Source organism: Oncorhynchus masou, chromosome 30, assembly GCF_036934945.1.
Source record: "Oncorhynchus masou masou isolate Uvic2021 chromosome 30, UVic_Omas_1.1, whole genome shotgun sequence".
Classification (NCBI taxonomy): domain Eukaryota; kingdom Metazoa; phylum Chordata; class Actinopteri; order Salmoniformes; family Salmonidae; genus Oncorhynchus; species Oncorhynchus masou.
The window spans coordinates 2,314,090-2,386,178 of NC_088241.1; the positions used below are offsets into that span (position 1 = coordinate 2,314,090).

The 72,089-nt window shown below is 46.2% G+C and overlaps 2 protein-coding genes across 3 annotated transcripts; both read left to right on the top strand.

Moving 5' to 3' along the window:
- Positions 1 to 19,905: 19,905 nt before the first annotated feature.
- Positions 19,906 to 35,591, top strand: LOC135521780 (ephrin-A1-like). Its single transcript, XM_064947507.1, has 5 exons — positions 19,906 to 20,179; positions 32,477 to 32,772; positions 32,930 to 32,995; positions 33,189 to 33,329; positions 33,429 to 35,591. Exons 1-5 carry the CDS (start codon positions 20,082 to 20,084, stop codon positions 33,548 to 33,550), a joined length of 723 nt encoding a protein of 240 aa, XP_064803579.1. The 5' UTR covers positions 19,906 to 20,081; the 3' UTR covers positions 33,551 to 35,591.
- Positions 35,592 to 50,363: 14,772 nt separating this feature from the next.
- Positions 50,364 to 60,329, top strand: LOC135521781 (sugar transporter SWEET1-like). Of its 2 annotated transcripts, none has more exons than XM_064947508.1 (6): positions 50,364 to 50,587; positions 50,985 to 51,062; positions 51,180 to 51,303; positions 54,235 to 54,396; positions 55,372 to 55,491; positions 57,344 to 60,329. In XM_064947508.1, the coding sequence occupies exons 1-6, from the start codon at positions 50,520 to 50,522 to the stop codon at positions 57,449 to 57,451; spliced, it is 660 nt and encodes a 219-aa protein (XP_064803580.1). In that variant the 5' UTR covers positions 50,364 to 50,519; the 3' UTR covers positions 57,452 to 60,329. The 2 variants fall into 2 exon arrangements, with proteins under 2 accessions (XP_064803580.1, XP_064803581.1); XM_064947509.1 differs by having other exon boundaries at positions 55,372 to 55,517; positions 57,344 to 57,420.
- Positions 60,330 to 72,089: the final 11,760 nt, after the last annotated feature.

A 72,089-nucleotide genomic window follows, 5' to 3' on the forward strand; every position in this document is an offset into this window, starting at 1 on the left:
GACAATGACGGCCTACAAATTAGGCCCAATCATAAGATCCTAAATCTGTATGAAAGAAACTGTAAAACATTAGGTCTAATCACCTTTCCCTTAACCCCTATAGTCTAACTGACACACAGTGACATACTGTACAGCCATTGAGAGCGTTTGTTTAATGCTCTAACCTGTTCATCTCTGCATCCTCCTCTGTGTGTTTGTATACACACACACACACACAGAAACACGCACGCACGCACGCACACACACACACACACACACACACACACGCCCACACACACACACACACCGTGCGTAGACTTTAACTCAGTTAATTTGAATCCTATAGTAGGATTGCGTTGTTATTCGCCTTGACAACGGGAGACGGCACATATCCCAGCCGCCCGTCTCTCCCGTCATTCCTTCTGGACGGGGGATCCGTGAGACTCCGGAACCCTACGGCCTGACAGATATGCATCCGATCCCAGCCGCCCGTCTCTCCCGACATTCCTTCTGGACGGGGGATCCGTGAGACTCCGGAACCCTACGGCCTGACAGATATGCATCCGATCCCAGCCGCCCGTCTCTCCCGACATTCCTTCTGGACGGGGATCCGTGAGACTCCGGAACCCTACGGCCTGACAGATATGCATCCGATCCCAGCCGCCCGTCTCTCCCGACATTCCTTCTGGACGGGGATCCGTGAGACTCCGGAACCCTACGGCCTGACAGATATGCATCCAATCCCAGCCGCCCGTCTCTCCCGACATTCCTTCTGGACGGGGATCCGTGAGACTCCGGAACCCTACGGCCTGACAGATATGCATCCGATCCCAGCCGCCCGTCTCTCCCGACATTCCTTCTGGACGGGGATCCGTGAGACTCCGGAACCCTACGGCCTGACAGATATGCATCCGATCCCAGCCGCCCGTCTCTCCCGACATTCCTTCTGGACGGGGATCCGTGAGACTCCGGAACCCTACGGCCTGGCAGATATGCATCCGATCCCAGCCGCCCGTCTCTCCCGTCATTCCTTCTGGACGGGGGATCCGTGAGACTCCGGAACCCTACGGCCTGACAGATATGCATCCGATCCCAGCCGCCCGTCTCTCCCGACATTCCTTCTGGACGGGGGATCCGTGAGACTCCGGAACCCTACGGCCTGGCAGATATGCATCCGATCCCAGCCGCCCGTCTCTCCCGACATTCCTTCTGGATGGGGGATCCGTGAGACTCCGGAACCCTACGGCCTGGCAGATATGCATCCGATCCCAGCCGCCCGTCTCTCCCGACATTCCTTCTGGACGGGGGATCCGTGAGACTCCGGAACCCTACGGCCTGACAGATATGCATCCGATCCCAGCCGCCCGTCTCTCCCGACATTCCTTCTGGACGGGGATCCGTGAGACTCCGGAACCCTACGGCCTGACAGATATGCATCCGATCCCAGCCGCCCGTCTCTCCCGACATTCCTTCTGGACGGGGGATCCGTGAGACTCTGGAACCCTACGGCCTGACAGATATGCATCCGATCCCAGCCGCCCGTCTCTCCCGACATTCCTTCTGGACGGGGGATCCGTGAGACTCCGGAACCCTACGGCCTGGCAGATATGCATCCGATCCCAGCCGCCCGTCTCTCCCGTCATTCCTTCTGGACGGGGGATCCGTGAGACTCCGGAACCCTACGGCCTGACAGATATGCATCCGATCCCAGCCGCCCGTCTCTCCCGACATTCCTTCTGGACGGGGATCCGTGAGACTCCGGAACCCTACGGCCTGACAGATATGCATCCGATCCCAGCCGCCCGTCTCTCCCGACATTCCTTCTGGACGGGGATCCGTGAGACTCCGGAACCCTACGGCCTGACAGATATGCATCCGATCCCAGCCGCCCGTCTCTCCCGACATTCCTTCTGGACGGGGGATCCGTGAGACTCCGGAACCCTACGGCCTGACAGATATGCATCCGATCCCAGCCGCCCGTCTCTCCCGACATTCCTTCTGGACGGGGGATCCGTGAGACTCCGGAACCCTACGGCCTGACAGATATGCATCCGATCCCAGCCGCCCGTCTCTCCCGACATTCCTTCTGGACGGGGGATCCGTGAGACTCCGGAACCCTACGGCCTGACAGATATGCATCCGATCCCAGCCGCCCATCTCTCCCGACATTCCTTCTGGACGGGGGATCCGTGAGACTCCGGAACCCTACGGCCTGACAGATATGCATCCGATCCCAGCCGCCCGTCTCTCCCGACATTCCTTCTGGACAGGGGATCTGTGAGACTCCGGAACCCTACGGCCTGACAGGGATCTTAAGCTTGTTATAACACTACTTAGAACACACACCAGTCCTACACCGTAATCAGAGGAATGTAATTGGTGGGGAGGTTAGACAATGGTCTCTCTATCCTATATACTGTACATACATCTGTAAGCATTTAGCTGTTTTAAGTTATTACAGTATTATTGTTCATGTCTTTATTACACATTTGTATAATGTTCCTATTTGGACTCTTCCATTATGTACATTGTACAGGAAAACGCCCTGTTAGAACGCTCCATTAGTTTAGCCTGTGTGACATCATATCCCTGACATCGTTACTTAGCTCATTGGGAAAGAAGAAGTCCATGGAGCGAAACAGTTTTTAACCGCGTTGAATACATTTTCTCTGTAAACCTTTCATTACTATAGTATAGAAAAGGTGAAACGGAGAAGCTGTTGAATGTATTTATTAGCGTCAGACTAGCGTAGCGCCTTCCTTTATTGAAGGTCGCGCCACTACAGTGTCCTTTATCTGACATCTAGATGAACTGTTGTGCCATAACAACACTTGGAGTATCCAGCAGGCCTACAGGTCTTAATGAAGCAGGAATCGCCCAGATGTTGTAGTAATACCATTATCACAACATTAGTTCTTAAGCACCACGTACCACAACCAAGAGGTCACCGTCGCTTCTATAAAAACATCTGTTCATAATTGTTTTCTCCAAAAAGAAAGACAATGTTATTTTGATGATACAATGTATCCTGTGAATTGGTGTGTGGTTATTTAGCTATGCTATAACCATCCATAAACAAGCCAACAACCTACCAAACTACAGCTGCTAGAGTTTTGACAACGTCTCCTATAAATCCTGTAGAATCCTGTTCACCTCCTCTAGTACCACAGTAATTGCCACTACCATTGGACAAGTCATTTTACCAACGACTACCTGTCATTCAGATGGAATGTTCCTTTTAAACTCAGATCTTGCGACAGATAAGATGTCTTGGTGTCATGGTGTCTGATTACTACTATACAGACAATATGCAATACCTGTTTACCTACTGGAAGAGTTGCATTGGGTAATGAACCAGGACTGAAGGATATAACTGGTTCTCACAAACGAGCTAGGAAAAGGCTTAGTAGAGTCAAAACGAACAATACCTCACAAAGACACAAACAGAATGAACTGAACTAAATAAGGAGCTGATGAGACCAGGTAATAAACTAACACAGGTGAAATCGATGAACAAAAATGAAAGACAGGGCTACGTTCAAGAACACAAAGAAACAGGGCTACGTTCAAGAACACAAAGGAACAGGGCTACGTTCAAGAACACAACGAAACAGAACACAAGGTTGACTAAGAAAATAAATACAGAACCTTACTCCTGCAGCAACAGGAAATGTGAACAGTCATGTGGGTTCTAATTAATGGTCATTTTTGTAGGGGTTGATACATTTTTTGTTAGGGGAAATCAATTTGAAATTTCAAAGTAGAAATTACAAACATTAGAAGCCTTTTTAAAACTCAAAAACACGACACATGTGCAGGGAAATTATCAGCAACATAAGTGATCCAAATAAGGTCCTACATCTGTAGATGGAATTTTGTCCATGTCATTATCAATCATTAGTAAAGTGATACCAGTCCCACAGAAAACAATTAATATAATTTAATACCCCATTTAACTCTTCTAGTAGACAACTAATATTGCATATTGTATGTACAGTACTGATCAGACAGAGTGACACCAAGACATCTAATCTGTCTCAAGACCAACATTTATATGAACATTTCATCTGAATGACAGATTGTCCTTGCTAAGACGACTTGTCCAATCCCCCTCCCGATCTCCTCACTATCCCTCTATCCCCCCTCCCGATCTCTCTATCCCCCCTCCCGATCTCCCTATCTCCTCACTATCCCCCCTCCCAATCTCTACATCCCCTCACTATGCCTCTATCCCCCCTCCCGAGCTCTCTACCCCCCTTCCTGATCTCTCTATCCCCTCACTATCCCTCTATCCCCTCCCGATCTCTCTATCCCCTCACTGTCCCTCTATCCCCACTCCCGATCTCCCTATCCCCTCACTATCCCTCTATCCCCCTCCTGATCTCTCTATCCCCTCACTATCCCTCTATCCCCCCTCCCGATCTCCCTATCCCCTCACTATCCCTCTATCCCCCTCCTGATCTCTCTATCCCCTCACTATCCCTCTATCCCCCCTCCCGATCTCCCTATCTCCACACTATCCCTCTATCCCCCCTCCCGATCTCTCGATCCACTCACTGTCCCTCTATCCCCCCTCCCGATCTCTCTATCCCCTCACTATACCTCTATCCCCCCATCTCATCACTATCCCTCTATCCCCCCTCCCGATCTCCCTATCCACCACTATACCTCTATCCCAACTCCCGATCTCTCTATCCCCTCACTACTCCTCTATCCCCCCTCCCGATCTCTCTATCCCCTCACTGTCCCTCTATCCCCACTCCCGATCTCTCTATCCCCTCACTACTCCTCTATCCCCCCTCCCGATCTCTCTATCCCCTCACTGCCCCTCTACCCCCCTCCCGATGTCTCTATCCCCTCACTGTCCCTCTATCCCCACTCCCGATCTTTCTATCCCCTCACTATCCCTCTATCCCCCCTCCGGATCTCTTCATCCACTCACTATCCCTCTATCCCCCCCTCCCGATCTCCCTATCCCCTCACTATCCCTCTATCCCCCTCCTGATCTCTCTATCCCCTCACTATCCCTCTATCCCCCCTCCCGATCTCCCGATCCCCTCACTATCCCTCTATCCCCACTCCCGATCTCTCTATCCACTCACTATCCCTCTATCCCCCCTCCCGATCTCTCGATCCACTCACTGTCCCTCTATCCCCCCTCCCGATCTCTCTATCCCCTCACTATACCTCTATCCCCCCATCTCATCACTATCCCTCTATCCCCCCTCCCGATCTCCCTATCCACCACTATACCTCTATCCCAACTCCCGATCTCTCTATCCCCTCACTGTCCCTCTATCCCCACTCCCGATCTCTCTATCCCCTCACTACTCCTCTATCCCCCCTCCCGATCTCTCTATCCCCTCACTGCCCCTCTACCCCCCTCCCGATGTCTCTATCCCCTCACTGTCCCTCTATCCCCACTCCCGATCTTTCTATCCCCTCACTATCCCTCTATCCCCCCTCCGGATCTCTTCATCCACTCACTATCCCTCTATCCCCCCCTCCCGATCTCCCGATCCCCTCACTATCCCTCTATCCCCACTCCCGATCTCTCTATCCACTCACTATCCCTCTATCCCCCCTCCTGATCTCTCTATCCCCTCACTATCCCTCTATCCCCCCTCCCGATCTCCCTATCCCCTCACTATCCCTCTATCCCCCCTCCCGATCTCCCTAACCCCCCTCCCGATCTCCCTATACCCCTCCCGATCTCTCTATCCCCCCTCCCGATCTCCCTATACCCCTCCCGATCTCTCCATTCCCCCTCCCGATCTCCCTCTCCCCTCCCGATCTCCCTATCCCCCTCCCGATCTCCCTATCCCCCTCCCGATCTCCCTATCCCCCTCCCGATCTCCCTATCCCCCTCCCGATCTCCCTATCCCCCTATCCCCCTCCCGATCTCCCTATCCCCCTCCCGATCTCCCTATCCCCCTCCCGATCTCCCTATCCCCCTCCCGATCTCCCTATCCCCCTATCTCCTCACTATCACCCCTATCCCCCCTGCCGTTTTCTCTATCTCCACACTATCCTCTATCCCCCCTCCCGATCTCTCAATCCACTCACTGTCCCTCTATCCCCCCTCCCGATCTCTCTATCCCCTCACTATCCCTCTATCCCCCCCATCTCATCACTATCCCTCTATCCCCCCTCCCGATCTCCCTATCCCCCTCCCGATCTCCCTATCCCCCTCCCGATCTCCCTATCCCCCTCCCGATCTCCCTATCCCCCTCCCGATCTCCCTATCCCCCTCCCGATCTCCCTATCCCCCTCCCGATCTCCCTATCCCCCTCCCGATCTCCCTATCCCCCTCCCGATCTCCCTATCCCCCTATCTCCTCACTATCCCTCTATCCCCCTCCCGATCTCTCTATCCCCTCACTATCCCTCTATCCCCCCTCCCGATCTCCCTATCCCCCTCCCGATCTCCCTATCCCCCTCCCGATCTCTCTATCCCCTCACTATCCCTCTATCCCCCCATCTCATCACTATCCCTCTATCCCCCCTCCCGATCTCCCTATCCCCTCACTATCCCTCCATCCCCCCTCCCGATCTCCCTATCCCCCTCCCGATCTCCCTATCCCCCTCCCGATCTCCCTATCCCCCTATCCCCCTCCCGATCTCTCTATCCCCCCTCCCGATCTCCCTATCCCCCTATCTCCACACAATCCCTCTATCCCCCCTCCCGATCTCCCTATCCCCCTCCCGATCTCCCTATCCCCCTATCCCCCTCCCGATCTCTCTATCCCCCTCCCGATCTCCCTATCCCCCTATCCCCCTCCCGATCTCCCTATCCCCCTCCCGATCTCCCTATCCCCCTATCCCCCTCCCGATCTCCCTATCCCCCTATCCCCCTCCCGATCTCCCTATCCCCCTCCCGATCTCTCTATCCCCCTCCCGATCTCTCTATCCCCCATCTCATCACTATCCCTCTATCCCCCCTCCCGATCTCCCTATCCCCCTCCCGATCTCCCTATCCCCCTCCCGATCTCCCTATCCCCCTCCCGATCTCCCTATCCCCCTCCCGATCTCCCTATCCCCCTCCCGATCTCCCTATCCCCCTCCCGATCTCCCTATCCCCCTCCCGATCTCCCTATCCCCCTATCTCCTCACTATCCCTCTATCCCCCTCCCGATCTCTCTATCTCCTCACTATCACCCCTATCCCCCCTGCCGTTTTCTCTATCTCCACACTATCCTCTATCCCCCCTCCCGATCTCTCGATCCACTCACTGTCCCTCTATCCCCCCTCCCGATCTCTCTATCCCCTCACTATCCCTCTATCCCCCCATCTCATCACTATCCCTCTATCCCCCCTCCCGATCTCCCTATCCCCTCACTATCCCTCTATCCCCCCTCCCGATCTCCCTATCCCCCTCCCGATCTCCCTATCCCCCTCCCGATCTCCCTATCCCCCTATCTCCACACAATCCCTCTATCCCCCTCCCGATCTCTCTATCCCCTCACTGTCCCTCTATCCCCCCTCCCGATGTCTCTATCCCCTCACTATCCCTCTACCCCCCTTCCGATCTCTCTATCCCCTCACTATCGCTCTATCCCCCTCCAGATCTCTTCATCCCCTCACTATCCCTCTATCCCCCCTCCCGATCTCCCTATCCCCTCACGATCCCTCTATCCCCCCTCCCGATCTCTCTATCCCCTCACTATCCCTCTATCCCCTCCCGATCTCTCTATCCCCTCACTGTCCCTCTATCCCCCTCCCGATCGCTCTATCCCCTCACTGTCCCTCTATCCCCCCTCCCGATCTCTCTATCCCCTCACTATCCCTCTATCCCCTCCCGATCTCTCTATCCACTCACTGTCCCTCTATCCCCCCTCCCGATCTCTCTATCCCCTCACTATCCCTCTATCCCCTCCCGATCTCTCTATCCCCTCACTGTCCCTCTATCCCCCCTCCCGATCTCTCTATCCCCTCTATCCCCCTACCCCCCCTCCCGATCTCTTTATCCCCTCATTGTCCCTCTATCCCCCCTCCCGATCTCTACATCCCCTCACTATGCCTCTATCCCCCCTCCCGAGCTCTCTACCCCCCCTCCCGATCTCTCTATCCCCCCTCCCGATCCCGATCTCCCTATCAAAAATCTGCCGCTTCCAGCTACAACAGTACTTTACAACATTAACAACATCTACACTGTATTTCTGATCAATTTGATGTTATTTTAATGGACAAAAAAATGTGCTTTTCTTTCAAAAACAAGGACATTTCTAAGTGACCCCAAACTTTTGAACGGTAGTTTACATATACTGAATGAAAATATAAACGCAACAGGAAACAATTTCAATGATTTTACTGAGTTACAGTTCGCATAAGGAACTCAGTCAGTTGAAATAAATAAATTAAGCCCTAATCTATGGATTTCACATGACTGGACAGGGGCACAGCCATGGGTGGGTCTAGTAGGGGCATAGGCCCACCCACATCGGAGCTAGGCCCAGCCAATCAGAATGAGTTTTTCCCCCCAAAAGGGCTTTAATATAGAAAGAAAATTTGTCAACCCACCTTCCACATCGTTTATTATTTTCCATAGAACACATTACCCATCATTGATTATCCCTTACGTGTGGGTTGTCTGGGTAATCTAACCCACTACCCTGCCATTACAAGCACAATGTCCTCCACTATCATTCCCTATCCTTCAATGTCCTCCACCATCCTTCACTATCCTCCCATATCCTCCACTATCCTACACTATCCTTCAATGTTCTTCCCTATCCTCCACTATTCTTCACTATCCTCCACTATCATTCCCTATCCTCCACCATCCTCCACTATCCTTCACTATCCTCCACTATCATTCCTTATCCTCCACTATCCTCCACCATCATTCCCTATCCTCCACTAATCTTCACTATCCTCCACTATCATTCCCTATCCTTCAATGTCCTTCACTATCCTTCAATGTTCTTCACTGTCCTTTAATGTCCTCCACTATCCTCCACCATCCTCCACTATCCTCCACCATCCTCCACTATCCTTCCCTATCCTTCAATGACCTCCACTATCCTTCAATGTTCTTCCCTATCCTTCAATGTCCTCCACTATCCTCCAACATCCTCCACTATCCTTCCCTATCCTTCAATGTCCTCCACTATCCTTCAATGTTCTTCCCTATCCTCCACAATTATTCCCTATCCTCCACTATCCTTCACTATCCTCCCCTCCCCTTCACTGTCAACTTGTGTCTTCAGGCCAACAGTATAACTAGTGTGACCTAACCACAGTGCATCAGTATTCGTCAGTTCAGTAGAGAATCCCACAGACAACAGGAACATGATGAACACATACATCTGCCAAAGATAAACCTCCCAAATTGTGTGTGTGTGTGTGTGTGTGTGTGTGTGTGTGTGTGTGTGTGTGTGTGTGTGTGTGTGTGTGTGTGTGTGTGTGTGTGTGTGTGTGTGTGTGTGTGTGTGTGTAATGACCTAGACATCATTACCTCCCACTGGCACCTCTATTCACCATGACAACAGCAGCCTGTTCTAAGCATACACACAAACACGTAAACACACACACACACACACATGCATAAACATGCAAACACACACACGCCTCCTGCACAGTGCATATCAATCATGATTGGAATCTCACTAACTTGTCTTCTAGAGAGAAACTCCCTCTGACACAAACTCCCAGAGAGTCAGAGCTGGAACATCACCCTGTTCGCTGGGCCTAGAGGGACAGAGGGACAGCCCCCGACACAGAGAAAGTGGTAGACTGAATGTGTTCTTTTTAATCAAGCGGATGCTTACGCAATAAGATACACTCTGCCAATATACCAGCCTAACAAACTAACAACAGAGATGGAGAGGGAGAGAGAGAGAGAGTGAGTGAGAGAAAGAGACAGAGAGAGAGAGACAGAGACAGAGGGAAATGCAGAGTGAGAGAGAGAGACAGACAGAGAGAGAGGGAGAGCGAGAGAAAAACAGAAAGAGAAAGGGAGAGAGAGAGTGAGAGAGAGGGAGAAAGAGAGAGAGCAAGACAGAAAGAGAGAGAGAGAGAGAAAGAGAGGGCGCGAGAGAGAGAAAGAGAGAGAGAGCAGAAAACCAGAGTGTGAGTGAACAGAGGAATGGAAAAGGGGAGAAGGAGAAAGAGAAATACAGAAGGAGAGGACACACAGTCTGTAAAAAAATGCTCTGTGAAGGGCCTTTACATATACTGCAGTCTTAGTTAGGCTGAATGACTGTCAGTCTGTGTGCTGTGTGGACGAGCATGGACTCGGCTATGTTTGGAGGTGGACCAAGATTTGTGCATGTATTTACTGTAGGGAATATCAGTGACACCCATGAGAGGTCTTTGTAGACATCTGTAACATTTAACACCCCAGTTTGAATATCAGTCGTGAACAGCATTGGCCAAATGTTTCTACTGGTACATTAGTGTAAATGACAACAACATGCCTCTTCAATGTCTTTAAAAGACTGTAGACTGGATCTAGATGATTAAACCAGGAACACGGCAGAGCCATCAGAAGCACCACACAACCCATTCTACTGTTCAGTCTTCCTGATGAAAGAAACGTGTCATGTACTGTCTACATTAGTCTACATACGGTAGCAGCAGGTCTTATTGGGGTCTAATAGAACAGCATGGCTCAATTAACGGTTGTTAATACAGACTGGCATTTCTGATAGCTGTCTCCGCTATGATGTGGTGTCAGCCAATCATGTATTAACTACAATCTCAGAAGAAACCTGTCTATCTAAAACCTAAAAGGGTTCTTCGGTTGTCTCCATACTTGAGCCCTTTGAAGAACCCTCTTTGGTTCCAGGTAGAACCGTTTTCACAAATTTTTCTACATGGAACACAAAAGGGTTCTACCTGGAACCAAAAGGGATTATCCTATGGGGACAGCTGAAGAACCCCTTTGAAACCCTTTTTTCTAAGAGCGTAGACTAGAGGAGTTTAGCACTACAGTACCAGCCTTGCCAAGACTCAAGATATCAAGGTGAGGTCAGTCTGATAGCAGATATGACCGTGTCTGGGCACTAAACCTGCAGACATCCAGAGTCAAATAAAAAACATTTTTTAATGGGATTTACTGCAGTATAGACTATTTTACTGCAGTATAGCTCACCTTTGACTCCATAACCTTTCGATGCTGTGCCAAGGTACCTGTTTGGTCCTCTCTCTCTCTCTCTCACACACACACAGACACAGACACAGACACACACATACTGTACAAACACAAACACATACACATGACTCTCCTAACTGGAAACATGGTCATCTCTGGGAATAAGACCAGGGGTTACTATTTCAGTGGAAACCTGAGACCTGACAGAGACTCATTGTCCGTGTGTGTGTGTGTGTGTGTGTGTGTGTGTGTGTGTGTGTGTGTGTGTGTGTGTGTGTGTGTGTGTGTGTGTGTGTGTGTGTGTTTCAGAATGTCTGTGGCTGTCTGAGTCACATTGTGTTGCCACTCTAAGACAACGACCATATCCGATTTCTTTCTTTTCTTCTGTGGGATGATGGGAAATCAATACTCAGCTTTCTGGATGAGTTTGTGACCAGGTCACTATGTTTAGGCTTGGTTTTGAGAAACACACGCACACACACGTAAACACACACAAATACACACTTAAACAAACACGCACGCACACACAACTATAAACAACTATAAACACGCATACAGAGATTCCTTTGCACACTAACATCAATTATTTTTGGGCTTAGTTTTGAAAAAAGGCAACACACACATCCACCCACACACACACTTGGATGCAGCCAGCCACACCTCGCCCCCATAGATTACATATCAGCCCATCTGGGATCACTGAGGCTGTTGATGAACAGAGGACTAAACCAGGAGAAGAGAAGGATAGGAGGAGAAGGGGAACAATAGATGAAGGGAGAGAGAGAGAGAGAGAGAGAGAGAGAAAGAGAAAGAGAAAGAGAAAGAGAGAGAGAGAGAGAGAGAGAGAGAGAGAGAGAGAGAGAGAGAGAGAGAGAGAGAGAGAGAGAGAGAGAGAGAGAGAGAGAGAGAGAGAGAGAAAGAAAGAAAGAAAGAAAGAAAGAAAGAAAGAAAGAAAGAAAGAAAGAAAGAAAGAAAGAAAGAAAGAAAGAAAGAAAGAAAGAAAGAAAGAAAGAAAGAAAGAAAGAAAGAAAGAAAGAAAGAAAGAAAGAAAGAAAGAAAGAAAGAAAGAAAGAAAGAAAGAGATGAAGAGATGTGACACTAGATTAGAACAGTTTAGGCCAAAGAGTCCAGAGGAGAGGAAGGACAGAAAGCAGAATAAACAGATGAAAAGAAGAGCAGATGAACAGAAGAGGGGAGAGAAAGGACAGAGAACAGAATGAACAGAAGAACAGAAGAACAGAATGAACAGAAGAACAGAAGAACAGAATGAACAGAAGAACAGATGAACAGAAGAGAGGAGATGAAGGACAGAGAACAGAATGAACAGAAGAGAGGATTAACAGAAGAACAGATGAACAGAAGAGAGGAAGGACAGAGAACAGAATGAACAGAAGAACAGCAGAGAGGAGAGGAAGGACATATAACATAATGAACAGAAGAACAGAAGAGAGGAGAGGAAGGACAGATAACAGAATGAACAGAAGAACAGAAAAACAGATGAACAGAAGAGAGGAGAGGAAGGGCAGAGAACAGAATGAACAGAAGAGAGGAGAGGAAGGACAGATAACAGAATGAACAGAAGAACAGAAAAACAGATGAACAGAAGAGAGGAGAGGAAGGGCAGAGTACAGAATGAACAGAAGAGAGGAGAGGAAGGACAGAGAGCAGAATGAACAGATGAACAGAAGAACAGATGAACAGAAGAGAGGAGGAAGAACAGAACAGATGAACAGAAGAGAGGAGAGGAAGGACAGAGGGCAGAATAAACCAATGAACAGAAAAGTGAAAGAGAGACAGCAGTTAGGAGAGAGAGAAAGAGATAGCTGAAGATGATGATGAAGCCAGGTGTATAGCTGAATGAGTTAGTGACAGGACCCCTCTCAATGATGACTTTGGTAGGAGGGATGATCTAAGTGCTTTAGTGGGGAGGTGCACAGCTACGAGGGATGACAGAAGGGAAGTGTGCCTGTTGAATGGGTTAGTTAATGATTGGTGTGTGTGAACAAAGACACAGCATTGAGCCAGAGGGGTTCAGTTTGTTAACTCAACCATGTAGACCCCATTGGTTATACCATATAACCCATACTGACACACACAGGAAAAGCTTTGTGTGTGTGTGTGTGTGTGTGTGTGTGTGTGTGTGTGTGTGTGTGTGTGTGTGTGTGTGTGTGTGTGTGTGTGTGTGTGTGTGTGTGTCCGTGTGTGTGTGTCTGTGTGTGTCTGTGTGTGTCTGTGTCTGTGTATAGGCTTCCAGTTAGGCATTATGTGTGTCAGTTAGTATTACTATTTGCCCCCTGCAGAATGCCATGTGGACAAATGGAGCACTATTGAGCAGGAGTGTCCCTCACAGCGGGTGAATTGGGACCACCTGTATGCAGATGAATAGGGCTGAATGGACCAGAGGGGATTCCTTTGTCCTGCCAGAAAAGGAACAGCTTGCCGGAGTGTGCCGATATGAGACAGGGTCAGGGGATAAAGACAGGCTCTGAAAATCTGTTGGGATCACTGAGTGACATCTTGTATCTGTCCAATAGTGCTGATATGTGAAGAAAAAATACACGGTACGGTAAAACTTGTAGAAGGATGTACAGTAACATACATCTCTCTTTACGATGTCCGTAAGATGTTAGCTAGAGTCCTTGTTGTATTATTGTAATAGAGCAGGACAGATGTTGGAGTGAGATGGAGAGAAACAAAGGGGGATGGAAGATTCCAGCCAGTGAAACAGAGGCTTGGGGGTAAAAGGGGGAGTGTGATAGAGAAATAGAGAGAAGGGGGACATGGGTAGACAGAGATGTGATTAAAAGATAACAATGTGAGCTCTTTCAATAACAATAAAACAGCTCCAGGGAGAAGAGTCCTGTCCCAACTATAGTAGTGTGTGTGCGTGTGTGTGTGTGTGTGTGTGTGTGTGTGTGTGTGTGTGTGTGTGCGCATGCATCTCTTTCTCTCTGCACCATCCCTGTTCTTCCCATGTTACATGGTATGTATGTATTTGTCTTTCTACCCTCCCATTCTCTGTTTTCAACCCTTTCCATGACTCCTTTCTCTGTTGTCTTTACTTCAGCCCACCTTGTCTTGGTTTCTGTTACAGCTTTATGTTTTCCATGTCTCTTTTACTTCAACACACCTTTAGTGGAAACACACCTTCTATTCATTACGCCAATGTGTGTACGTGTGTGTCGGCTGAACATCTGGACATTTTAAGAGAACTACATCAGGCAGCCCCTCGGGCAATGACAGGGTGAGAGGAGGGGTAGAGAGACGGGAAGAGGAAAGGAGAGTGAGAGAGACGGGGTGAGAATCTTAGGGAGAGTCCCTGTTAGTGGCTAGATGAGGCCTATCTGATTCCATAACATTTATTTTGGCTACTTGGTAGGTCCTCTACCTCCCTTTCTCTCCCTCTGTCATTCTAGGAAGAACACTCGTGTGGGGACACAACATTCAGTACCATTTAAAATCCTATTTTCCATATCCCCTAACCCTAAACCTAACCTTAACTCTAACCCTTACCCTAACCTTAGCTCCTAACCTTAAACCTAACCTAACCTTAACTCTAACCCTTACCCTAACCTTAGCTCCTAACCTTAAACCTAACCTTAACTCTAACCCTTACCCTAACCCTATCTCCTAACACTAATTCTAACCTTAACTCTAACCCTTACCCTTACCCTAACTCCTAACACTAATTCTAACCTTAACTCTAACCCTTACCCTAACCCTAGCTCCTAACACTAATTCTAACCTTAACTCTAACCCTTACCCTAACCCTAGCTCCTAACACTAATTCTAACCTTAACTCTAACCCTTACCCTAACTCCTAACACTAATTCTAACCCTTACCCTCACCCTAGCTCCTAACACTAATTCTAACCTTAACTCTAACCCTTACCCTAACCCTAGCTCCTAACACTAATTCTAACCTTAACTCTAACCCTTATCCTAACCCTAGCTCCTAACACTAATTCTAACCTTAACTCTAACCCTTACCCTAACCCTATCTCCTAACACTAATTCTAACCTTAACTCTAACCCTTATCCTAACCCTATCTCCTAACACTAATTCTAAACTTAACCCTAAACCTCCTAGAAATAGCATTTGACCTTGTGGAAGAAGCAAAAAATCTCTCTCTCTCTTTCTCCCGCTCTCTCTCGTTCTCTCTCTTTCAATTCAATTCAATTCAATTCAAGGGGCTTTATTGGGATGGGAAACGTGTTAACATTGCCAAAGCAAGTGAGGTAGATAATATACAAAAGTGAAATAAACAATAAAAATTAACAGTAAGCATTACACATACAGAAGTTTCAAAACAATAAAGACATTACAAATGTCATATTATATATATACAGTGTTTTAACAATGTACAAATTGTTAAAGGACACAAGATAAAATAAATAGGCATAGATATGGGTTGTATTTACAATGGTGTGTGTTCTTCACTGGTTGCCCTTTTCTCGTGGCAACAGGTCACACATCTTGCTGCTGTGATTGCAGACTGTGGAATTTCACCCAGTAGATATGGGAGTTTTTCAAAATTAGATTTGTTTTCGAATTCTTTGTGGATCTGTGTAATCTGAGGGAAATATGTCTCTCTAATATGGTCATACATTGGGCAGGAGGTTAGGAAGTGCAGCTCGGTTTCCACCTCATTTTGTGGGCAGTGTGCAGATAGCCTGTCTACTCTTGAGAGCCATGTCTGCCTAAGGCGGCCTTTCTTAATAGCAAGGCTATGCTCACTGAGTCTGTACATAGTCAAAGCTTTCCTTAATTTTGGGTCAGTCACAGTGGTCAGGTATTCTGCCACTGTGTACTCTCTGTGTAGGGCCAAATAGCATTCTAGTTTGCTCTGTTTTTTGTTAATTCTTTCCAATGTGTCAAGTAATTATCTTTTTGTTTTCTCATGATTTGGTTGGGTCTAATTGTGCTGCTGTCCTGGGGGCTCTGTAGGGTGTGTTTGTGAACAGAGCCACAGTACCAGCTTGCTTAGGGGACTCTTCTCCAGGTTCATCTCTCTGTAGGTGATGGCTTTGTTGTGGAAGGTTTGGGAATCACTTCCTTTTAGGTGGTTATAGAATTTAACGGCTCTTTTCTGGATTTTGATAATTAGTGGGTATCGGCCTAATTCTGCTCTGCATGCATTATTTGGTGTTCTACGTTGTACACGGAGGATATTTTTGCAGAATTCTGCGTGCAGAGTCTCAATTTGGTGTTTGTCCCATTTTGTGAAGTCTTGGTTGGTGAGCGGACCCCAGACCTCACAACCATAAAGGGCAATGGGCTCTATGATTGATTCAAGTATTTTTAGCCAAATCCTAATTGGTATGTTGAAATTTATGTTCCTTTTGATGGCATAGAATGCCCTTCTGGCCTTGTCTCTCAGATCGTTCACAGCTTTGTGGAAGTTACCTGTGGCGCTGATGTTTAGGCCAAGGTATGTATAGTTTTTTGTGTGCTCTAGGGCAACAGTGTCTAGATGGAATTTGTATTTGTGGTCCTGGTGACTGGACCTTTTTTGGAACACCATTATTTTGGTCTTACTGAGAGTCCTCCTGGCTGTAACACTCTCCCTCAGTCCTCCTGGCTGTAACACTCTCCCTCAGTCCTCCTGTCTGTACCTCTCTCCCTCAGTCCTCCTGGCTGCAACACTCTCCCTCAGTCCTCATGTCTGTAACACTCTCCCCCAGTCCTCCTGTCTGTACCTCTCTCCCTCAGTCCTCCTGGCTGTACCTCTCTCCCTCAGTCCTCCTGGCTGTACCTCTCTCCCTCAGTCCTCCTGGCTGTACCTCTCTCCCTCAGTCCTCCTGGCTATATACACGGGGTACCAGTACTGAGTCAATGATAACTTGGCAATATACACAGGGCACCTGTGCTGAGTCAATGATAACTTGGCTTTAAAGATGGCAGGGAACACAACCCCTGTATTGTACTGGGCCATATGCACTACCCTGTTGTAGCACCTTGCGGTCTAATGCCAAGCAGTTGCCATACCAAGCGGTGATGCAGCCAGTCAATATGCTCTCAATGGTGCAGCTGTGAAACCTTTTGAGGAACTGAGGGCCCATTACAAATTTGTTCAGCCTCCTGGGGGGGAAGAGCAATTGTCGTGTCTTCTTCATGACCTTGTTGGTGTGTGTAGACCATGTTAATACCTTATTGATGTGGAGGATCCTGAAGCTCTCCACTCCACTACAGCCCTGTCAACGTGGATGGCGGCGTGTTCTGCCCTCCGTTTCCTGTAGTCCATGATCAGCTCCTTTGTCTTGCTAACGTTGAGGGAGAGGTTGTTGTCCTGTCACCACACTGCCAGGTCACTGACTTCCTCCCTATAGGCGGTCTCATTGTCGTCTGTGATCATGCCAACCACCTTCATGTCATCAGCAATCTTAATGATGGTGTAGGAGTCGTGCCTGGCCACGCAGTCATGGGTAACAGGGAGTACAGGAGGGGACTAAGCACGCCCCCCTGAGGGTCATCGTGGCAGATGTGTTGTTGCCTACCCTCAACACATGGGTGCATCCCGTCAGAAAGTCCAGGATCCAGTTGAAGAGGAAGTTGTTCAGTCCCAGGGTCCTGAGCTTGGATGGCTCTACGGTGTTGAACGCCGCCCTATAGTCAATGAACAGCATTCTCACATAGGTGTTCCTCTTGTCCAGGTAGTAAAGGGCAGTTCGGAGTGCAATAGAGATTGCATCATCTGTGGATCCGTTGGGGTGGAATGTGAATTGGAGAAGGCTCCAGTGTGTCTGGAATGATGGTGTTGATGTGAGCCTTAAACAGCTTTTAAAAGCATTTTGGGGCAACAGATGTGAGTGCCACGGGCGGTAGTCATTTAGACAGGTTACCTTGGCATGCTTGGGCACAGGGACTATGGTGTTCTCCTTGAAACATGTAGGTATTACAGACTGGGTCAAGGAAAGGTTGAAAATGTCTGTGAAGACACCAGCTGGTCAGTGCATGCTCTGAGTACGCATCCTAGTGATCCAACTGGCCCCATGGCCATGTGAATGTTAACCTGTTTATAGTCCTTACTCAAGTCCTGCCACATCCAACAAGTGCCAGAGCTGGCGTAGTAGGATTCCATCTTAGTCCTGTATTGACGTTTTGACTGTTTGATGGCTCATTTGAGGTCGTAGTGAGATTTCTTCTAAGCTCCCGGGTTAGTGTCCCGCTCCTTGAAAGCGGCAGTTCTAGTCTTTAGCTCAGTGAGGATGTTGCCTGTAATCCATGGCTTCTGGTTGGGATATGTACGTTTGGTGATTGTGGGGACAACGTCAATGACACAATTATTAATGAAGCTGGTGACTGATGTGGTAAACACCACCATTTTATCAGATGAATTCCGGAACATAGTTCAGTCTGTGCTGGCGAAACAGTCTTGTAACTTAGTGTTCGCTTCATCAGACCACTTACGTATTGAACTGGTATTTCCTATTTGAGTTTTTGCTTGTAAGTGGGAATCAGGAGGATAAAGTTCTGGTCCGATATGCCAAACGGAGGGCGAGATAGAGTTTTGAATGTGTTTCTGTGTGTGGAGTAAAGGTGATCTAGAGTTTTGTACAGTAGGGCAAAAAAGTATTTAGTCAGCCACCAATTGTGCAAGTTCTCCCACTTAAAAATATGAGAGAGGCCTGTAATTTTCATCATAGGTACACTTCAACTATGACAGACAAAATGAGAAAAAAAATCCAGAAAATCACATTGTAGGATTTTTAATGAATTTATTTGCAAATTATGGAGGCTACAGGTGTTTATTTGTCTCCTCAGGGTGCCCACTTGTTTGCCTCTTTTGCAGCGTCTCTTCCTTTTTCGAGTCCAGGGATTAGGGCCTGGTCTGAGCAGTATGTCAACATTACATTACATTACATTTAAGTCATTTAGCAGACGCTCTTATCCAGAGCGACTTCAACAGCTGCCAACTTGTTGAAGTAGACATCTGAATCCAAATGGAAGTTAGGGATCACTGTTCTGATGTCCAGAAGCTCTTTTCAGTCATAGGAAACTATGTCGAGAACACACACACACACACCGGATTTCTGAGCCTGCTCACCGGGCCTTGTCCTGGTCCCTGCCCCCTGTTGGTCAGCCCCTGAATCCATGGAGGCCTGGACGAGCAGAGAACACAATGTGTTTGGCACATTTACTGATATTCTTGCTTGATTTCTGCAACGCGCTCATTTTTATTTTTGTCAGTCTTTTTTAGTGGCACAAAAGAAGTGGATACTAAATGTGGGATAAAAAAGGTGGGCTATACTGTATTATAATGCATTACTTTGAGCAGCTTTGTGTTGCTAATTTACAGTCAGTGTGTGCCTGCAGACTATATGGCTACAGGGGACCCAGAAGATTAGCTACACAGATAACATCTTAATGATTCAATGGGATAACATCTGACTGATAGACACAGTCACAGAGCAGCTCTCCTGGAACCTTTAGGTAGACTTTTACATTACATTAGATTCACTTATTTTCTAAAGAGTACCATAGTATTGTTATTTCTCATTTTCATGTTATTGAATATGTGAGCCTATAATTAATCAGGGGGGAAATCAGCAAGTTTTGCATTAATGACTAAAATTCTAAGAAAACACTTTTGGTCACAACAAAAGAACACGTCATTAATTAATTTCAGTGTCACAAAAATAGCTATAGGCCTATATATTTCTGTCCATGGCTTTGATAATATCATATAGATTGGATAAAGTGTTCATGGCGTCTCTAGTTGATTAGCCAGAGCAGCCGGGCGTTTTTCCAGCTGCTATTGGCTATACAACCGGGAGAGGCGTGGCTCCGTTAGACAAAACAGTCAACGCGCCTCGGTCTTAACCATACAAACCACCATTAAACTCCATAGAAGGAGGTCCCAACCCTACAGAAAAGCAGGACCTATAGACTAGCACCCTTATCATACATTTCTTTTGACAGTGGGCACATCCTGCACAGACTTATTCTGCAGTAACTGACAGTATTTGTTGGTGTTTCGTTTTGTTCTGGTCCTAAATCCGCAGCTATGGATTTGGTGTGGCTGGTGTGTCTGGCTGTGAGCTTCGGAACCTGGTTCGCCTCCGCAGAGAGACATAGCGTCTTCTGGAATAACACAAACCCAAAGTAGGTGTTCTTAATCTCTTTCTCTCTGTGTGTGTGTGTGTGTGTGTGTGTGTGTGTGTGTGTGTGTGTGTGTGTGTGTGTGTGTGTGTTTTTTACGCGCGCGTGTTGTGATTATTTTGATGTAGCATACATTAAAAGTGTGTGTGGTTTCTATTTACGCGCACCTAGTGCTCAACTCACTTTGAGAATGATTATCTGACACTACACCAGGCCAACTTAAATACACTTTCTGTCATGGGATAAATACTGTGTCTCATCCACTCAATGGATAGCCTACGCGCTGAATTTCCTCGGTTCTTTAACAGACATCCCGCCCCACTGGACACACACGGCCTGGTTGAATCAACGTCGATTGCACGTCATTTCAATGAAATGATGTTGAACCAATGTGGAGTAGAAGTTGAGATCTGGATTGGTATTGCTTTTATTTCTTCCACTTGTAGAAATGTAGGTGTAGGCTGTGTGCCTTGTTGTATTAGCTGTCTGCTTGCCCTTTTTAACTAGGCTACGGTAGGCAAATCGCGCAGCAGGGCATAAACAGAGAACAAGGGGAAGATGGACAGACAGAATCAACCATATATATGATCTCGATACATAGACAGACTTCCTCACACAGCATAAAAATAAAGCCTGACATGAACCAACTCGACCTGAGTGTCTGAATACAGACTGTATGTCTGTTTTTCACTCTAGTGGTGCTGTTGACAGTCTGACACTTCAGCTCTACAAAGGGGGAAGGGGGGGTGAGATGTCCTATGCTGATTGATTTGGGGTCAGAAATTGTAATGCTACCCTGCCACTCAGTGGGATCAATGGAGCTTGACAGCGTATGTGAGGCCGTGTGATTTATTGAGCTTTTAGCACAGAGCTGAAGATGGTGAGAAAGAAGGCTGGATTGTTTTATAGAGAAAATGGACAAAGACTGAGGGGTCACGGTTTCAGCCGACTGGGTCGACGTTATTGTACCTTAATTTGATTTGCACTTTGTCTCTGTAGCCTAATTCTCCTTAGGACAATGATGATGACAGAACACAATTAGATTTCCTGTGAAATGGGAAAGACATTGGTTTTGTAATTTAATTAATGACATGAGCACAGGAAAATATTGTTGACGAGTCGTGACGTAATGGGTTTTGTCGGTGTGAGTCAGTCAGTGTACTTTACCTGTTCTGTACGCAGGTCTGACTTCACCTGGGTTTGTCGGTATGACGGCACTGAGACGGTGCCTCGAGCACAAGGAACACGACTTCTGTTGATCAGGTGATATGAGGAAGAGGGAGGGAGAAAAGAACCGAAGAGAAGGACATCTGAACTAAACTCTTAGTCCATAATGACAAAGGAAAGCGGTTATAGAGGACAAATCACAGCTTCAGAGTTGTGGGTCAAGTGAGAATTGCTATAAATGCAGAGAAATACAGAAATAACGTGTGTGTGTTTAACTATACTTGTGAGGAACAGAATAGTAAACAAACATTTGACCTACTGGGGACATTTTGTTGATCCCCACAAGATCAAATGTTATTTCTAGGATTAGGATCTAGGGTTAGGAGCTAGGTTTAGGTTAAGGTTAGGATAGGATAGGGTATGGGTTGGGGGTTAACCTTGTCCCCACAAGTTTAGCTGCACAAGACTGTGTTCTTTAATCCTGCTCTGGACTACACTCCCACTCTAACTTGTGTTGCATAACATCATCAACAACAATCATCATGTACACTAATCCTTTTCGTAGCAGACTAAAGAGAGACTAACACATAACCAGACAGAGAAATATGTTCACACATCACACATGTACTGTAGACACAAACAAGCATGTTCAGACACACACACTCTCACATACACATTGACACAGTCTCACATTAACAAAAACAAACTACATGGAAAAACTGGCGCAGCGAGTTATGTGGGAGCAGTGATGCACTCAGTGTCCACTAAAGACCGATAGACTCACACTGATAACTATTACTCATGATACAAGCTCTACTCACACATTCTGTACTGCATATGTCTCACACACACACACACACACACACACACACACACACTTTTTTCCCCCAGAAGTCTTTATCTAAAGTCTCTGAAAACCTCCAATTGGAACTCAGTGAATGTGGTTTTCAGAAGGAGAATAATCAGTGTTAAAAATTAAGACTTAATCCTAGTCTGGCCCGTACCCACCTGCTACTGTTACCACGTTTACTGTATAATCGCTCGTCCTTCTCTTTAATCCCTCGTTCTCAGTTTCCATCTTTCTTTTTCAACTTTCTATTTCTCTCTGGGCAGTTCTCAGTCTTCTTTCAGCCTGAAAGCCCAATCTGGTCCCTCAACTGTCGTCCCACTTTACACTGTGTCTCAACCACCTGATTCACTCCCATGTGATCAATCAGTCAGACTGACAGCCAGTGAATCACTGAGTTTAATTGATTGTAATTGATTCCTGGCTGATTGATCTGAGGCGATCAGGTGTAAACTAATGTTTACTGACTGACTGACTTCAGATGTTAAAACACAGATCGCTCAGTGTGTGTGTACAGTTGTCAGTATCTGACTTGACTGGTGTAGAAACTGGTTTTTCGCAGTCTGTTCCAACCGTGTGTGTGTGTGTGTGTGTGAGAGAGAGAGAGAGAGAGAGGTAGGCTTCGAGGGGACTCCTATGGTAGGTACACCTATAGCTCATCTCTTGGCAGTAGTACTGTAGACTACTTTATCACTGACCTCAACCCAGAGTCTCTCAGAGCGTTCACAGTCAGCCCACTGACACCCCTATCAGACCACAGCAAAATCACAGTCTACCTAAACAGAGCAATACTCAATCATGAGGCATCAAAGCCAAAGGAACTGAGTAACATTAAGAAATGCTATAGATGGAAGGAATGCAGTTTGGAAACCTACCAAAAAACAATTAGGCAACAACAAATTCAATCCCTTTTAGGCAATTTCCTGGGTAAAACGTTCCACTGTAATAGTGAAGGTGTAAACTTGGCAGTAGAAAATCTTAACAGTATATTTGACCTCTCAGCTTCCCTATCAAATCTAAAAATCTCAAATAGAAAACCGAAGAAAATTAACAACAATGACAAATGGTTTGATGAAGAATGCAAAATTCTAAGAAAGAAATTGAGAAACCTGTCCAACCAAAAACATAGAGACCCGGAAAACCTGAGTCTACGCCTTCACTATGGTGAATCACTAAAACAATACAGAAATACACTACGGAAAAAGAAGGAACAGCATGTCAGAAATCAGCTCAATGTAATTGAAGAATCCATAGACTCTAACCACTTCTGGGAAAATTGGAAAACACTAAACAAACAACAACACGAAGAATTATCTATCCAAAATGGAGATATATGGGTAAACCACTTCTCCAATCTTTTTGGCTCTATAACAAAGAATAAAGAGCAAAAACATATACATGATCAAATACAGATCTTAGAATCAACTATTAAAGACTACCAGAACCCACTGGATTCTCCAATAACATTGAATGAGTTACAGGACAAAATAAAAACCCTCAAACCCAAAAAGGCCTGTGGTGTTGATGGTATCCTCAATGAAATGATCAAATATACAGACAACAAATTCCAATTGGCTATACTAAAACTCTTTAACATCATCCTTAGCTCTGGCATCTTCCCCAATATTTGGAACCAAGGACTGATCACCCCAATCCACAAAAATGGAGACAAATTTGACCCCAATAACTACCGTGGAATATGCGTCAACAGTAACCTTGGGAAAATCCTCTGCATTATCATTAACAGCAGACTCGTACACTTCCTCAATGAAAACAATGTACTGAGCAAATGTCAAATTGGCTTTTTACCAAATTACCGTACAACAGACCATGTATTCACCCTGCACACCCTAATTGACAACCAAACAAACCAAAACAAAGGCAAAGTCTTCTCATGCTTTGTTGATTTCAAAAAAGCCTTCGACTCAATTTGGCATGAGGGTCTGCTATACAAACTGATGGAAAGTGGTGTTGGGGGTAAAACATACGACATCATAAAATCCATGTACACAAACAACAAGTGTGCGGTTAAAATTGGCAAAAACACACACATTTCTTCACACAGGGTCGTGGGGTTAGACAGGGATGCAGCTTAAGCCCCACCCTCTTCAACATATATATCAACGAACTGGCGCGGGCACTAGAAAAGTCTGCAGCACCCGGCCTCACCCTACTAGAATCTGAAGTCAAATGTCTGCTGATGATCTGGTGCTTCTGTCACCAACCAAGGAGGGCCTACAGCAGCACCTAGATCTTATGCACAGATTCTGTCAGACCTGGGCCCTGACAGTAAATCTCAGTAAGACCAAAATAATGGTGTTCCAAAAAAGGTCCAGTCACCAGGACCACAAATACAAATTCCATCTAGACACTGTTGCCCTAGAGCACACAAAAAACTATACATACCTTGGCCTAAACATCAGCGCCACAGGTAACTTCCACAAAGCTGTGAACGATCTGAGAGACAAGGCAAGAAGGGCATTCTATGCCATCAAAAGGAACATAAATTTCAACATACCAATTAGGATTTGGCTAAAAATACTTGAATCAGTCATAGAGCCCATTGCCCTTTATGGTTGTGAGGTCTGGGGTCCGCTCACCAACCAAGACTTCACAAAATGGGACAAACACCAAATTGAGACTCTGCACGCAGAATTCTGCAAAAATATCCTCAGTGTACAACGTAGAACACCAAATAATGCATACAGAGCAGAATTAGGCCGATACCCACTAATTATCAAAATCCAGAAAAGAGCAGTTAAATTCTATAACCACCTAAAAGGAAGCGATTCCCAAACCTTCCACAACAAAGCCATCACCTACAGAGAGATGAACCTGGAGAAGAGTCCCTAAGCAAGCTGGTCCTGGGGCTCTGTTCACAAACACACCCTACAGAGCCCCATGACAGCAGCACAATTAGACCCAACCAAATCATGAGAAAACAAAAAGATAATTACTTGACACATTGGAAAGAATTAACAAAAAAACAGAGCAAACTAGAATGCTATTTGGCCCTACACAGAGAGTACACAGCGGCAGAATACCTGACCACTGTGACTGACCCAAAATTAAGGAAAGCTTTGACTATGTACAGACTCAGCGAGCATAGCCTTGCTATTGAGAAAGGCCGCCGTAGGCAGACATGGCTCTCAAGGGAAGACAGGCTATGTGCTCACTGCCCACAAAATGAGGTGGAAACTGAGCTGCACTTCCTAACCTCCTGCCCAATGTATGACCATATTAGAGAGACATATTTCCCTCAGATTACACAGATCCACAAAGAATTCGAAAACAAATCCAATTTTGAAAAACTCCCATATCTACTGGGTGAAATTCCACAGTGTGCCATCAGAGCAGCAAGATTTGTGACCTGTTGCCACGAGAAAAGGGCAACCAGTGAAGAACACGCACCATTGTAAATACAACACATATCTATGCTTATTTATTTTATCTTGTGTCCTTTACCATTTGCACATTGTAAAAACACTGTATATATATATAATATGACATTTGTAATGTCTTTATTGTTTTGAAACTTCTGTATGTGTGATGTCTACTGTTAATTTTTATTGTTTATTTCACTTTATATATTATATACCTTACTTGCTTTGGCAATGTTAACATATGTTTCCCATGCCAATAAAGCCCCTTGAATTGAATTGAATTGAATTGAGAGAGAGAGAGAGAGAGACTGGGCTTGTTTCGACCTGATCCAACAGCTTAATCATTAGTTCTGGCGTAATGCCTCGTTACTGGAAGGTTTTGTTGTTTTTGACTGAGGGTGAGTGTGTAGTGTTGCCTGAACTCCAATGTCAGAGAAAGGGAGGGGCCCTGCATGTAGGCGATATTACGGAGCACTGGTAAATCAGTGACCCACACACACATACACACACACTCTCTCTCGGGGCAGGAGGGAGGAGTTGGATGTTAATATTAGTAGCAGCCAGCATTCCACACTTCCCCTGTTACTATACTCAACTCTGTCAGCTGTGTTCGACCCCCCCCCCCTTTCCTTCCTTCTCTCCCTCCCTCTGTACCTGTCTGTTCCTCTCTCCATCGCCACTCCCTCTTCTCCACACCAGCTGCGTCTTCTCCAGCTTGTTATTGCCTGACCACCTCTATCACTCACTCTGTTTCCATGAGTTCATCTCTACCACATATTCAAGTATTCATGTTCTCCTCTCCTATATAGCTATACATTTCCAATCCTCTGTCTTTTGTCTTTCTCTCTCGTGTTGTTGGGGTGTTGGGCTTGTCTGAACAGATATGTCCTAGAGGAAGAGGTTTAGGGTTGTGGTGGCTGGTGGGGGAAGAGGGTGGTGTGGTTGTGAAGTTAAATGTGTGATTTTCTTCTCTGTTGTAAAGCTCTTCTTTCCTCAGGCTACACTCCCCTCTCTCTATTCTGAAACCCTCCACTCTCTCTATTCTGAAACCCTCCACTCTCTCTATTCTGAAACCCTCCACTCTCTCTATTCTGAAACCCTCCACTCTCTCTATTCTGAAACCCTCCACTCTCTCTATTCTGAAACCCTCCACTCTCTCTATTCTGAAATCAACCTTTCAATTCAAGGGGCTTTATTGGCATGGGAAACATATGTTAACATTGCCAAAGCGAGTGTGTCTCTCCCTCTCTCTCTCTCTCTCTCTCTCTCTACCACCTCATCTGTTGCTCTGGGTCTCTAATCCTACAGCAGAATGAGGGGGAAATACACGCGCACACAGATTACAGACAATCTGAGCTGTAATCTGACTCGTTGACCCATAGACACGAAAATCGTCATCGTCATTCTGCTGCTTTTTATATTTAGAATAGATTATATCCCTGTTTTCTCTCTGGCGTTGTGTGTTAGTAAATCTGAAGCTCCTTAAATATGTAGAAGAACATATCCTACAGAGAACAATCAGTTAAAGGAGCCAATAGGATAGCTCCAGTCAGTCAGCTACACAGTGTATAGTTCTGTCCATTCAATCACATCTAGGCATATAGCCTGTTTCCTGCTGACATAACAGCTGTCTTACCTAACACTCTCACACACACATTATCATGGATGTAACATAAAACAACATTTTGCCTTGTTTAAAATAAAAAATATACTTTAATTAGCACCCCCTGGGCCCCCTTCCATCTCAGCTCTTCCTCTTGCCTCCTTATCTATGGTACAGGGTCCAGACTTCCTCTCTCTCTCTCTGTCAGTCCCTCTCTCTCACAGACCCTGCTCTGTTTTCCTGACTAGTTTTCCACACAGATAACAGCAGCTTGCTTTGTCTCCCCACTGTTACGGTTTGTCTCAATTCTACAGGACTGAGGACTGCTTTATCCTCACGTTATCACATTGTGTGTGTAGGGTCATGTTTGTGTGTCCAGTATCATCTCATGTAGCGTTTCAGAGATGGCTCTCTGTTGCCCCCTAAGGGCCACTTCCAGTCTCAGCTCAGCTCAGCTCAGGACTGACTGACTTCCTTCCTTCCTTCTCTGTTTGACGCAGCCAGGATATTTTCAACAATAATTTTTGCAATTCATGACATTCACTTTGAATGAATGAAAATAGTTTTGACCCCAACCGTGTTATTCTGTATAATCCAGATGGAACCAGGGTTAGTTGGAATAGAATCACCCTGGTTGAGAGACCTGTGAGTCTAGTTCTCCTCATTGACCCAAACCCAGCTGCATATCTAGCAACCTGCCAACATGTAGCCTCTTTCTATTCATCTGAAAGAGAGAGTTGGGAACAGAAAGCGGGGGATGGGTAGAAGAGGAAGGGATTTGTGTTGAGAAATTAGGCTGTCATGAAGAGCTCTGATATTATGTTACCTTTTTAAGAGCAAGGGAATAATAGAGGAGGGATGAACGGAGGGATAGGGGGATGGGTTAATTTAGAACGCATAAAGGGGGGACATGGATGAATGGATGGCTGGCTGGAGGGAGGGGAGAAAAGGTTGTGTTGACATTTTTAAGGCTCAAACCCTACAATTCCTTATAAAGAATCACACATACGATGAATAGGTGGTGATAGTACTAATTGGAGTCTGGATGTGATAATGGGGGTTGGGACAGAATGTTCTGATCTGTTGGATCGTGACAGACTGAAGAATGACCTCTTTGGAACTCTCCTCTTGGGAGAGAATGTGGGAGATTAGAGAGAGAGATTAGAGTGTTCTAGAGGTTCTACTAGGGGAGTTGGTGTATAATACTGTATTAGTAGATACAACTCAAACCCAGATTACAACTGACAGGCTTATATCCTCTTGAGTTGAGGTGTGAATGTGGGATACCACAGTGAATTAATAGGGTCATTTATACGCCTGTGTGTGCAGATTTTATAGTTGTATGGTGAGAGAGCATTCTATTCCACAGACTCTCACAAACCCCAGAAGCCCTGTCATGACATTCCTCGTGTGTGTGTTGCTGACTACTTGTGGAGAATATGGTGGGTGTTGTTAACAGTGCTGACTCTCCTTCAGGCCGTGTGTGTGTGTGTGTGTGTGAGACTAGACTCTCCCTTGCTGAGTCAGTGGGAGTGTGTATGAGGATTCTGACTCTGAACTCTAACCCCTGTGACCTGCCTGACAGTTTGTAACATTCCCCAAAGAATGAGAGCAGGAGGAGACTGGGAGAAAAGAGAGCATTTTTGTTGTGGGTTTTTATATGGAAAACACAGGAGGGATGGTAGGGAGAGATGAGAAATGGGCCTATAAGTAGGGAAGAGAAGAGAGGGGATAGATGTGATAACAGCAAGAGCTGAGGAGAGGACTTCAAAGCTGTTGAGAACTTAATGAAGTGTTAAACAACACCCAAATCACCCTACTGTCATAACCACCTACCACACACACACTCAAAGCAAACACACACACATCTGTGACGCAGTAGCTGCTGTGGCAGCTCTGAGAACTGTTCAGTTCAGAGGAGAGGTGAAGGGAGACTACCTTCCACCCTGGCAGTTTACACACACCTCAGTGAGACATACACACACACCTACCTCATACAGACAGACGGACGGACGGACGGACACACAGGCTCTGGTCTGCACTGATAAACAGATGTGCTCAAGTGCCTGGGGTGTGAGGCGGCCTGAATCCTGATATTCAGAGAACCTCTCTCCCTCTCACCCCCCTGCCTCTCACACACTCGTAGCTATCACATTAACGCAACTCTCACTCTCCTGTGAACTGTCAGTCAGAGTAGAAGGACGAAGGAGAGAGAAAGACGATACTGTTCGGAGGGAGGAAGGGGTGCTTGTGTTCCAGTTGTGAGTCTGGCCCTGTGTCAACTGGCTTCAATCAGCTGGACTTCTCCTAGATACCTAGGTTGAGATTGCACACACTCCCACAATCCCATTGATAAGTACAGCCGTCAACGTTACTGTAAATCTAGCTTCATCGTGATTATTGTACAGAGTCAATTATGGGCAACATGGACCACGTGCAAAATGCTGAGAGCCATAGTAGCTACAACACACCTCACCTTATCACATCTACATCAGCCTCTACTAGTGAGCAGAGGACATTGAGCACAGCCTTGGGGCTAGAGGGGGTGAAGGATGGGGGGCAGACTGGAGTCTAGTCAGCTCCAGGGTTTATGTCTTTAGGGGGAGGAGTAATTACACCCTATTCAGAACCCCTCCTCCCTTTGTGGGCAACAGCTTGGCCCCAGACCAGAGATAGCTTTTAATTAACTAGGCTTCAGAAGAGCGACAAAGGGAGATCTGAAGGTGTGATTGTTTGTAGTGACAGAGATTAGCAACAGAATGTGTGTTTTGACAGCGTTCGACAGGAACATGTTTTTAAGGAGAAGCTGTGATTAGTGTGGAAATCAGGTGGATTCCATTCAGTTAGGAAAGTCTCTTTACTCTACTGTAGCAGTGCAGTTCTCTCGTGCCGTTCGTCTCAACCCTGTCATTACCAGTCTGACTCAAAGAAATAAGAAAGGAACACAGATTTGTTTGTCAATTAAGCGCTTGAACCGCAGACCGGTGTGTGTGCATGCGAAGGCTAAGCCAAAGATATCATCCTGTTTTGAAGTGGTGTGAGAAAGAGGCTAATCTAGCTATTAGCCCTGGCTAATGAGCCTAGGTACGGGCTCTGCTAACAATACATGTTGTAACAGGCAGGTTACTGTCTCTCTCTCGCTCTCTCTCTCTCTCTCTCTCACACACACACACACACACGGTGGCAGGGGGATTAAAGGGGGTTAGAGACCCACATGGAGCCAGTGTGTCTGTCACTTAAGAAGGACAACAACAACAGTAGAGAAAGGAGGGATGTAACGAGGGAGGCAGGATGCCAGATACCTCCTGTTCCAGGCTTTGATGTTTGGACACACACTAACACAACATAAACATGTATGAACTGGGTTCTTCACACTGTCTCTCTCACACACAAAGCTAGTGTATACATTACTATGAGCCCTTCCTCCCTAATTAAAGTGCCACCAGCTGCCTGTGATACAGACGCTCTCTCTCTCGTGGCACAGAACAGAGCCACACACCCAGAGTATGTGGCAGGGTGTTTGTGCTGTGGCCTGTGTGGATGTCTGTTCAGACTCTGGCGTGCATATTCTACTGATTACATCCTCAGGGATAACAAGCTCTTACCCACAAACTCAACCTCTCTTCCAGAAAAGTGTGTGTGTGTGTGTGTGTGTGTGTGTGTGTGTACCCTGCCAGCACCACTGACTCCACTCGGCAACACAACTCATAGTCCCTGTGTGAGCTGAATCCTAATAGGCCTGGAGGACAGCTGGAAAGCACTGTTTTAATTTGATACCCAGATACAGCACTTTGTTTCTTTCATCTCTCTAACTTTCCTTCCTACCAGAAATATACGTTCCACTGCTCTACCCGATATTCTAGGGTTTATTTCATGAGGTGTGTGTTAGACATGTGTCCTTTCACGTGTATACCTCAGTAGATTGGAGGGGTTGACTGGAGGGAGGGAGGGAGGGAGGGAGGGAGGGCGAAACAACCACCACCACGACAACAGTTCAAATCTAGAACTGAGATGGAGGGAAAGCTTTGAGTCATAAAGTTAAGGGAGGGGGAAAAGGAACAGAAAGAGAGAGACTGTCTCCACCTCCCTCAATATTTATTTTTCATGGAGGGAGGAAGAAAGAAGTAGGACGAGACAGAATCAAGGGTGAAGAGTCACTAGAGGAGTAAAAACAGTCACCCACTGACACTCCAACAGGTGCAGAGGGAAAGAAAGATGATAACTAACCTACTCAAATGACTTGTGTAGGAAGGGAGAGAGATTAAATGACTTGTGCAGACAGCGCATATATATGACAGACAGAGAGACAGACAGACCCAAGGAGAAACTGCCACTCAGAATCTTGTCTCCATGGACACAGCTGGCCAGTGAAACTCTACTCTTAAAACAACATGAGTGGAACGCTCCAGAAAACCGATGAGAGGGAGAGAGTTAAAGAGGGATTGGCAGAAAGAGTGTAGTGGGGTGTTCTTGTCTAAATAAAGACATTAAACAAGTTCAGCCATAAACAAGTTCAGCCAGTGACTCCTGATTGGCTACTCACTAATTCTCATTGTCTGGGTGACATGTCTACACTAGGACTCACGCAAGCACACACATGCTGCAGGTGCAAATACACACACACACACACACACACACACACACACACACACACACACACACACACACACACACACACACACACACAACGGATTTCTGAGCCTGCTCACCGGGCCTTGTCTTGGTCCCTGCCCCCTGTTGGTCAGCCCCTGAACCCATGGAGCCCTGGACTAGCAGAGAACAGTGTGTTTGGCACATTTACTGATATTCTTGCTTGATTTCTGCAACGTGCTCATTTCAGTCTGTTTGGGCTGAGTCTTATGAACAGCTTTTTGTGTTTGATTGTCCGTGAGTGTTTTATTATGAGTGAGTGTTTTATTATGAGTGAGTGTTTATTATGAGTGAGTGTTTTATTATGAGTGAGTGTTTTATTATGAGTGAGTGTTTTATTATGAGTGAGTGTTTTATTATGCGTGAGTGTTTTATTATGAGTGAGTGTTTTATTATGAGTGAGTGTTTACGATTGTCCATGAGTGTGTTTGAGTAAGTCAGTTCTTCCATGCGTGTTTGTTCATGCGAGAGGAACAGCCCACCCAAACATGGGCTCAACTCTGTCATCTGGCTGGGAATGGGCCGTGATGATATTTCATTTTGTTGCGTTTGTTCCTTCGGTCAGTCAGAGACAACTACTAGATATAAGGTCATCTAAAGATAATAGCCAGCCATGTCACTAACCACCTTTCTCTTCTCTCGCTCCCTAGTTTCCTATGGGATGAGTACACAGTGGAGGTGAAAATCAACGACTACCTGGACATCATCTGTCCTCACTACACACGCGGGGAGCTGCCGTCCCAGGAGGCCGAGCGGTACGTGCTGTACATGGTGGAGAAGGAGGACTATGAGGTGTGTAAGCCCCACTCCTTTGACCAGCTGCGTTGGGAATGTTCCCGCCCCTTCGCGGCCCACGCCCCCGAGAGGTTCTCCGAGAAGTTCCAGCGCTTCACCCCCTTCACCCTGGGCAAGGAGTTCAGACATGGAGAGAGCTACTACTATATCTGTACGTGTATCAATACTGTAGTAGTACTACACATCAACTAATACCACTACTATCTATGTGCAGTACTTCTGAATGAATACCACCACTTAACTGTACAATAGACTACTCTAACACAATGCTTGGGTATTTGTACTAAACATCTCTTCTCCCTCTTCAGCCAAGCCGCTGCATCACCACGGCCAGGAGTGTCTGAGACTGAAGGTGGATGTGGTTGGACCTCATGGTGAGCTCCATTCCCCTGTCTCCATCAACATGCTATTAGCCTCTGTTAGCTTTAGCCTTTAGAGGGTTTTCCTACGGTAGCATTAGCTTCCGTTAGCATCAATGGCTAGGCTTAGTGTTCCCCGTATTCAGTGGTGTTCCCGTTGGGTGTTCATACAATCAAGTTCTTACCAATGACTTCTTGTCTTCTACAGGTTCTGGGAAGGCCAAGGCTGACAAGGACAAGGATGGAGCGATGGAGGAAGCGATGGATGGAGGAAAGGGAAAGATGGGGGGAGGAGGAGGAGGAGGAGGAGGAGGAGGAGTGCACGAGCCCTCCAACAGGCTTCCAGCCGGTACGTCTCCCTTCTGTCCATCCAGTGAGACAGTCAGATGTACAGTAGAATTGTTCCACTTGTTTCTGATAATAACATGTTCTCTCTCTCTCTCTCCAGATGACCCAACTGTGTTGGAGCCCAAGGTTCAGAAGAGTGTGGGTAGTTCAGGTGTTCAGCTGGTCTCCCTGTCGGTCTTCTTCACTCTGTTCCCCGTCCTACTATCCCTGTTACTATATTGACTGAGTTAAAGACCTAGCTAGAGACACTGTCAACCCAATGCTGGACATTGGCACAGAGAAGATTTTTTTTAAATAAATATTTTTATATTTGCAACTGGACTGAGCTGCTGTGTGTGTGTGTGTGTGTGTGTGTGTGTGTGTGTGTGTGTGTGTGTGTGTGATTGGATCGTGGATCGTTCCAGAGACGATGATCTTCAAGAGTATTTTCTGAAGGATGTGTTTCTACACGTTTTTGTAAATGAAAGAGGATGGATGCTATTCCCCCTTTTTTCTCCTTTTCACTCCATTTGATCTGTATGGACACTTGGAAACCCCACTGACTCTGGAACAGATCTAACTGGAAATGTGATGTACTAATCATTATTACAAAACTGACAAAGGGATAACTGTTTTCATGATTTCCCTGAATTGAATTGTAACAGTGATATACACTGAGTGTAAAAACACATGATCAGCACCTTCTTAATATTGAGTTGCACCCCCCTTTGCCCTCAGAAAAGCCTCAATTTGTCAGGGCCTGGACTCTGCATTGTGTCGAAAGCGTTCCACAGGGATGCTGGCCCATGTTGACTCCAATGCGTCCCACAGTTGTCAAGTTGGCTGGATGTCCTTTGGGTGGTGGAACATTATTGATATACACAGGGAACTGTTGAGTGTTGGTTCTTGACACTCAAACCAGTGTGTCTTGTACCTACTACCAGACCCCATTCAAAGGCACTTCAATCTTTTGTCTTGCCCATTCACCCTCTGAATGGCACACATACACAAGCAATGTCTCAATTGTCTCAAGGCTTAAAAATCCTTATTTAACCTGTCTCCTCTCCTTCATCTACACTGATTGAAGTGGATTTAGCAAGTGACATCATAGCTTTCACCTGGTCAGTCTGACATGGAAAGAGCAGGTGCTTCTAATGTTTTGTACACTCAGTGTATAATGTGGGTACATATTCTTGGTTCAATCTGAAATAGTTTGAGCCAAAGCCTACAGTAGTCCTCTGAAACGGCCTCATGTTTCCTCCTCTACATGTAGAGACTATTGATGTATATAGATGTAAATGTATTAACTGACCTTCCTCTAAGAACGGTTCATGTCTTGTTTAGTGTAGTAGATACTCAGGTCAATGGGGATGTTTCTTCTTGACATGTCACTAAAATCAAACTAAAGTGTATTTGTCACGTCCACAGGATATAGCAGGTGTGAACAGTACAGTAAAATGCTTACTTGCAAGCCCTTCATCAACAATGCAGTATTCAATTATAATTCACTGTACAAAACCCAATGATGTGATAGATGCATACTCTAAAGCACTGATTAGCACACACTAGAACAAAACACACATTCTATGTTGTAGATATACACATATCTACATAACCAGATCCTCTGTCATTGAGATGGTACAACAGCTTCTTGTGAATACATTGGGATTGTTTGTCATTGCTGGTTTGCTTTTGTATGTCTTTATGGTTTAGTGTTGAACAGGTGTGTGTGTGTGTGTGTGTAGGAAAGAGATGGAGGGAATGGGAGTTGAGGGGAAGGAGGAGAGCAAAGCGCTAATGACAGGATTCTGAGTGGGTGTTGTGATTGCATGACGGCTGGGTGCTGTGCTTCCTTCCTTTACTGATGGTCATTCATCGCATACTCTGATATACTGTAAACAACGTCACACAAACAACATAACCGGTACACTGGACATTATGGTGTGTGTACAGCACAGTAGGTTGGTGGCACCCTAATTGGGGAGAACTGACTCGTGGTAATGACGAGTGGAATCGGTGGAATGGTATCTCATACATAAACACATGGATGCCAGGTGTTTGATGCCATTCCATTCGCTCCATTCCGGACATTATTATGAGCCGTCCTCCCCTCAGCAGCCTCCTGTGGTTTACAGGTGTTACACAAAATGCAACATACAGATACTGTATTGTAATTTGTTTTTGTAAATGTTTGTATGGAAAATTTGTACATAGAAAATATGGAAATAACAGCATTTGTTTAAAATGTGAAAACTTTAATGTAATTAAAAAACAGTATGATAAATCTGACTTGAGTGCTTTCAATTCTCACATTTTATAGCCAAAGGTAAAGACATTGATGGTCACACTTTCAAAGTTGTTACTTTTGACACAATTCACAGCTGGAGTTTAAATCGTTCACTGCAACATTCTGACATTTGTTTTGATGGTTGACAAAGGTGACCCCAAGCCCCTCCCTCTGAAGAAATCTCACCCTTTTGCCAACTCCCCTCATGTCTTTCCTGTGCTCTTCTCTCCTTCCCTCACTTTTGCCATTTCTGTCTTTCACCCTGGGCTGGTTTTCTCTGGCTATAACATCACAGCCCTCTGGCCATAACATCACAGCCCTCTGGCTATAACATCACAGCCCTCTGGCCATAACATCACAGCCCTCTGGCCATAACATCACAGCCCTCTGGTTATAACATCACAGCCCTCTGGCTATAACATCACAGCCCTCTGGCTATAACATCACAGCCCTCTGGCTATAACATCACAGCCCTCTGGCTATAACATCACAGCCCTCTGGCCATAACATCACAGCCCTCTGGTTATAACATCACAGCCCTCTGGCTATAACATCACAGCCCTCTGGCTATAACATCACAGCCCTCTGGCTATAACATCACAGCCCTCTGGCTATAACATCACAGCCCTCTGGCCATAACATCACAGCCCTCTGGTTATAACATCACAGCCCTCTGGCTATAACATCACAGCCCTCTGGCCATAACGTCACAGCCCTCTGGCTATAACATCACAGCCCTCTGGCTATAACATCACAGCCCTCTGGTTATAACATCACAGCCCTCTGGCTATAACATCACAGCCCTCTGGTTATAACATCACAGCCCTCTGGCTATAACGTCACAGCCCTCTGGCCATAACGTCACAGCCCTCTGGCCAAATGTCAGTGTGGAGAGGGATGAGAGGGCTACTATTTGGCCCTAAACAGAGAGTACACAGTGGCAGAATACCTGACCCCTGTGACTGACCCAGACTTAAGGAAAGCCTTGTGTGGAGGGACATACACATATTGTGAGTGTATATATATATATATATATATAGTGAGGGATAAATTTGATCCCCTGCTGATTTTGTACATTTGCCCACTGACAAAGAAATTATCTGTCTATAATTTTAATGGTAGGGTTATTAGAACAGTGAGAGACAGAATAACAACAAAATCCAGAAAAACGCATGTCAAAAATGTTATAAATTGATTTGCATTTTAATGAGGCGAAAAAGTATTTGACCCCTCTGCAAAACATGACTTTACTTGGTGGCAAAACCCTTGTTGGCAATCACAGAGGTCAGATGTTTCTTGTAGTTGGCCACCAGGTTTGCACACATCTCAGGAGGGATTTTGTCCCACTCCTCTTTGCAGATCTTCTCCAACTCATGAAGGTTTCGAGGCTGACGTTTGGCAACTCTAACCTTCAGCTCCCTCCACAGATGTTCTATGGGATTAAGGTCTGGAGACTGGCTAGGCCACTCCAGAACCTTAATGTGCTTCTTCTTGAGCCACTCCTTTGTTGCCTTGGCCGTGTGTTTTGGGTCATTGTCATTCCGGAATACCCATCCACAACCCATTTTCAATGCCCTGGCTGAGGGAAGGAGGTTCTCACCCAAGATTTGATGGTACATGGCCCCGTCCATCGTCCCTTTGATGTGAAGTTGTCCTGTCCCCTTAGCAGAAAAACACCCCCAAAGCATAATGTTTCAACCTCCATGGTTGACGGTGGGGATGGTGTTCTTGGGGTCATAGGCAGCATTCCTCCTCCAAACACGGCGAGTTGAGTTGATGCCAAAGAGCTCCATTTTGGTCTCATCTGACCACAACACTTTCCCCCAGTTGTCCTCTGAATCATTCAGATGTTCATTGGCAAACTTCAGACGGCATGTGGGAACATAGTCACCAAGAAAACAATTGGTAACACTCTACGCTGTGAAGGACTGAAATCCTACAGCGCCCGCAAGGTCGCCTTGCTCAAGAAAGCACATATACAGTGCCTTGCGATTTGTTAAAAAAGTTTGAAATATCCAATAAATGTCGTTCCACTTCATGATTGTGTCCCACTTGTTGTTGATTCTTCACAAAATAATACAGTTTTATATCTTTATGTTTGAAGCCTGAAATGTGGCAAAAGGTCGCAAAGTTCAAGGGGGCCGAATACTTTCGCAAGGCACTGTATATGTGCTTTCTTGAGCAAGGCGACCTTGCGGGCGCTGTAGGATTTCAGTCCTTCACAGCGTAGAGTGTTACCAATTGTTTTCTTGGTGACTATGTTCCCAGCTGCCTTGAGATCATTGACAAGATCCTCCTGTGTAGTTCTGGGCTGATTCCTCACCGTTCTCATGATCATTGCAACTCCACGAGGTGAGATCTTGCATGGAGCCCCAGGCCGAGGGAGATTGACAGTTCTTTTGTGTTTCTTCCATTTGCAAATAATCGCATCAACTATTGTCACCTCACCAAGCTGCTTGGCGATGGTCTTGTAGCCCATTCCAGCCTTGTGTAGGTCTACAATCTTGTCCCTAACATCCTTGGAGAGCTCTTTGTTCTTGGCCATGGTAGAGAGTTTGGAATCTGATTGATTGATTGCTTCTGTGGACAGGTGTGTTTTATACAGGTAACAAACTGAGATTAGGAGCACTCCCTTTAATAGTGTGCTCCTAATCTCAGCTCGTTACCCCTATAAAAGACACCTGGGAGCCAGAAATCTTTCTGATTGAGAGGGGGTCAAATACTTATTTCCCTCATTAAAATACAATCAATTTATTACATTTTTGACATGCATTTTTCTGGAATGTTTTGTTGTTATTCTGTCTCTCACTGTTCATATAAACCTACTATTCAAATTATAGACTGAACATTTCTTTGTCAGTGGGCAAATCTACAAAATCAGCAGGGGATCAAATAGTTTTTTCCTTTTCTGTATATACTCAGGGAGTGATGGAATCCAGGTGAGTCTGATGATGCGCAGGAGCGCGTCACAATGGTGACAGGTGTGCGCCATAACGAGCAGCCTGGTGACCTAGAGGCCGGAGAGGGCACACACGTGACACTTTAACTATGTACAGACTCGGTGAGCATAGCCTTGCTATTGAGGAAAGCTGCCGTAGTCAGACCTGGCTCTTGAGAAGACAGGCTATGTGCACACTGCCCAAAAAATGAGGTGGAAACTGAGCTGCACTTCCTAGCCCAATGTATGAGCATATTAGAGACACATATTTCCCTCAGATTACACAGATCCACAAAGAATTCGAAAACAAATCCAATTTTGATAAACTCCCATATCTACTGGGTGTAATTCCACAGTCTGTTGCCACAAGAAAAGAGCAACCAGTGAAGAACAAACACCATTGTAAATACAACCCATATTTATGTTTATTTATTTTCCCTTCTGTACTTTAACCATTTGCACATCATTACAACACGGTATATAGACATAATATGACATTTGTAATGTCTTTATTCTTTTGGAACTTCTGTGAGTGTAATGTTAACTGTTCATTTTGATTATTTATTTCACTTTTGTATATTATCTACTTCACTTGCTTTGGCAATGTTAACATATGTTTCCCATGCCAAAAAACCCTGAATTGAAAATACTAATAATAATTTGAGAGAGCACAGGGGGAGGAGAGAGGGGTGACAGGAGACCATGAGCAAACTGACACCTGGGTATGAAAGTGCTGCTCTCGCTCTCTCCCTCATACTCTCCCTTGTCCTTTTATTTGCTATCCTCCCTCCCTCCCTCCCTCCCTCCCTCCCTCCCTCCCTCCCTCCCTCCCTCCCTCCCTCCCTCCCTCCCTCCCTCCCTCCCTCCCTCCCTCCCTCCCTCCCTCCCTCCCTCCCTCCCTCCCTCCCTCCCTCCCTTTCTCAATCCAATTCAAAAGGCTTTATTGGCATGGGAAACATGTTGACATTGCCAAAGCAAGTGAAATAGATAAACAAAATTAAAATAAATAAATAAATAAAAAAGTTCCAAAGAAATAGACATTTTGTCAATTAGGGTGTGCAGAGTGAATACGTGGTCTGTTGTACGGTAATTTGGTAAAAAGCCAATTTGCTCCGTACATTGTTTTCACTGAATACATTTATGAGTCTGCTGTTAAGGATAATGCAAGAGGATTTTCCCAAGGTTGCTGTTGATGCATATCCAACGGTAGTTATTGGGGTCATTTGTCTCCACTTTGTGGTTTGCAGTGATCAGTCCTTGGATCCAAATGTTGGGGAAGATGCCAGAGCTGTGGAGGATGTTAAAGAGTTTGAGTATAGCCAATTGGAATTTGTTGTCTGTATATTTTATCATTTTATTTAGGATTACAACGCCACAGGCCTTTCTGAGTTGGAGGGTTTGTATTTTGTCCTGTAGTTAATTCAATGTAATTGGAGAATCCAGTGGGTTCTGGTAGTCTTTAATAGCTGATTCTAAGATTTGAATTTGTGCATGTTTATGTTTTTGATGTTTGTTCTTAGTTATAGAGTCAAAAAGATTGGAGAAGTGGTTTCTCCATACATCTCCGTTTTGGATAGATTACTCTTAGTGTTGTTTGTTTAGTGTGTTTCAGTTTTCCCAGATGTGGTTAGATTCTATGGATTATTCAATTAAATTAAGCTGTTTCCTACGTGCTGTTCCTTCTTTTTCCGTAGTGCATTTCTGTATTGATTTAGTGATTTAAAATAGTGAAGGCGTAGTCTCAGGTTTCTGGGTCTCTGTGTTTTTGTTTGGATAGGTTTCTCATTTTCTTTCTTTGTTTTTTGCATTCTTCATCTAACTCTCTCTCTCTCTCTCTCCCTGCCCTGTCTCCTGTGAAAACTCCACATCCCCTGGCACCATGTTGAGTTGGACTGCAGGGCTGTAGGTAGTACCACCTATATGTACCAACCGGGGCTCACACAAGCTTTACAGTGCAAACAGAGGAGTTACCCAAATCTGTCGTCTTCAACATCATATTTGAAGATTTTATTTACAAAATGCTATATATACATTTTCAGAAATGTTGGTAAATTTGCTTTTATTGCTTAAAGAAATTATGAAAGAGTTTGTGTTTTTCACTATCTGGTCATGGCCTGTGGTTGTTCAATGTCAACAGTGACGAGGCGACTCCGGGATGCTGACCTTCTAGGCAGAGTTCCTCTGTCCAGTGGCTGTGTTCTTTTGCCCATCTTATTCTTTTCTTTAAATTGGCCAGTCTGAGATATGGCCTTTTCTTCCTCTTTTCCTTTTTTTTCTCTGCCTAGAAGGTCAGCATCCCAGAGTCGCCTCGTCACTGTTGACGTTGAGACTGGTGTTTTGTGGATACTATTTAATGAAGCTGCCAGTTGAGGAAAGAAATTGCCAAGAAACTGAAGATCTCGTGTACTACTCCCTTCACAGAATAGCACAAACTGAATCTAACCACAATAGCAAGAGTAGTGGGAGGCCCCCGTGCACAACTGAGCAAGAAGACAAGTACATTAGAGTGTCTAGTTTGAGAAACAGACGCCTCAGAACTGAGGCGTCTGAGGCGTCTGTTTCTCAAACTAGACACTCTAATGTACTTGTCTTCTTGCTCAGTTGTGCACGGGGGCCTCCCACTTCTCTTGCTATTGTGGTTAGACTCAGTTTGTGCTATTCTGTGAAGGGAGTAGTACACGAGATCTTCAGTTTCTTGGCAATTTCTTTCATGGAATAGCCTTAATTTCTCAGAACAAGAATAGACTGATGAGTTTCTGGCATTTTCATCCTGTAATCAAACCCACAAATGCCGATGCTCCAGATATTCAACTAGTCAAAAGAAGGCCAGTTTTATTGCTTCTTTAATCAGGACAACAGTTTTCAGCTGTGCTAACACAATTGCAAAAGGGTTTTCTCATGATCAACTAGCCTTTTAAAAGGATAAAATTGGATTAGCTAACACAACAGGCCATTGGAACACAGGTTGCTGATAATGGGTCTCTGTAAACCTATGTAGATATTACAAAAAAATCAGCCATTTCCAGCTATTATAGTCATTTACAACATTAACAATGTCTACACAGTATTTCTGATCAATTTGATGATATATTAATAGACAAAAATGTGCTTTTCTTTCAAAATCAATGACATTTCTAAGTGACCCCAAACTTTTGAACGGTAGTATATATATATATATATATAATTAAATACAGTAATATGAGATCTGTTTTTAAAACATTTACATTTTAATTTTAGTCATTTAGCAGATGCTCTTATCCAGATCGACTTACAGTAAGTGCATTTATCTTAAGATAGCTAGGTGAGACAACCACATAGCACAGTCAAATATACAGGATGCTAACATTCCATTCCAGCTAAACAATGCATATATAGCATTTTGAAAAAAAAACTCATTTTCAAACACATCTAAAATCTATTAATTAAAAATCTGAGAAGTTATATTTTACACACAGATGAAGGTACCCATAAGCAATCATATGTGATGAAAAGGCACTGGTGGAAGAGTTGGTGGATATAGCATTTTGGAAATAAACTATTCCTTTGTTAAAGAAGACTGTAATGGGGTAATTTAAGATACAGAAACGGTCCTTGACTTTTTCCACATTTTGTTGGGTTACAAAGTGGGATTAAAGTGGATTTAATTGTCATTTTTCGTCAACAATCTACACAGCATACTGTCAAAGTGGAAGAAAAATTCTAACATTTATTACAATGTTGAAAAATAAAACACTAATAACTTGATTACATAAGTATTCAACCCCCTGTATTCAACAATACATGTTAGAAACACAATTGGCAGCGATTACAGCTGTGAGTCTTTCTGGGTAAGTCTCTAAGAGCTTTGCACACCTGGATTGTGCAATATTTACCCATTATTATTAAACAATTATTCAAGCTATGTCAAGTTGGTTGTTGATCTTGCCATAGATTTTCAAGCCAATTTATGTCAAAACTGTAACTAGGCCACTCAGGAAAATTCAATGTTGTCTTAGCAACTCCAGTGTATATTTGTTCTTGTGTTTTAAGTTATTGTCCTGCTGAAAGGTGAATTTGTCTCCCAGTGTCTGTTGCAAGGAAGACTGAACCAGGTTTTCCTCTAGAATTTTGTCTGTGCTTAGCCGAATTATGTTTCTTTTTATTTAAAAAAAATCCCTAGTCCTTACCAATGACAAGCATGCCCATAACATGATGCAGCCACCACCATGCTTGAAAATATGAAGAGTGGTACTCAGTGATGTGTTGTGTTGGATTTTCCCCAAACATAATGCATTGTATTCAGGACAAAAAGTTAATTTATTTGCAAAAATGTTTTACAGTATTACTTTAGTGCCTTGTTGAAAAAAGGATGCATGTTTTGGAATATTGTTTATTCTGTGCAAACTTCTTATTTTCACTCTGTCAATTAGGTTAGTTTTGCGGAGTAACTACAATGTTGTTGATCCATCCTCAGTTTTCTCCTATCACAGCCATTAAACTTTGTAACTGTTTTAAAATCACCATTGGCCTCATGGTGAAATTCCTGAGCAGTTTCCTTCCTCTCTGGCAAATGAGTTAGGAAGGACGCCTATATCTTTGTAGTGACTGGGTGTATTGATACACCATTCAAAACCTAATTAATAACTTCACCATGCTCAAAGGGATATTCAGCGTCTTCTTACCAATCGGTGCCCTTCTTTGCGAGGCATAGAAAAAACTCCCTGGTCTTTGTGGTTGAATCTGTGCATGAAATTCACTACTCGATTGAGGGACCTTATAGATAATTGATTGTGTGGGGTACAGAGATGGGTTAGTCATTGGCGATGTCATTTACAAAATAGCCTCCAATACCCTACTCAACAAATTGGATGCAGTCTATCACAGTGCAATCCGTTTTGTCACCAAAGCCCCATATACTACCCACCATTGCGACTTGTACGCTCTCGTTGGCTGGCCCTCGCTTCATACTCGTCGCCAAACCCACTGGCTCCATGTCATCTACAAGACCCTGCTAGGTAAAGTCCCCCCTTATCTCAGCTCGCTGGTCACCATAGCATCTCCCACCCGTAGCACACGCTCCAGCAGGTATAGTCACCCCCAAAGCCAATTCTCTCTAGTCACCCCCAAAACCAATTCTTTCTTTGGCCGTCTCTCCTTCCAGTTCTCTGCTGCCAATGACTGGAACGAGCTACAAAAATCTCTGAAACTGGAAACACTTATCTCCCTCACTAGCTTTAAGCACCAACTGTCAGAGCTGCTCACAGATTACTGCACCTGTACATAGCCCACCTATAATTTAGCCCAAACAACTACCTCTTTCCCTACTGTATTTAATTTATTTATTTATTTTGCTCCTTTGCACCCCATTATTTTTATTTCTACTTTGCACATTCTTCCATTGCAAATCTACCATTCCAGTGTTTTACTTGCTATACTGTATTTACTTTGCCACCATGGCCTTTTTTTGCCTTTACCTCCCTTATCTCACCTCATTTGCTCACATCGTATATAGACTTGTTTATACTGTATTATTGACTGTATGTTTGTTTTGCTCCATGTGTAACTCTGTGTCGTTGTATGTGTCGAACTGCTTTGCTTTATCTTGGCCAGGTCGCAATTGTAAATGAAAATTGATGGTTACTAGACCGGGTTGACTGTCATTAGTGTGAGTTGATTTTCACTGGTGCGGGTTGATGGTCACTTGGCCAGGTCGCAATTGTAAATGAGAACTTGTTCTCAACTTGCCTACCTGGTTAAATAAAGGTGAAATAAAAAAAGTAAAAAAATATATATTAACCACTATTATTGAACACAGAATGAGTCAATGCAACAGATTATGTGACTTGTTAAGCACATTTTTACTCCTGAACTTATTGAGGCTTGCCATAACAAAGGGGTTGAATATTTATTGACTAAAGACATTTTTACTTCTGAACGTATTTTGGCTTTCCATAACAAAGGGGTGGAATACTTATTGACTAAAGACATTTTTACTTCTGAACGTATTTGGGCTTTCCATAACAAAGGGGTTGAATACTTATTGACTAAAGACATTTCAGCTTTTCATTTTGTATTCATTTTCATTTTTTTCTACAAACACAATACATTTTTGGCATAGGGTATTGTGTCAATACCCTATGTATCAATCAGTGACCCTACCCTATGTATCAATCAGTGACACAAAATCTCTAATTAATCTAACAAAACAACATGTAGAAAAAGTCAGGTGGTGTGAATACTTTCTGAAGGTACTGTAACTAAAGGTCATATTCAGTTTAGACACAATGTTTAGCATATTTGGAGTTTCCTTATAACACTTCATTTCCATTTTTCTGTTTGTGAAACTCAAGGTGTGAGTTGATGGTCACTAGTGTGAGTTGATGGTCACTAGTGTGGGTTGATGGTCACTAGTGTGGGTTGATGGTCACTAGTGTGAGTTGATGGTCACTAGTGTGGGTTGATGGTCACTAGTGTGGGTTGATGGTCACTAGTGTGGGTTGATGGTCACTAGTGTGAGTTGATGGTCACTAGTGTGGGTTGATGGTCACTAGTGTGAGTTGATGGTCACTAGTGTGGGTTGATGGTCACTAGTGTGAGTTGATGGTCACTAGTGTGGGTTGATGGTCACTCGTGTGGGTTGATGGTCACTAGTGTGAGTTGATGGTCACTAGTGTGGGTTGATGGTCACTAGTGTGGGTTGATGGTCACTAGTGTGAGTTGATGGTCACTAGAGCGGGTTGATGGTCACTAGTGCGGGTTGATGGTCACGAGAGTGGGTTGATGGTCACTCGTGTGGGTTGATGGTCACTAGTGTGAGTTGATGGTCACTAGTGTGGGTTGATGGTCACTCGTGTGGGTTGATGGTCACTAGTGTGAGTTGATGGTCACTAGTGTGGGTTGATGGTCACTAGTGTGGGTTGATGGTCACTAGTGTGGGTTGATGGTCACTAGTGTGAGTTGATGGTCACTAGTGCGGGTTGATGGTCACTAGTGCGGGTTGATGGTCACGAGAGTGGGTTGATGGTCACTAGTGTGAGTTGATGGTCACTGGTGTGGGTTGATGGTCATTAGTGAGGGTTGATGGTCACTAGTGTGAGTTGATGGTCACTAGTGTGGGTTGATGGTCACTAGTGTGGGTTGATGGTCACTGGTGTAAGTTGATGGTCACTAGTGTGGGTTGATGGTCACTAGTGCGGGTTGATGGTCACTAGAGCGGGTTGACTGTCATTAGTGTGAGTTGATGGTCACTAGTGCGGGTTGATGGTCACGAGAGTGGGTTGATGGTCACTAGTGTGAGTTGATGGTCACTGGTGTGGGTTGATGGTCATTAGTGAGGGTTGATGGTCACTAGTGTGAGTTGATGGTCACTAGTGTGGGTTGATGGTCACTAGTGTGGGTTGATGGTCACTGGTGTAAGTTGATGGTCACTAGTGTGGGTTGATGGTCACTAGTGCGGGTTGATGGTCACTAGAGCGGGTTGACTGTCATTAGTGTGAGTTGATGGTTACGTGTGCGGGTTGATGGTCACTAGTGCGGGTTGATGGTTACTAGTGCGGGTTGATGGTTACTTGTGTGGGTTGATGGTCACTGGTGCGGGTTGATGGTTACTAGAGCGGGTTGACTGTCATTAGTGTGAGTTGATTTTCACTAGTGTGGGTTGATGGTCACTAGTGCGGGTTGATGGTCACTAGTGTGGATTGATGGTCACTAGTGCGGGTTGACTGTCATTAGTGTGAGTTGATGGTTACTAGTGCGGGTTGATGGTCACTAGTGTGAGTTGATGGTCACTGGTGCGGGTTGATGGTCACTAGTGTGGGTTGATGGTCACTAGTGCGGGTTGATGGTCACTAGTGCGGGTTGATGGTCACTAGTGCGGGTTGACTGTCATTTTTATGAGTTGATGGTTACTAGTGCGGGTTGATGGTCACAATTGCGGGTTGATGGTTACTAGTGCGGGTTGATGGTTACTAGTGCGGGTTGATGGTCACTAGTGCGGGTTGATGATCACTAGTGTGTGTTGACGGTCACTAGTGTGAGTTGATGGTTACTAGTGCGGGTTGATGGTCACTAGTGTGAGTTGATGGTCACTAGTGTGGGTTGATGGTCACTAGTGCGGGTTGATGGTCACTAGTGCGGGTTGATGGTTACTAGACCGGGTTGACTGTCATTAGTGTGAGTTGATTTTCACTGGTGCGGGTTGATGGTCACTTGTGCGGGTTGATGGTCACTAGTGTGGGTTGATGGTCACTCGTGCGGGTTGACTGTCATTAGTGTTAGTTGATGGTTACTAGTGCGGGTTGATGGTCACTAGTGCGGGTTGATGGTTACTAGTGCGGTTTGATGGTCACTAGTGCGGTTTGACGGTCACTAGTGCGGGTTGATGGTCACTAGTGCGTGTTGATGTTTACTAGTGCAGTTTGATGGTCACTAGTGTGGGTTGATGGTCACTAGTGTGTGTTGATGGTCACTAGTGCGGGTTGATGGTCACTAGTGTGGGTTGATGGTCACTAGTGCGGGTTGATGGTCACTAGTGCGGGTTGATGGTCACTAGTGCGGGTTGACTGTCATTTTTATGAGTTGATGGTTACTAGTGCGGGTTGATGGTCACAATTGCGGGTTGATGGTTACTAGTGCGGGTTGATGGTTACTAGTGCGGGTTGATGGTCACTAGTGCGGGTTGATGATCACTAGTGTGTGTTGACGGTCACTAGTGTGAGTTGATGGTTACTAGTGCGGGTTGATGGTCACTAGTGTGAGTTGATGGTCACTAGTGTGGGTTGATGGTCACTAGTGCGGGTTGATGGTCACTAGTGCGGGTTGATGGTTACTAGACCGGGTTGACTGTCATTAGTGTGAGTTGATTTTCACTGGTGCGGGTTGATGGTCACTTGTGCGGGTTGATGGTCACTAGTGTGGGTTGATGGTCACTCGTGCGGGTTGACTGTCATTAGTGTTAGTTGATGGTTACTAGTGCGGGTTGATGGTCACTAGTGCGGGTTGATGGTTACTAGTGCGGTTTGATGGTCACTAGTGCGGTTTGACGGTCACTAGTGCGGGTTGATGGTCACTAGTGCGTGTTGATGTTTACTAGTGCAGTTTGATGGTCACTAGTGTGGGTTGATGGTCACTAGTGTGTGTTGATGGTCACTAGTGCGGGTTGATGGTCACTAGTGTGGGTTGATGGTCACTAGTGCGGGTTGATGGTCACTCGTGCGGGTTGATGGTCACTAGTGTGGGTTGATGGTCTCTAGTGTGGGTTGATGGTCACTAGTGTGGGTTGATGGTCACTAGTGTGGGTTGATGGCCACTAGTGTGGGTTGATGGTCACTAGTGTGGGTTGATGGTCACTAGTGTGGGTTGATGGTTACTAGTGTGGGTTGATGGTCACTAGTGTGGGTTGATGGTCTCTAGTGTGGGTTGATCAAATCCAATTTTATTGGTCACGTACACATATTTAGCAGATGTTTTTGCAGGTGTCGCGACATGTTAGTGCGGGTTGATGGTCATTAGACTTGATAATGAATGTTATGGATTATTTCCGTATCTGTTGACAATGATTGACGCAAGAATGGAGGTCCAAGTACAAGGACTGAGGACAAACTGATTATTCACTGTTGTATTGTATTGATATCATTCTGAACACTGTGTGATTCTGTAGCAGCTGACAAAGTCGTTGCCTTTTTGTTTTGGCTTCCTACAAGCCTCTTGGCTGCTGTTTACAGAACATTTGGTGCCGTCTGATAAGGACATTAAAGGACTGTCTCCAAGAGGCCAGTTAGACATTTTCTCTGCTTCATGCTGGGTGGTGTCTCCCTGTTGCAACTTGTAATAAACCAAGTTGATTTTTGATTGACTTCATCTACAACTTCTCTCCTTTTGGTTCACCTCGAAATGTTTATTACACAGGCAAAACATGAATTAGGAGCCGTTCCACTTCACACTGTAGTGACTGAGATGAGTTCCCCCTCGCAATGTACAAACCCCTATTGCTCATTATTATCCTATATAGCATAAAGGTGGATATTGTGAAGAGGGTGTATGTGGTATAAAGTTACACTGTTTCGAACATTCCAGGCTATATGTGGATATTTATATTGGATCTCAGTGATGATACAGCAGAGGATTCATTCCAACCCAGCATGCCTCCAAGGTGAAAACTTCACACTGTGCCCAGACTACACTACTAGACATCCCAGTATTCTGACTGTCGTCTTGTTGTCTGTCCCATAGAGGAATATGTCATTAGGATATTATTTGCTAAGGATGGGAGTTATATACAGCTATTATGGAGCACAGATACAGTATCCGAGCTGACATGGTAAACATCTGTGGTTCTGCCCCTGAACAAGGCAGTTAACCCACTGTTCCTAGGCCGTAATTGTAAATAAGAATTTGTTCTTAACTAACTGAATTGCCTAGTTAAATAAAGTTTAAATAAAAATGAATAAATAAATAGACAGACAACTGCTGTTGTAAAATGGACTTTATCAAATACATTTGATAAATTGATTGTTTGAGCCATATATTTCTAAATAATCCGATGGCAGGTAATCAAACAAAAAGTTGGGGTGGGGGGGGTGGGGGTACCTGCTAGCAGTAGGAGTAGTAGGTTTTTGCAGCAGTAGCCTACCTACCCCAAAACAGACTGTGGTTTTACACTATTTGATCAGAGTATTATGATCTCCCCCTCCTGCACATTTGACATAGACGATATTCTGCTGCGTTCATCTAAATGAGTGCTGCACATTTGACATAGACGATATTCTGCTGCGTTCATCTAAATGAGTGCTGCACATTTGACATAGACGATATTCTGCTGCGTTCATCTAAATGAGTGCTGCACATTTGACATAGACGATATTCTGCTGCGTTCATCTAAATGAGTGCTGCACATTTGACATAGACGATATTCTGCTGCGTTCATCTAAATGAGTGCTGCACATTTGACATAGACTACATTCTGCTGCGTTCATCTAAATGAGTGCTGCACATTTGACATAGACTACATTCTGCTGCGTTCATCTAAATGAGTGCTGCACATTTGACATAGACTACATTCTGCTGCGTTCATCTAAATGAGTGCTGCACATTTGACATATACTATATTCTGCTGCGTTCATCTAAATGAGTGCTGCACATTTGACATAGACTACATTCTGCTGCGTTCATCTAAATGAGTGCTGCACATTTGACATAGACTATGTTCTGCTGCGTTCATCTAAATGAGTGCGGCACATTTGACATATACTATATTCTGCTGAGTTCATCTAAATGAGTGCTGCACATTTGACATAGACTATATTCTGCTGCGTTCATCTAAATAAGTGCTTTTAGTGACCTTATAATATGTCCCTGGACACTGATGTAGCGGTGCACTCGGCAACATCTAAATCCCATTATTGGTGATCACAGATGCAACTTCATGTCTCTAGGGAGAGGAGGAGGATAGCGTTGCCCGTGGACACTGATCTAAGGTCAGTGTATCATTATTTCCCTGAATTGTTAAGGTTAAGGTTTTGGGAGAAAAGACTGATCCAAGATCTGTACCTAAAGTCCTTGCTGGATTACGAGCGAAATCATCCATCGTCATATTGACCATCATATCATTGGTGGAAACCTATCCAACCTCTCATCCATATCTGCCAATCAGAGTGAAGAATTATTTCAGAATACTGTGGTTTATTCATTAAGGAAACCGTTTACCGTTAAAGATCCAAACTAAAGCAAACGAGAGTTTCTATTGGACACATGGAGTTAGGTGTCTCTCGTTACGTTCTGTTTGCTTCCGTATACGAAACGTTTTACAACAGAATTGGCGAAATGAATACGCCCCTGATTACAAACACGGAAATACAGTGTCGTTAGAACGACGTCAACGTTGAGACGCTGATGCAGATGTCAACTATTTGCACTATAGCTGATTTGATATTCACAGCGAAATTACTCACAATTTCGACACACACCTATAGCTATCTAGGTAGTGCGCCACACATACCCTTTTCCTGTCTATGGAGTTTTTGCAGTTTCTATCATGGGCGTGCATCGTATTTACAGTCGGGATGTTCTCGACTGGACTGTAAGTTTGACAGCTTTCTGCTCTTCAGATAAACTATCTGGCTAAGTAGCTAACGTTAACTAGATACCTGTTCTTTAGTGCCAACATCGAAAACAGGGCAGAGACCAAATTCAGCTCTAATTTGCTTGGTTGTATTGCATTAAACTTTGGAAACATAGCTAGCTATGTGTTGGTTGGTTAGCTAGCTAGCTAGTCCACCCTTATCTCACAGATATGAGTTAATCAAATATTTGCTTAGTTAATCGTTCAATGCCTGAGGCTTGTGTAAATAGAATACTCAGGACAGGTGATAATAAAATAATGTTTTAGTTCAGTTGCATCCTTTTTCTTGTGCTAGATTTGCAAGCAGGTCTTATAAAAGTGTGTGTGTGTGTGTGTGTGTGTGTGTGTGTGTCAGGACGGACCTGAAGAAGATGAGAGCTTCCAAAAGTGCAGATAACGTCCAGTTCCTCCCCTTCCTCACCACATGCCTCAAGTAAGCTGTGTGTGTGGTGCCTAGGCAACCTTCCAGTGACCACTGATTAAACCCGGGTCGTCTGCACAAGTCATACTGTGTTAGCCCACTGAGCTAAAGTCTTGTCTGTCTCTATAGTAACCTGGGCTGGCTGTATTATGGGATACTGAAGACGGATGGGACTCTGGTCTTGGTTAACACCATAGGAGCCTGTCTACAGTCCCTCTACATCCTCTCCTACTGCCACTACACCAACGACAAGGTGAGTTGACCACAGTGTTTTATAGTCTCTCCTGCCACTACACCAATGACAAGGTGAGTTGACCACAGTGTTTTATAGTCTCTCCTACTGCCACTACACCAATGACAAGGTGAGTTGACCACAGTGTTTTATAGTCTCTCCTACTGCCACTACACCAATGACAAGGTGAGTTGACCACAGTGTTTTATAGTCTCTCCTACTGCCACTAAACCAATGACAAGCTGAGTTGACCACAGTGTTTTATAGTCTCTCCTACTGCCACTACACCAATGACAAGGTGAGTTGACCACAGTGTTTTATAGTCTCTCCTCCCACTACACCAATGACAAGGTGAGTTGACCACAGTGTTTTATAGTCTCTCCTACTGCCACTAAACCAATGACAAGGTGAGTTGACCACAGTGTTTTATAGTCTCTCCTACTGCCACTACACCAATGACAAGGTGAGTTGACTACAGTGTTTTATAGTCTCTCCTACTGCCACTAAACCAATGACAAGGTGAGTTGACCACAGTGTTTTATAGTCTCTCCTACTGCCACTACACCAATGACAAGGTGAGTTGACCACAGTGTTTTATAGTCTGTCCTACTGCCACTATACCAATGACAAGGTGAGTTGACCACAGTGTTTTATAGTTTCTCCTACTGCCACTACACCAATGACAAGGTGAATTGACCACAGTGTTTTATAGTCTCTCCTACTGCCACTACACCAATGACAAGGTGAGTTGACCACAGTGTTTTATAGTCTGTCCTACTGCCACTATACCAATGACAAGGTGAGTTGACCACAGTGTTTTATAGTTTCTCCTACTGCCACTACACCAATGACAAGGTGAATTGACCACAGTGTTTTATAGTCTCTCCTACTGCCACTACACCAATGACAAGGTGAGCTGACCACAGTGTTTTATGGTCACTTATCACATAGATACGGCCAGACCTGAATACCCCTAGGAGTTTATAAATTTGTCTTAGAGATGGTCTAGTGTTCATTTCTGTAGATATCATAATGATGATTTTTCAGTAGAAATTCAAGGTTTGTTTGCTCTAGTTCATTGTTTGTATTTTTTCGTTAGGGTTTGAAGTACACTTTTAGTATATCTGCCCACTGGTTCCCTGCTTGAAGTAGAGGTCGACCTAGTATGATTTTTCAACGCTGATACCGATTATTGGAAGACCAAAAAAAGCCGATACCGATTAATCGGCCGATTTAAAAAAATAATATAATAATAATAAAAAAATTACATTTAAAATGTATTTGTAATAATGACAATTACAACAATACTGAATGAACACTTATTTCAACTTAATATAATACATCAATAAAATCAATTTAGCCTCAAATAAATAATGAAACATGTTCAATTTGGTTTAAATAATGCAAAAACAAAGTGTTGGAGAAGAAAGTAAAAGTGCAATATGTGCCATGTAAGAAAGCTAACCTTTAAGTTCCTTGCTCAGAGCATATGAAAGCTGGTGGTTCCTTTTAACATGAGTCTTCAATATTCCTAGGTAAGAAGGTTTAGGTTGTAGTTGTTATAGGAATTATAGGACTATTTCTCTCTATACCATTTGTATTTCATTAACCTTTGACTATTGGATGTTCTTATAAACACTTTAGTATTGCCAATGTAACAGTATAGCTTCCGCCCCTCTCCTCGTTCCTACCTGGGCTCGAACCAGGAACACAACGACAACAGCCACCCTCGAAGCAGCGTTACCCATGCAGAGCAAGGGGAATAACTACTCCAAGTCTCAGAGCGAGTGACGTTTGAAACGCTATTAGCGCGCACCCCGCTAACTAGCTAGCCATTTCACATTGGTTACTCCAGCCTAATCTCAGGAGTTGATAGGCTTGAAGTCATAAACAGTAGAGCTGCTGGCAAAACGCACGAAATTGCTTACGAGCCTGCAGCTGCCTACCATCGCTCAATCAGACTGCTCTATCAAATCATAGACTTAGTTATAACATGATAACACACAGAAATACGAGCCTCAGGTCATTAATATGGTCGAATCCTGAAACTATCATCTCGAAAACAAGACGTTTATTCTTTCAGTGAAATACGGAACAGTTCCGTATTTTATCTAACAGATGGCATCCCTAAATCTAAATATTCCTGTTACATTGCACAACCTTCAATGATATGTCATAATTACGTAAAATTCTGGCAAATTAGGCGGCCCAAACCGTTGCATATACACTGACTGCGTGCAATGAACGCAAGAGAAGTGACACAATTTCACCTGGTTAATATTGCCTGCTAATCTGGATTTCTTTTAGCTAAATATGCAGGTTTAAAAATATATACTTCTGTGTATTGATTTTAAGAACGGCATTGATGTTTATGGTTAGGTACACATTGGAGCAACAATACGCACCACATCGATTATATGCAACGCAGGACACGCTAGATAAACTAGTAATATCATCAACCATGTGTAGTTAACTAGTGATTATGATTGATAAGTTTAATGCTAGCTAGCAACTTACCTTGGCTTACTGTATTCGCGTAACAAGCAGTCTCCTTGTGGAGTGCAATGTAATCAGGTGGTTAGAGCGTTGGACGAGTAAACTGTAAGGTTGCGAGATTGAATCCCCCGAGCTGACAAGGTGAAAATCTGTTCTGCCCCTGAACTAGGCCGTTAACCCACCGTTCCTAGGCCGTCATTGAAAATAAGTATGTGTTGTTAACTGACTTTCCTAGTTAAATAAGTATTAAATAAAGGAGTGAAAAAAAATTGGTGTCCAAAAATACCGATTTCTGATTGTTATGAAAACTTGAAATCTGCCCTAATTAATCGGCCATTCTGATTATTCGGGCCACCTCTAGCTTGAAGCCTAGTTTTAGGGTGTGTGCCAAAATGGTTAAAACTAGTATGGGGTCAGTAAACGTGTGTGTGTGTGTGTGTGTGTGTGTTCATCCAGAGGCGAGTGACCTCTCAGACATTACTAGCAGGAGGAGTGGTCTGTGGAGGCTGGCTGTACTTCAGTGTTGTCCTGCCTCAGGGAGAGTCTCAGCTGGCCCAGCTCGGTCTCACCTGCAGCCTGTTCACTATCAGCATGTACCTGAGTCCACTCGCTGACCTGGTAAATATGCAAACCCTTTCTTACAGTGTTTATACAATATGCACCCTATGTCCACGCATTGGACACATTCTTCCACGCACTGGTGAAGAAACTTTTCTACAACTTTAATACAAAGTTCAGATAACACACACTCACTAGCCTGGCAAACAGACCTATTTTTCCAATGTTCTGATACCTACCACCCTGATACCCGCAGTTCTCTGATTCCTCACATACTCTCATATGTATGTTGGACAAGCAACAGGCCAATTAGGTGGTCATGTTCTGAAGATAGATTCCATCTTATCACGCTCTCTCCCCTTGCCCTTTGCCTCCTCTCGTTGCCTCTGTGTTCCGGTTAATTCCTCCGCCGGGCTGCACGATATGTGCAAAAAGTCGAATTGTGATTATTTTTTGGGGGGGTACAAATATTGCGATTATATACTGAACAAAAATCTAAACTCAACCTTCAACAACTGAATTACAGTTCATATGAGGAAATCAGCCAATTGAAATACATTCATTAGGCCCTAATCTATGGATTTCACGTGACTGGGCAGGGGCGCAGCCATGGGTGGGCCTGGGAGGGAATAGGAAGTGTGCTGCTTGAGTGACAGGGGGTGGGACTTGGTGTGTGGGAAGCAGCTGCAAGAAGAGAGAGGAAGAGAGACACACCGAGTAAACTATAAAAATGGGTGTTATGTGTGGCGTTTCAAATTATTGCATGCGATATGGATCTCTTCCTATATGCATATTGCACATGTCAATATTGCGATTTTGATGTGAATTTGATTAATTGTGCAGCCCTGCCTTCCACCTTCCTGTTTGTCTCATTCTCCTTCTGTCTGTCTCATGATCCTGTGTCCATTTCCTGCCTTTCTCATCTTAGTCTTCCTGTTGTTCTGGGTTCGTGTCTTATCCCATCTGCTGTCTTTTTGGATACATTGGAATTGTGTCAATCTCCCTCTCTCTCTCCCCCTCTCTTCTCTCTGTCAGATGGAGATAGTGCGTACTGGTAGTGTGGAGCGTTTGTCCTTCTCTTTGACTGTAGCTACCTTCCTCACCTCAACATCCTGGACGCTCTATGGACTACAGCTGCAGGACTACTATATCATGGTGTGTGTATACAGTGCATTCTGAAGGTATTCAGACCCCTTGACTTTTTCCACGTTACAGCCTTATTTTGAAGTGTATTATTTTTTCCCCTCTACATACAATACCTCATTGACAAAGCAAAAACAAGTTTTATAGACATTTTTGCAACTGTATTCATTTATTAAAAATAACACAACTAAAATATCATATTTACATAAGTATTCAGACCCTTTACTCAGTACTTTGTTGAAGCACCTTTGGCAGCGATTACAGCCTCTGGTCTTCTTGGGTATGACACTACAAGCTTGGCATCCCTCTTTGAGGAGTTTCTCTCATTCTTCTCTGCAGATCAGCTCTGTCAGTTTGGATGGGAAGCGTCGCTGCACAGCTATTTCCAGGTCTCGCCAGAGATGTTTGATCGGATTCAAGTCTGGACTCAGGGTGGTCCACTCAAGGACATTCAGTGACTTGTCACGAAGCCACTTCTGCATTGACTTGGCAGGGTTGTTGTCCTGTTAGAAGGTGAACCATTGCCTCAGTCTGAGGTCCTGAGCGCTCTGGTGCAGGTTTTCATCAAGGATCTCTCTGTACTTTCCTCGGTTCATCTTTCCCTCAAACCTGACTAGTCTCTCGGTCCCTGCCGCTGAAAAACATCCCCACAGCATGATGCTGCCACCACCATGCTTCACTGTAGGGATGGTGCCAGGTTTCCACCAGACGTGATGCTTGGCATTCAGGCCAAAGAGTTCAAACTTGGTTTCATCAGAGTAGAGAGTCTTGTTTCTCATGGTCTGAGTCTTTAGGTGCATTTTGGCAAATTCCAAGCAGGCTGTCATGTGCCTTTTCCTGAGGAGTGGCTTCCATCTGGCTACGATACCATACAATCCTGATTTGGTGGAGTGCTGCAGAGTTGGTTATCCTTCTGGAAGATTCTCCCATCTCCACAGAGGAACTCTGGATCTATGTCAGAGTTTTCTTGGTCACCTCCCTGACCAAGGCCCTTCTCCCCCGATTGCTCATTTTGGCCGGGTGGCCAACTCTTGGAAGAGTCTTGTTGGTTCCAAACTTCTTCCATTTAAGAATGATGGAGGTCACTGTGTTCTTGAAGACCTTCAATGCTGCATAATTGTTTTGGTACCCTTCCCCAGATTTGTGCCTCAACACAGTCCTGTCTAGGACCTCTACGGACAATTCCTTCGACCTCACGGCTTGGTTTTTGCTCTGACAACTGTGGGACCTTAAATAGACAGGTGTGTGCCTTTCCAAATCATGTCCAGTCAATTGAATTTCCCACAGGTGGACTCCAATCAAGTTGTAGAAACATCTCAAGGATGATCAATGGAAACAGGATGCACCTGCACTCAATTTCTTTCTGTCTCATAGCAAAGGGTCTGAATACTTATGTAAATAAGGTATTTAAAAAAAAAAAGATATATATTTTTATCTAGTTCTTGCTTTGTTGTTATTGGGTATTGTGTGTAGATTGAAGAGAAAAAAATACATTTAATACATTTTAGAATGAGGCTGTAAAGTAACAAAATGTAGAAAAAGTCCAGGGGTCTGAATAGACTGTGAGACATGGTAGGGGCTAGATGGAAGGGGACTGTTAAATGATTGTAAATTACCTTTAGGGAAAGGGGATACCTAGTCAGTTGTACAACTGAAATGTGTCTTCCGCATTTAAGCCATCCCCTCTGAGGCAGAGCGGTGCAGAGAACTGTGGGGGAACAGTGGGTTAACTGCCTGCCTTGGGAACAGAACGACAGATTTTTACCTTGTCAGCTCAGGATTCGATCCAGCAACCTTTCGGTTACTGGCCCAACGCTCCTACCTGCCAGGCTTTACCCTCTTTGTGTTTGTTTGTGTGTTCCAGGTTCCAAACACGCCAGGCATTGTGACCAGTCTCATCCGGTTCTTTCTGTTCTGGAGATTTGCATCTGTCAATCAAGGCGTGCCATCCTATAAGCTCATCGAAATCTAAGTGGCTGGAGACTCACACCAATGGTTACAAGGGAGAGAGATAACAGGCATCTTGACCCTATCATGGGCAGGCTGTCAATCACTGATATTGTTACTCATATTGTAAATGATTCATGATCACTCCTACCCACCAAGGGTTTAGGAAGACTTTCTCCTCTCAAGGCAGAAGCTGTCCCTAATCACAGATCTAGGATCAGAGTACCCTAGCAATGGGGGATGAAAAATGATGAATAAATATCTGACCCTGTATCAGTGGTTAGGGGCATCTTCCTCATCGTTCTCCCTCCACCACTTCCTTTTTGTGCCTTCTGTCCTAGTCTGGGACATCATTACTGCCACCTGAGAACTCAAACATGGGCGGGACAGTCCTGCCCTGTCAATCACAGTAGTCTCTGTTATCCAGTGGGAGGTTTTTTGCTCAGCATCAATGCGCTGCTATTGGTTGAATCGCTCTAACAGGGCAGGATGATCCCACCTCTAGTGGGGTTTGAGACCCCTCAACTTTATAGTTGACTTGTCTGTCCTCATCACTATGGTACCCTGTGAACTAGGGGTGAACAACTGTTCCTGGTAGCCACAGTATCTGCTGGGTTGTTATCCTTCTCTTTTAACTAGACTGATGTACAGGGCATTTGGAAAGTTTTCAGACTCCTTGAGTTTTTCCACATTTTGTTACGTTACAGCCTTATTCTAAAATGTATTAAATTGTTTATTTTCCTCATCAATCTACACACAATACCCCATAATAACAAAGCAAAGAGCGGTTTAATTGTTTTTATTTTGTACATTTATAAAACTGAAATATCAGATTTACATAAGTATTCAGACCCTTTTCTCAGTACTTTGTTGAAGCACCTTTAGTAGCGATTACAGCCTCGAGTCTTCTTGGGTATGACACTACAAGCTTGGCACACCTGTATTTGGGGAGTTTCTCCCATTCTTCTCTGCAGATCTTCTCAAACTCTGTCAGGTTGGATGGGAACGTTGCTACACAACTATTTTCAGGTCTCTCCATAGAAGTTAGATCGAGTTCAAGTCCAGAGACTTGAAGCCACTCCTGCCTTGTCTTGGCTGTGTGCTTAGGGTCATTAACCTGTTGGAAAGTGAACCTTTGCCTCAGACTGAGGTCCTGAGCGCTCTGGTGCAAGGATTTCTCTGTACTTGCTCGGTTCATCTTTCCCTCAATCCTGACTAGTCTCCCAGTCCCTGCCGCTGTAAAACATCCCCACAGCATGATGCTGCCACCACCATGCTTCACCGTAGGGATGGTGCCAGGTTTCATCCAGATATGATGCTTGGCATTCAGGCCAAAGAGTTCAATCTTGGTTTCATCAGACCAGAGAATCTTGTTTCTCATGGTCTGAGAGTCATTTAGATGCCTTTTGGCAAACGCCAAGCAGGCTGTCATGAGCCTTCTACTGAGGAGCGGCTTCCGTCTTGCCCCTCTACCATATAGGCCTGATTGGTGGAGTTCTGCAAAAAAGGTTGTTCTTCTGGAAGGTTCTCCCATCTCTACAGAGGAGCTCTGTCAGTGTTCTTGGTCACCTCCCTGACCAAGGCCTTTCTCCCCTGATTGCTCAGTTTGGCCTGTCGGCCAGCCCTAGGAAGAGTCTTGTTGGTTCCAAACGTTTTCCCTTTAAGAATGATGGAGGCCACTGTGTTCTTGGACCTTCAATGCTGCAGAAATGTTTTGGTACCCTTCCCCAGATCTGTGCCTCAACACAATCCTGTCTCTGAGCTCTATGGACAATTCCTTCCACCTCATGGCTTGGTTTTTGCTCTGACATGCACTGTCAACTGTGGGACCTTATATAGACAGGTGTGTACCTTTCCAAATCATGTCCAATCAATTGAATTTACTGCAGATGGACTCCAAGTTGTAGAAACATCTCAAGGATGGAAACCGGATCAATGGAAACAGGATGCACCTGAGCTCAATTTCGAGTCTCATCGCAAGGGGTTTGAATACTTATGTAAATAAAGGTATTTCTGTTTTTTTTATAGATTTGCAGAAATGTATCTAAACCTGTTTTCACTCTGTCATCATGGGCTATTGTTTAAGCTTGGTGAGGATTATTATTATTATTATTTTTTACATCCATTTTAGAATGAGGCTGAATAATACTTTCTGAAAGCACTGAATACCTGGATAACCAGACGTCTAAGGTCTAGACTCGCTAGTTAATCAGTTATATGAATGGATCAGTTAAGTACCACGGAGAGATGAAGAGGCAGGACTGTGTGCTCCTAGTAGTACTAGTTGTAGCTGGCGTGTAGAGCCCTCAGTTGTCCATCCCTACTCAGGTTGCCAAACTCCAGGAACTTGTTTTTCCAGACATCCTGGTTGGAGGATTCACAGAATCTGAAGGGAATAAGAAGGAAATCTCCAACCAGGATTTCTGGAAAACCAGGGAATTTATTGAAAGTTCCTGGAGTGTTGCAACCCTTTCCCTACTCTACGCAGACATGGCATGTACTCTACATCATCGGTACTTGGTCTCTAAATCCATGAACTGAGGGAAGACTAAGAATTCCATTCTTATGTGTTTCATAGTCAGTTTTCATTTGTTGTATATGGGTCGTATGTCTTCATGTGCACAATGTTTTTATTTGTTGTATATGGGTCATATGTCTTCATGTGCACAATGTTTTTATTTGTTGTATATGGGTCGTATGTCTTCATGTGCACAATGTGTTTTTTTATTGGTCCAAACTAAATATACTGTAAGTTTATTGTCTGTGCTCTTTTTGATGATGCATTGGATTGTGTATAGGGAATTCTACATGTGCTATTTTAATGGGATATTATCTCTCTGGAAATAAGGGAGTTGGGGCTTTGCTGCTTCTTCAGACTGATTGAATACATGTTTTATACTGTTGTTTAATATCCAGTGTTTTTCCTTGTGTGGATAAAGAGTATCCACATAGGCCTACTGCTAACATGAATAGGTACAATTTGATTGGCTGAATATGCAGATATATTGAACGAGGTGAGAGCACTGCACTTGACCATGTGGAACGCCAGAGGTGTATTCATTAGTCAGTTGCAAAACGTTTAGCAACAGAAACCGTTTACTCTAAAAGTAAGTTCAGGTAGATCCCTCCCCATTTGGTTCTGTTTGCTTCCTAGAGTTAACAGTAAACAGTTTCCGTTGCAGAACTGTTTTGCAACGGAATCCTACTAATGAATACATCCCTGCTCTTGTAGTTATGTGGGGTTTGTTTGTGTTTTAAGGTTAATGAGGTTACCCTTAGGTTTGTTTGTGTGGAAAGCATTGTGTGAGACATTGGGTGATACTGGGAATGAGTTTGTGTGAGTGAGACAAGGCAGTGTGATTGTTCTGCAATGAGAATGTGTTGATGTGTGTGTGAGCATGAGTAAGTGTCTTTTAGCCAACACTGCCTGATTGGGCAGCTGTGGGAACGGCTGTGTTTCGGGTTTCTCAGCGTGCGTGTATGTGTGCCAGCTTCTCTTCCTGTAATCAAAAGATCCAGCCTCCCTACTGAGAACACAGACACAACACCAAGAGAGTGGGAGTGGGGAAAAAGAGGGGGAGGAGAGCTAGGGGACATGGAAAAGGAAGATTGGGAATTGGTAGGAATAGGGTCAAGGGAACAGCAGAGATTGACAGAATGTAACAGGAGCTGTAAGAGAGAAGGGAAGGATCAAGGAAAAGGATAGAGAGACCTAGCTATGCCACAGGGAGAGAGACCTAGCTATGCCACAGGGAGAGAGAGAGACCTAGCTATGCCACAGGGAGAGAGACACCTAGCTATGCCACAGGGAGAGAGAGAGACCTAGCTATGCCACAGGGAGAGAGAGAGACCTAGCTATGCCACAGGGAGAGAGACACCTAGCTATGCCACAGGGAGAGAGACCTAGCTATGCCACAGGGAGAGAGAGAGACCTAGCTATGCCACAGGGAGAGAGACCAAGCTATGCCACAGGGAGAGCGAGAGACCTAGCTATGCCACAGGGAGAGAGACACCTAGCTATGCCACAGGGAGAGAGACCAAGCTATGCCACAGGGAGAGAGAGAGAGAGACACCTAGCTATGCCACAGGGAGAGAGACCTAGATATGCCACAGGGAGAGAGAGAGACTAAGCATTGCCACAGGGGGAGAGAACTAGCTGTGCCACAGGGAGAGAGACCAAGCTATGCCACAGGGAGAGAGACCAAGCTATGCCACAGGGAGAGAGACCAAGCTATGCTGCAGGGAGAGAGACCTAGCTATGCCGCAGGGAGAGAGACCTAGCTATGCCGCAGGGAGAGAGACCTAGCTATGCCGCAGGGAGAGAGACCTAGCTATGCCGCAGGGAGAGAGACAGACCTAGCTATGCCGCAGGGAGGGAGAGAGACCTAGCTATGCCGCAGGGAGGGAGAGAGACCTAGCTATGCCGCAGGGAGGGAGAGAGACCTAGCTATGCCGCAGGGAGGGAGAGAGACCTAGCTATAACGCAGGGAGAGAGAGAGACCTAGCTATGCCACAGGGAGAGAGACCTAGCTATGCCACAGGGAGAGAGACCTAGCTATGCCACAGGGAGAGAGAGAGAGACCAAGCTATGCCCAGGGAGAGAGACCTAGCTATGCCACAGGGAGAGAGACCTAGCTATGCCACAGGGAGAGAGAGAGAGCTATGCCACAGTGAGAGAGAGAGCTATGCCACAGGGAGAGAGAGAGAGCTATGCCACAGTGAGAGAGAGAGAGAGCTATGCCACAGGGAGAGAGAGAGAGCTATGCCACAGGGAGAGAGAGGGGGCTATGCCGCAGGGAGAGAGACCTAGCTATGCCGCAGGGAGAGAGACATAGCTATGCCGCAGGGAGAGAGACCTAGCTATGCCGCAGGGAGAGAGACCTAGCTATGCCGCAGGGAGAGAGACCTAGCTATGCCGCAGGGAGAGAGACCTAGCTATGCCGCAGGGAGAGATACCTAGCTATGCCGCAGGGAGAGAGACCTAGCTATGCCGCAGGGAGAGAGACCTAGCTATGCCGCAGGGAGAGAGACCTAGCTATGCCGCAGGGAGAGAGACCTTTCTATGCCGCAGGGAGAGAGACCTAGCTATGCCGCAGGGAGGGAGACATAGCTATGCCGCAGGGAGAGAGACCTAGCTATGCCGCAGGGAGAGAGACCTAGCTATGCCGCAGGGAGAGAGACCTAGCTATGCCGCAGGGAGAGAGACCTAGCTATGCCGCAGGGAGAGAGACCTAGCTATGCCGCAGGGAGGAGAGAGACCTAGCTATGCCGCAGGGAGGGAGAGAGACCTAGCTATGCCGCAGGGAGGGAGAGAGACCTAGCTATGCCGCAGGGAGGGAGAGAGACCTAGCTATGCCGCAGGGAGGGAGAGAGACCTAGCTATGCCGCAGGGAGGGAGAGAGACCTAGCTATGCCGCAGGGAGGGAGAGAGACCTAGCTATGCCGCAGGGAGGGAGAGAGACCTAGCTATGCCGCAGGGAGGGAGAGAGACCTAGCTATGCCGCAGGGAGGGAGAGAGACCTAGCTATGCCGCAGGGAGGGAGAGAGACCTAGCTATGCCGCAGGGAGGGAGAGAGACCTAGCTATGCCGCAGGGGAGAGAGAGACCTAGCTATGCCGCAGGGAGAGAGAGACCTAGCTATGCCGCAGGGAGAGAGAGAGACCTAGCTATGCCGCAGGGAGAGAGAGAGACCTAGCTATGCCGCAGGGAGAGAGAGAGACCTAGCTATGCCGCAGGGAGAGAGACCTAGCTATGCCGCAGGGAGAGAGAGAGACCTAGCTATGCCGCAGGGAGAGAGAGAGACCTAGCTATGCCGCAGGGAGAGAGAGAGACCTAGCTATGCCGCAGGGAGAGAGAGAGACCGAGCTATGCCGCAGGGAGAGAGAGAGAGACCGAGCTATGCCGCAGGGAGAGAGAGAGAGACCGAGCTATGCCGCAGGGAGAGAGAGACCTAGCTATGCCACAGGGATAGAGAGAGAGCTGTGCCACAGGGAGAGAGAGAGACCTTGCTATGCCACAGGGAGAGAGCGATAGCTATGCCACAGGGAGAGGGAGAGACATAGCTGTCCCACAGGGAGAGAGAGAGACCAAGCTATGCCACAGAGAGAGACTTAGCTTTGCCACAGAGAGAGACTTAGCTTTGCCACAGAGAGAGACCTAGCTATGCCACAGGGAGAGAGACCTAGCTATGCCACAGGGAGAGAGACCTAGCTATGCCACAGGGAGAGAGCAAGAGCTGTGCCACAGGGAGAGAGCAATAGCTATGCCACAGGGAGAGGGAGAGACATAGCTGTCCCACAGGGAGAGAGAGAGACCAAGCTATGCCACAGAGAGAGACTTAGCTTTGCCACAGAGAGAGACTTAGCTTTGCCACAGAGAGAGACCTAGCTATGCCACAGGGAGAGAGACCTAGCTATGCCACAGGGAGAGAGCAAGAGCTGTGCCACAGGGAGAGAGCAATAGCTATGCCACAGGGAGAGGGAGAGACATAGCTGTCCCACAGGGAGAGAGAGACCAAGCTATGCCACAGGGGAGAGAGAGACCTAGCTATGCCACAGGGAGAGAGACCTAGCTATGCCACAGGGAGAGAGACCTAGCTATGCCACAGGGAGAGAGACCTAGCTATGCCACAGGGAGAGAGACCTAGCTATGCCACAGGGAGAGAGACCTAGCTATGCCACAGGGAGAGAGACCTAGCTATGCCACAGGGAGAGAGACCTAGCTATGCCACAGGGAGAGAGACCTAGCTATGCCACAGGGAGAGAGACCTAGCTATGCCACAGGGAGAGAGACCTAGCTATGCCACAGGGAGAGAGAGAGAGAGACCAAGCTATGCCCAGGGAGAGAGACCTAGCTATGCCACAGGGAGAGAGACCTAGCTATGCCACAGGGAGAGAGAGAGAGACCTAGCTATGCCACAGGGAGAAAGAGACCTAGCTATGCCACAGGGAGAGAGAGAGACCTAGCTATGCCACAGGGAGAGAAAAGACCAAGCTATGCCACAGGGAGAGAAAAAGACCAAGCTATGCCACAGGGAGAGAGAGAGACCTAGCTATGCCACAGGGAGAAAGAGACCTAGCTATGCCACAGGGAGAGAGAGAGACCTAGCTATGCCACAGGGAGAGAAAAAGACCAAGCTATGCCACAGGGAGAGAAAAAGACCAAGCTATGCCACAGGGAGAGAGAGACCTAGCTATGCCACAGGGAGAGAGAGAGACCAAGCTATGCCACAGGGTGAGAAACCTAGCTATGACACAGGGAGAGAGAGAGACCAAGCTATGCCACAGGGTGAGAAACCTAGCTATGCCACAGGGAGAGAGCGAGCTATGCCTCAGTGAGAGAGAGAGAGCTATGCCACAGGGAGAGAGAGAGAGCTATGCCACAGTGAGAGAGAGAGAGCTATGCCACAGGGAGAGAGAGAGAGCTATGCCACAGTGAGAGAGAGGGGGCTATGCCGCAGGGAGAGAGACCTAGCTATGCCGCAGGGAGAGAGACCTAGCTATGCCGCAGGGAGAGAGACCTAGCTATGCCGCAGGGAGAGAGACCTAGCTATGCCGCAGGGAGAGAGACCTAGCTATGCCGCAGGGAGAGAGACCTAGCTATGCCGCAGGGAGAGAGACCTAGCTATGCCGCAGGGAGGGAGAGAGACCTAGCTATGCCGCAGGGAGGGAGAGAGACCTAGCTATGCCGCAGGGAGAGAGAGAGACCTAGCTATGCCACAGGGAGAGAAAAAGACCAAGCTATGCCACAGGGAGAGAAAAAGACCAAGCTATGCCACAGGGATAGAGAGACCTAGCTATGCCACAGGGAGAGAGAGAGACCAAGCTATGCCACAGGGTGAGAAACCTAGCTATGACACAGGGAGAGAGAGAGACCAAGCTATGCCACAGGGTGAGAAACCTAGCTATGCCACAGGGAGAGAGCGAGCTATGCCACAGGGAGAGAGAGAGAGCTATGCAACAGTGAGAGAGAGAGAGCTATGCCACAGGGAGAGAGAGAGAGCTATGCCACAGTGAGAGAGAGAGAGAGCTATGCCACAGGGAGAGAGAGAGAGCTATGCCACAGGGAGAGAGAGGGGGCTATGCCGCAGGGAGAGAGACCTAGCTATGCCGCAGGGAGAGAGACCTAGCTATGCCGCAGGGAGAGAGACCTAGCTATGCCGCAGGGAGAGAGACCTAGCTATGCCGCAGGGAGAGAGACCTAGCTATGCCGCAGGGAGAGAGACCTAGCTATGCCGCAGGGAGAGATACCTAGCTATGCCGCAGGGAGAGAGACCTAGCTATGCCGCAGGGAGAGAGACCTAGCTATGCCGCAGGGAGAGAGACCTAGCTATGCCGCAGGGAGAGAGACCTAGCTATGCCGCAGGGAGAGAGAGAGACCTAGCTATGCCGCAGGGAGAGACCTAGCTATGCCGCAGGGAGAGAGACCTAGCTATGCCGCAGGGAGAGAGACCTAGCTATGCCGCAGGGAGAGAGACCTAGCTATGCCGCAGGGAGAGAGACCTAGCTATGCCGCAGGGAGAGAGACCTAGCTATGCCGCAGGGAGAGAGACCTAGCTATGCCGCAGGGAGAGAGACCTAGCTATGCCGCAGGGAGAGAGACCTAGCTATGCCGCAGGGAGGGAGAGAGACCTAGCTATGCCGCAGGGAGGAGAGAGACCTAGCTATGCCGCAGGGAGAGAGAGAGACCTAGCTATGCCGCAGGGAGAGAGAGAGACCTAGCTATGCCGCAGGGAGAGAGAGAGACCTAGCTATGCCGCAGGGGAGAGAGAGACCTAGCTATGCCGCAGGGAGAGAGAGAGACCTAGCTATGCCGCAGGGAGAGAGAGAGACCTAGCTATGCCGCAGGGAGAGAGAGAGACCTAGCTATGCCGCAGGGAGAGAGAGAGACCTAGCTATGACGCAGGGAGAGAGAGAGACCTAGCTATGCCGCAGGGGAGAGAGAGACCTAGCTATGCCGCAGGGGAGAGAGAGACCTAGCTATGCCGCAGGGAGAGAGAGAGACCTAGCTATGCCGCAGGGAGAGAGAGAGACCGAGCTATGCCGCAGGGAGAGAGAGAGAGACCGAGCTATGCCGCAGGGAGAGAGAGAGAGACCGAGCTATGCCACAGGGAGAGAGAGACCTAGCTATGCCACAGGGATAGAGACATCGCCATGCCGCAGGGAGAGAGACCTAGCTATGCCACGGAGAGAGAGAGACCTATGCCACAGTGAGAGAGAGAGCTATGCCACAGGAAGAGGGAGAGACCTTGCTATGCCACAGGGAGAGAGAGAGACCTTGCTATGCCACAGGGAGAGAGAGAGAGCTGTGCCACAGGGAGAGAGAGAGACCTTGCTATGCCACAGGGAGAGAGCGATAGCTATGCCACAGGGAGAGGGAGAGACCAAGCTATGCCACAGAGAGAGACTTAGCTTTGCCACAGAGACCTAGCTATGCCACAGGGAGAGAGACCTAGCTATGCCACAGGGAGAGAGACCTAGCTATGCCACAGGGAGAGAGCAAGAGCTGTGCCACAGGGAGAGAGCAATAGCTATGCCACAGGGAGAGGGAGAGACATAGCTGTCCCACAGGGAGAGAGAGAGACCAAGCTATGCCACAGAGAGAGACTTAGCTTTGCCACAGAGAGAGACTTAGCTTTGCCACAGAGAGAGACTTAGCTTTGCCACAGAGAGAGACCTAGCTATGCCACAGGGAGAGAGACCTAGCTATGCCACAGGGAGAGAGCAAGAGCTGTGCCACAGGGAGAGAGCAATAGCTATGCCACAGGGAGAGGGAGAGACATAGCTGTCCCACAGAGAGAGAGAGAGACCAAGCTATGCCACAGAGAGAGACTTAGCTTTGCCACAGAGAGAGACTTAGCTTTGCCACAGAGAGAGACTTAGCTTTGCCACAGAGAGAGACCTAGCTATGCCACAGGGAGAGAGACCTAGCTATGCCACAGGGAGAGAGCAAGAGCTGTGCCACAGGGAGAGAGCAATAGCTATGCCACAGGGAGAGGGAGAGACATAGCTGTCCCACAGGGAGAGAGAGAGACCAAGCTATGCCACAGGGAGAGAGAGAGACCTAGCTATGCCACAGGGAGAGAGACCTAGCTATGCCACAGGGAGAGAGACCTAGCTATGCCACAGGGAGAGAGACCTAGCTATGCCACAGGGAGAGAGACCTAGCTATGCCACAGGGAGAGAGACCTAGCTATGCCACAGGGAGAGAGAGAGAGACCAAGCTATGCCCAGGGAGAGAGACCTAGCTATGCCACAGGGAGAGAGACCTAGCTATGCCACAGGGAGAGAGACCTAGCTATGCCACAGGGAGAGAGACCTAGCTATGCCACAGGGAGAGAGACCTAGCTATGCCACAGGGAGAGAGACCTAGCTATGCCACAGGGGAGAGAGAGAGAGACCAAGCTATGCCCAGGGAGAGAGACCTAGCTATGCCACAGGGAGAGAGACCTAGCTATGCCACAGGGAGAGAGAGAGAGACCTAGCTATGCCACAGGGAGAAAGAGACCTAGCTATGCCACAGGGAGAGAGAGAGACCTAGCTATGCCACAGGGAGAGAAAAAGACCAAGCTATGCCACAGGGAGAGAAAAGACCAAGCTATGCCACAGGGAGAGAGAGAGACCTAGCTATGCCACAGGGAGAAAGAGACCTAGCTATGCCACAGGGAGAGAGAGAGACCTAGCTGTGCCACAGGGAGAGAAAAAGACCAAGCTATGCCACAGGGAGAGAAAAAGACCAAGCTATGCCACAGGGAGAGAGAGACCTAGCTATGCCACAGGGAGAGAGAGAGACCAAGCTATGCCACAGGGTGAGAAACCTAGCTATGACACAGGGAGAGAGAGAGACCAAGCTATGCCACAGGGTGAGAAACCTAGCTATGACACAGGGAGAGAGAGAGACCAAGCTATGCCACAGGGTGAGAAACCTAGCTATGCCACAGGGAGAGAGCGAGCTATGCCACAGTGAGAGAGAGAGAGCTATGCCACTGGGAGAGAGAGAGAGCTATGCCACAGTGAGAGAGAGAGAGCTATGCCACAGGGAGAGAGAGAGAGCTATGCCACAGTGAGAGAGAGGGGGCTATGCCGCAGGGAGAGAGACCTAGCTATGCCGCAGGGAGAGAGACCTAGCTATGCCGCAGGGAGAGAGACCTAGCTATGCCGCAGGGAGAGAGACCTAGCTATGCCGCAGGGAGAGAGACCTAGCTATGCCGCAGGGAGAGAGACCTAGCTATGCCGCAGGGAGAGAGACCTAGCTATGCCGCAGGGAGAGAGACCTAGCTATGCCGCAGGGAGAGAGACCTAGCTATGCCGCAGGGAGGGAGAGAGACCTAGCTATGCCGCAGGGAGGGAGAGAGACCTAGCTATGCCGCAGGGAGGGAGAGAGACCTAGCTATGCCGCAGGGAGGGAGAGAGACCTAGCTATGCCGCAGGGAGAGAGAGAGACCTAGCTATGCCGCAGGGAGAGAGAGAGACCTAGCTATGCCGCAGGGAGAGAGAGAGACCTAGCTATGCCGCAGGGAGAGAGAGAGACCTAGCTATGCCGCAGGGAGAGAGAGAGACCTAGCTATGCCGCAGGGAGAGAGAGACCTAGCTATGCCGCAGGGAGAAAGAGAGACCTAGCTATGCCGCAGGGAGAGAGAGAGACCTAGCTATGCCGCAGGGAGAGAGAGAGACCTAGCTATGCCGCAGGGGAGAGAGAGACCTAGCTATGCCGCAGGGAGAGAGAGAGACCTAGCTATGCCGCAGGGAGAGAGAGAGACCTAGCTATGCCGCAGGGGAGAGAGAGACCTAGCTATGCCGCAGGGAGAGAGAGAGACCTAGCTATGCCGCAGGGAGAGAGAGAGACCGAGCTATGCCGCAGGGAGAGAGAGAGACCGAGCTATGCCGCAGGGAGAGAGAGAGACCGAGCTATGCCGCAGGGAGAGAGAGAGACCGAGCTATGCCGCAGGGAGAGAGAGAGACCGAGCTATGCCGCAGGGAGAGAGAGAGAGACCGAGCTATGCCGCAGGGAGAGAGAGACCTAGCTATGCCACAGGGATAGAGACATCGCCATGCCGCAGGAAGAGAGACCTAGCTATGCCACGGAGAGAGAGAGACCTATGCCACAGTGAGAGAGAGAGCTATGCCACAGGAAGAGGGAGAGACCTTGCTATGCCACAGGGAGAGAGAGAGACCTTGCTATGCCACAGGGAGAGAGAGAGAGCTGTGCCACAGGGAGAGAGAGAGACCTTGCTATGCCACAGGGAGAGAGCGATAGCTATGCCACAGGGAGAGGGAGAGACATAGCTGTCCCACAGGGAGAGAGAGAGACCAAGCTATGCCACAGAGAGAGACTTAGCTTTGCCACAGAGAGAGACTTAGCTTTGCCACAGAGAGAGACCTAGCTATGCCACAGGGAGAGAGACCTAGCTATGCCACAGGGAGAGAGACCTAGCTATGCCACAGGGAGAGAGACCTAGCTATGCCACAGGGAGAGAGACCTAGCTATGCCACAGGGAGAGAGCAAGAGCTGTGCCACAGGGAGAGAGCAATAGCTATGCCACAGGGAGAGGGAGAGACATAGCTGTCCCACAGGGAGAGAGAGAGACCAAGCTATGCCACAGAGAGAGACTTAGCTTTGCCACAGAGAGAGACTTAGCTTTGCCACAGAGAGAGACCTAGCTATGCCACAGGGAGAGAGACCTAGCTATGCCACAGGGAGAGAGCAAGAGCTGTGCCACAGGGAGAGAGCAATAGCTATGCCACAGGGAGAGGGAGAGACATAGCTGTCCCACAGGGAGAGAGAGAGACCAAGCTATGCCACAGAGAGAGACTTAGCTTTGCCACAGAGAGAGACCTAGCTATGATACAGGGAGAGGGAGAGGCATAGCTGTCCCACAGGGAGAGAGAGAGACATAGCTATGCCACAGGGAGAGAGTCCTAGCTATGCCACAGGGAGAGAGACCTATCTATGCCACAGGGAGAGACACATGTATATGCCACAGGGAGAGAGAGAGACCTAGCTATGCCACAGGGAGAGAGACCTATCTATGCCACAGGGAGAGACACATATATATGCCACAGGGAGAGAGAGAGACCTAGCTATACACAGGGAGAGAGAGAGACCTAGCTATACACGGAGAGAGAGAGACTTAGCTATACACAGGGAGAGAGACCTATCTATGCCACAGGGAGAGACACATATATATGCCACAGGGAGAGAGAGAGACTTAGCTATACACAGGGAGAGAGCGAGACCTAGCTATACACAGGGAGAGAGAGAGACCTAGCCATACACAGGGAGAGAGAGAGACCTAGCCATACACAGGGAGAGAGAGAGACCTAGCTATACACAGGGAGAGAGAGAGACCTAGCCATACACAGGGAGAGAGAGAGACCTAGCTATACACAGGGAGAGAGAGAGACCTAGCTATACACAGGGGGAGAGAGAGACCTAGCCATACACAGGGAGAGAGAGAGACCTAGCTATACACAGGGAGAGAGAGAGACCTAGCTATACACAGGGAGAGAGAAATGATGGATCTAAAGGCGTCCACATGCTTCTTGTGCGGAACAGTTTGTGCATATATTATGTCTTTCTTCGTTTTGGTCTTCCGTTTTTTGGGGGTTGTTTGCGCACTCATTTTTTTCTCGAGGCAAACTGAAGATCTGGAGCCGAAGTCTGCTCCCCTTCAGCATCATTGGTCAACAGTAGGGATTCTTCAATGATGTGCTGTCATTCAACAACAGACGACTCGTTTTATGCACATTTTTACACTTGAGTTATACTGCACCAAAGACCTTAGTTAGATGTCAAAATGCTCGACGAAAGTGAAAAAGTCACCAGAAGTGGGCGGGCAGAAAGGACGTGCAGAACAGTGACTTTATTCTAGCAAGACAGACCATGTCTCCAATCATCTTTGCTGATACAGACCATGTCTCCAATCATCTTTGCTGATACAGACCATGTCTCCAATCATCTTTGCTGATACAGACCATGTCTCCAATCATCTTTGCTGATACAGACCATGTCTCTAATCATCTTTGCTGATAGCAATGTTGTGTTTCCATAAGTGGGTGAATTGATCTAATGTAGCATGTATGGTAAAGCCTCAACCCGTAGCAATCTCTTCCAATTCAAATGAGCTAAAAAAAAAAGTGAATAATGACAAAATATGTGTTTTGTGTGACTGACTACAGCACCAGCAATAGAAGGCAACAATAGAGACACGTTCTTATTGAGCGAGGCACTGGCTTCGGTCAGGTCATTATAATTCCAGACAATACATTCTAAAATAAATCACACACGCCTCGGACGGTCGCCTTTGGTGAGTTTTGGCCATTAGATCTCTGCAAAAATGTCTAATTTAATGACAGATTTCTTGAGTTATCTTCATTTAATTCTGACAATTTTGAGGGAGTGTATATTGTTGCGGGTGTAGTGAAATGCTTGTGTTCCCAGCTCCAACAGGGAAGTAGTGTCTAACAATTCACAACAATACACACATCTGAAAGTAAAAGAATGGAATTAAAAAATATACACATTTTAGGACGAGTGGCATTGTCTAAAATACAGTAGAAGAGAACACAGTACATACATACGAGATCAGTAAAGCATTACCTTTAAGGGAGTATGCGAGCGCACTTGTTTGGCTTGGCGCCTTTAGGGGGAGGGTGTAAGGAAAG

What these genes read in the sequence shown, in the direction of transcription:
- LOC135521780 (XM_064947507.1), top strand. Translation starts at nt 20,082, where the DNA reads ATGGATTTGGTGTGGCTGGTGTGTCTGGCTGTGAGCTTCGGAACCTGG. An exon ending in TGGAATAACACAAACCCAAA is followed by an intron (nt 20,180 to 32,476) that starts GTAGGTGTTCTT and finishes CTCGCTCCCTAG; the next exon opens with TTTCCTATGGGATGAGTACA. An exon ending in CTCCAACAGGCTTCCAGCCG is followed by an intron (nt 33,330 to 33,428) that starts GTACGTCTCCCT and finishes CTCTCTCTCCAG; the next exon opens with ATGACCCAACTGTGTTGGAG.
- LOC135521781 (XM_064947508.1), top strand. Translation starts at nt 50,520, where the DNA reads ATGGAGTTTTTGCAGTTTCTATCATGGGCGTGCATCGTATTTACAGTC. An exon ending in GGGATGTTCTCGACTGGACT is followed by an intron (nt 50,588 to 50,984) that starts GTAAGTTTGACA and finishes TGTGTGTGTCAG; the next exon opens with GACGGACCTGAAGAAGATGA. An exon ending in TGAGTCCACTCGCTGACCTG is followed by an intron (nt 54,397 to 55,371) that starts GTAAATATGCAA and finishes TCTCTCTGTCAG; the next exon opens with ATGGAGATAGTGCGTACTGG.